This window comes from Lissotriton helveticus, chromosome 9, assembly GCF_964261635.1.
Source record: "Lissotriton helveticus chromosome 9, aLisHel1.1, whole genome shotgun sequence".
Classification (NCBI taxonomy): Eukaryota; Metazoa; Chordata; class Amphibia; order Caudata; family Salamandridae; genus Lissotriton; species Lissotriton helveticus.
In genome coordinates, this window is record NC_136070.1 from 458,094,008 (window position 1) to 458,166,096 (window position 72,089).

A 72,089-nucleotide genomic window follows, 5' to 3' on the forward strand; every position below is an offset into this window, starting at 1 on the left:
TCTCTGTCACGTTGTGAAAATAATGCAACTCGCACATTGGAAATAAATCACCTAGAAGCTGAACCGGTACACCAAATAGCCAATGCCATGAGATGAAGAATGTATACTTCCCGGGGTGGATGCAAGATGCGATTGACAAAGTCATAAAGCATTAGCTGAAGGCGACTGACCCAAATGAGCCAATGTCTGAAGCTGGCTGACCGAAAACAAACTCTTTGCATATTGAAGACAATAGGTCTTGCAGACAGATGCGCTGCCAAGGGTGTGCAGTCATAATATCGAGTTTTTTATTTCGACTGGACAGATTATCGAGTAAAAAATATAGAATGGAAATAATATCGACTAGGCATAATATAGACAACAAAAATATCGACTAGAAAAAATTAATATCGAATAGAATGGACATAATATTGAATCAAAAATATAGAATGGACATAATATCGACTAGACATAATATAGACAACAAAAATATTGAATTTAAGGTAAGTTAATATTATTTTTTATTTTTTGTCTAATATAATTCTGTAGCGGGTTGTGGGTTTGTAGGGGAATAGGGTGGGAAGTAATTTAATTATAATTAATAAAAATGTGTTAATTTATTTATTGATATTTATTTATAATTAATTGTTAATTAATTATTAATTGGTAATTAATTAAAATATAATTGGTAATTAATTGTAATTGATTAATTGATAAATATTTTAATTTTAGTAATTTATTTTCTGTAACGGGTTGTGGGTTTATAGGGGAATAGGGTGGGAAGTAATTTCATTATAAATGATTAAATTTGTTAATTTATTTATTAATATTTATTTAGAATTAATTGTTAATTAATTATTAATTGGTAATTAATTAAAATATAATTGGTAATTAATTATAATTGATTAATTGATAAATATGTTAATTTTATTAAATTATTTTCTGTAGCGGGTTGTGGGTTTATAGGGGAATAGGGTGGGAAGTAATGTAAGTATAATTAATTAAATATGTTAATTTATTTATTGTTAATTATTTTGAATTAATTGTTAATTAAATAATAATTGGTAATTCATTAAAATATAATTGGTAAATAATTTTGATTGATTAATTGATAAATCTGTTAATTTCATTAATTTATTTTCTGTAGCGGGTTGTGGGTTTATAGTGGAATAGGGTGGGAAGTAATTTAATTATAATTAATTAAATATGTCATTTAATTTATTGTTATTTATTTAGAATTAATTGTTAATTAATTTTTAATGGGTAATTAATTAAAATATAATTGGTAATTAAAATTAATTGATTAATTTTTAAATTGTAAATTAATTAATTGTTATTAGGTAATTAATTAGTATTAGTAGGTAATTTTTATGATTAAATAATTTTGATTTGTATTTTTAAATAATTATTTAAGAAATTTTATACAATTGTAAAATATTTTAATTATTTTATAATTGGTATTACTATTTATGTTATTTATATTTATATATGAAGTATTTACTTTCCCTAATATTGCACTCACTGGAGTTGGAATAGTAATTTTTACCCCTACGCTATCCAACAATTTCCCTACTGTTGCACTCTCTGGAGTTTGAATAGTAATTTTAACCCCTTTGCTATCCAACTCTTTCCCTACTGTTGCACTCTCTGGAGTTGGAATAGTAATTTTAACCCCTACGCTATCCAACTCTTTCCCTAATGTTGCACTCTCTTGAGTTGGAATAATAATTTTAACCCCTACGCTATCCAATGCTTTCCCTACTGTTGCACACTCTGGAGTGGGAATAGTAATTTTTACCCCTACGCTATCCAATGCTTTCCCTACTGTTGCACTCTCTGGAGTGGGAATAGTGATTTTTACCCCTACGCTATCTAACGTTTTCCCTACTGTTGCACTCTCTGGAGTGGGAATAGTAATTTTTACCCCTACTCTATCCAACGCTTTCCCTACAGTTGCACTCTCTGGAGTGGGAATAGTAATTTTTACCCCTACGCTATCCAACGCTTTCCCTACTGTTGCACTCGCTGGAGTGGGAATAGTATTTTTTACCCCTACGCTATCCAACTCTTTCCCTACTGTTGCACTCTCTGAAGTGGGAATAGTAATTTTAACCCTTTCGCTATCCAATTCTTTCCCTACTGGTGCACTCTCTGGAGTTTGAATAGTCATTTTAACCCCTACGCTATCCAACTCTTTCCCTACTGTTGCACTCTCTGGAGTTGGAATAGTAATTTTAACCCCTACGCTATCTAACGCTTTCCCTACTGTTGCACTCTCTGGAGTGGGAATAGTAATTTTTACCCCTACGCTATCCAACACTTTCCCTACTGTTGCACTCTCTGGAGTGGGAATAGTAATTTTTACCCCTACGCTATCCACCGCTTTCCCTACTGTTGCACTCGCTGGAGTGGGAATAGAAATTTTTACCCCTATGCTATCCAACTCTTTCCCTACTGTTGCACTCTCTGGAGTGGGAATAGTAACTTTAACCCCTACGCTATCCAACGCTTTCCCTACTGTTGCACTCTCTGGAGTGTGAATAGTAATTTTGACCCCTACGCTATCCAACTCGTTCCCTACTCTTGCACTTTCTGGAGTTGGAATAGTAATTTTAACCCCTACGCTATCCAACTCTTTCCCTACTGTTGCACTCTCTGGAGTTGGAATAGTAATTTTAACCCCTACGCTATCCAACGTTTTCCCTACTGTTGCACTCTCTGGAGTGGGAATAGTAATTTTTACCCCTACGCTATCCAACGCTTTCCATACTGTTGCACTCTCTGGAGTGGGAATAGTTATTTTTAGTCAACAACAGGGAGGGACATAGGGGGGGACAATGTTTATAGGGGTCCAGTGTGCGTGTCCCATCAATCTATAAAACTCGCTGGAGTGGGAATAGTAATTTTTACCCCTACGCTATCCAACGCTTTCCATACTGTTGCACTCTCTGGAGTGGGAATAGTTATTTCTACCCCTACGCTATCCAACGCTTTCCCTACGGTTGCACTCGCTGGAGTGGGAATAGTAATTTTTACCCCTATGCTATCCAACGCTTTCCCTACTGTTGCACTATCTGGAGTGGGAATAGTAATTTTTACCCCTACGCTATCCAACGCTTTAGCTTCTGTTGCACTCACTGGAGTCATTACAGTAAATTTAAACCTCTTGCTATCCTACGGTAAAAATATTGTATATGTTTTGTTTATAATATATATATATATATATATATATATATATATATATATATATATGTATTAAAAATGAATTATTTTTTTTAAGTTATATTAATTACTTTTTAATGTTACGTTTATTTAAGTATTTTAAATAAGTTAAAAATTATTTAATTTATTATTATATTACTTTAAATTACTTTTAAGACATTTTAAAAATTCGATATTTTGACAGTCTATATTTTTTACACTCGATATTTTGGAGTCGATATTTTTGTACTTACCTGTTTGAAGATAGGAAGTCGATATTTTGTAGTCGATATTTCTACCTCGATATTTTGTCATCTCGATATTGTGACTGTCGATATTCTGTCAGTGATCCGCTGCCAAGGCAGCCCTAAAAATAGGCCTGCAGAGAAGAGTGAGACACTGAATCCAGAGTAGGGTGTTGATTTCATTGGGAACCCTCCTTCCTCCGTTCAGGAATGCTGTCGCTGAAATATGAAAGTAGCATGGAACGGGAAAAGGGTCAATTTCATCCACGGAGGTTACATGAATGTTCTGATTAAAATTTCATTTCAAACAAAACACCACTTCAAAAGCTTACACAGAAAGGACAATTCAATGTCAATTAAATCCAAACTAATTTCAGTCCACAACAATAATTCGATTGTTTTTCTTTTCATTGAAACTCGAAATTTGAAAAACATTATATAGCTCCTGTCAAAACATATGTAACAAAAACACAAATTATGGCATACATTCTATTGAATAACAGGTGTCGAAATACCTGCATATACAAAGTTGTTCACTCTTTTACATTCTCTTACCACCTTCAGTGGTCGCGCATTTTCAAGCTCCAATCAATAGTTCTGCTAAGTCCGTCCATTTGTGGCCATGTTGGCACCGAATCACTCTGGGCGCGGATTCAGCGCAGTAATGCTTGCTATGCTACATCACGCAGCTGTCCCCTGACAGACTATGTAGACAATGCAGAACGCAATCAGTGCTTTCCGTTAATTGCCACTACAGAGAAAGTGTGTTTTGTTAAGAGCAGTGGCGCGGGTAAAGGGTCAGTGCAGATGTACAGCATGCATGATGCAGCCAGATCATCTTCGCTCGTGAAGCCATTTCAATGTCATTACGCTGGGTTGCTATAATTATGCAGTAGCCTTTACCAAGTAGTAACATGCCAGTTTTTCTCCGCGACAAAATGAAGCAATGGCGTCTTTTATGAGGAGCCTGTTGCTGATTTACGAGCGGCTACTGACTGCCCAATAAATGCAGGAGAATGTGTGACGAAACAAAGCATGTTTCTTATTTGGGCGCGTGCCCCCCTGGGAAGCAGTAGTACTTTTGCTGCGTCATCCTGTAGCTTCCTCCACTTTTGGTTTTTGGCACTTCAGCTTCTATTTGATACTTGGACACTCGACAAGCTACCAAGTATTCGACGCAACAAACAGTTGAACAAACCTCACTCCACTACAGTAGCTCTGCCTGGAGGTGTCCAATCAGGAAAGCTGAGGCAAGTACTTATGGAATTTTTTACTGTGTTTTTTTTGGTCTTCCAATTTCACAGGCTCTTGGTTGTTGTTGCTCTAAACTTAAATCTAGGTTTTGTGCTTGCTGTGTCCATTCGGGTTGTTCATAATTCAAACACTGTGAAATTGCTGTATTAATTTAAAAAATGGTAATTATAATGTGATAAAACTGCTACTTTGTTTTACAATGTACTTGAGTTTCGGCGTGTTTGCTGGACAGGAAGCAAAAGAGGCATTTCTCAAATAAATTAACTGAATAGCTCTAAAGTTCTGCCCATAACAGCCCCATTAAAATGGTTAGCGGGCACATACACTGACATTGGCAAAGAAACGGAATAAACAATGAAAAAAAGCAAGAGCACAAAAGATGAAAAATCAGTCAGCGAAATAATACACTTCAAGGGCAGCTCAACCCACACAGTAGCTGAAAGTACTTTCTGCTACGTCATTCATACAGATGTGTACATAATAGAATGTATAAATAATAGCATTTTAGAATACAAAATAAAAAAATTGAAACGCATTGACTCGAAGATTAAGGATTCAATGGCAATTTCCAATTCAGCCTTTTCAAGCACTCTTCCCTATTTTGCGCATATCTGTATTTGCATTTGTGAGCTCTTTCTAGAGCGCTGCTGTTATCTTAAAGGTATCATAGTCCCCAAGAATCGTTAACAGAAACGTATCGTCTGGAAATAAAAAAAATTGGGCAAACATTCAGGTCTCTGAGGCTTTTCTGAAAGGTATCAGTTCCACGATTGCCCTAATCTCTCGCGATAGGATATTCGAAATGTTAGTCCCACTGCAGGCAAGGTTCTCCCATATACTTTCACACCGAGGGACAGCCAGTTTTTCTGCCGCAAAAACACTAGATGCAGCCTCAGAGATGCACATTTGCTCAGTGTACTAGACCCTGGTGTAGTAATGTATACCGGAGGGCAAACAAAGTACAATTTTCAAATGATCAATGCACTAGGATGGTGCTTTGAAGCTAAACAAATACCAAATAGTGCTACAGAAACACACATCAATCAAACATTTGTAAAGCACAGGATTGTCACCACTCGGGGTGTCTCGGCGCTGTGTCTCCATCGAAGAGACATATCTTTATTCTCTTTCTGGAGGCTGCCAGAAGGGGGCTGTATTGAGTTGGAGGGGAAGGTAGTTCCAGGTCTTGGCAGCGATGTAGGAGAAGCAGTGGCCACCGCTGTGACATATGCAGGTGTGTGTGCGAGGCCAAATGAAAAAGAGCACAGGTGTCTTGTAAATTGGTGAAAGTTCAGTCGATGGTTGAGCAAGGCAGATCCTAGGTCATGGAAGGCTTTGTAGGCATGTGTGAGCAGCTTGAACTGGCATATTTTCTTGATGGGGAGCCAGTGTAGGTCTCTATGGGGGGGCAATGTGGGTTAGTTTGGGGAGGTCCAGGATGCGTCTGGCTGCAGCACTCTGTATAGTCTGGAGTCTTCTGAGGAGCTGGGTGGAGATGATGGCTTTAAGGGCGTTGCCGTAGTCAAAGTGGTTGGTGACGAGGGCTTGAGTGATGGTCTTTCTGGTGTTGGTTGGGATTCATTTGTATATAAGATACAATAGAATAACATGCATCTGCAAAGCTCACTTATGGCAGTGTATTCAGTGTACACTATTAAAAACATCAAGCAGTATTTATATTTATTTCTTTTGTTTCAGAAAAACCATAAAAGCACACACATTAAATACAAATAAGAACTTCCACGAAAACGTGCCAATTAAAATAGTAATTGCAACTTGTATAGAAGACAAGATAAGAGAGCACCAGACTCACACAGGCAAAACCAAATAAAAAAAAAGTGGCTTCAATAAACGGAACTAGTCTCCGCCGGTATAAACAATTAATGAACAGGTAAAATGGGCAAAACATTATAAAGTGCATTTTCCCATAGATAGTGTGTTAAAAACACGCTGATTAATCACAACCTGATCTAAGCCTGACATATTTTATTAAGTTACGCACATAAAAAACTTTACTGCAAGTAAGCATTAATAAAAAAAGTAAGCGAAAATAAGCGAAAAACCACTTGCCTGAAAGTAGCCTTTTCAAAATCGGGATGATAAAGGACTTCCTGTGTAGGTCATAGAAACTGCAGAAAATCAAAAATGAAGCGTGTCCTGTGGAGACTTACCATTGCAGCTAAGGGTGACAGCCTCTGTCCCTTTACTGGCCTTTTGGGTGGGTGAGAAGAAGATGGAGAAGGTCAAACCGGAGCCTGGTCAATGAAAAGCGATCTTAAGAATTCACAAACCCTAATAGGTTAGGTTTGATCTTCTGCGTTGTTCTTAGGATGATAAAACAACGTACACTAGGCTTAAATAGCTCATTCTCTTCCCTAGCTAGTAACTGCTGTCTAAAAAAGGCATCCTTGATACCAACCAGGTACTTCTTGTTGCTTGATTTTGGATTATAAAAAATATCTGCTATACCCAGAGTCACAACTCACTCCCAGGTGTATTAGAGCCACGGAATATTGGAGACATGATCAAGGGCCATGCAGTCCTTTAGGACACATTTTTTAATGATGTCCGGTGCTGGTCCAAATTTTTAAACATAATGAGAGGGGGGCAAAAAGCCAACAGATCAGTGAGATAGGCCATACCAAGCTCTTCATGTACATTAAATGTGGAGGTACCCTGGGGTTCAGCTAGGAGCTGTCTCAAAAAGCTATTTTCGGCGATTTGAGGATCATCAAGGGCAATATAGCCCCAGATTTCACTACTGTACAGTACTTTTGTGATGCACTTGGCCTTATAGAGCAGCAATATTGCCCCAACCGGTCTTTTGCCTACTCTGTAGGCAAAATTGAAAATAGCCGTATTCGCCCAAGTAAGGTTAGGTTTCTTATGAATTTCTAAGGGCCCCCAGTTCATCTTGGCATCCCGCGGGACCCCCAGATAGGAGAAAACACACATCCTAGGGACAGAGGTGGACCCAACCTTAAAAGTATAGGGCCTGCTCAAACGAGAACCTATTTGTATTACATAGCCTTTTAAATTGCAGACCAACAAGTCCTGCTCTTCCATAAATTGAACAAAGGAGTTAAGCAACGTTTGAAAACCCCTCTCAGTCCTGGCCATCAAGACAGCGTCATCTACGTACAGAAGAACAGGAAGGCCTCGCTGTCCCACCTGAGGCTAATACACCTTAGTCTCCACTACTACCTACTCTAAATTGTTTATAGATACATTAAGCGGAAAAGGAGCCACATGCAACCCTTTCAGACCCCTCTAAGTATAGGAGACAGTTGAGTTACCTTAAAACCTTTATGGTATCTAACCTCCGCCTTTGTATCTCAATGGAGATCTTGTTGGAAAAGAATGATACCCCTGTGCACCCCCATAGATTACTTCGTCTTTCACAACATGCATCTATTTACACTAACGAACACGGAGGACAGGTCCATAAAGGACAGATAAATACTAACAGGACTGGCAACTGTGTACTGGTTAAGATTCATGAACAGGTTTAGGCATTGGTCAACAGTCGATTGACCTTGACGAACACTGTACTGAATGTCTGAGAAGATGTTATTGTCAGCGCCCAACTAAATAACCAGTCCAGTAAAATATGTCCAACCAGTAAATTCAACAGGGAAATTGGCCTATAACAGTGTGTACTGTCTCTATTCCTTTTTTAAAAAACAGGAACAATGGTAGAGATGGCCCAAGTAATCGGAGAACCAACTCTGACAGCACCGTTGATGACTGAGGTGAGGACGGGGGCCCACAGCACCAAATTGGAAATGTAGAGGTCGGGAGGAATCCCATCTGGTCTCGGGGACTTATTACGAGACAACCCAACTATACCCAATCTAACTTCCCCCTCTGAAACAGACAAGGTGGATTTCCTCACTCCTGTCTCCACAGAAGGCACACTGAACAGGTGGGCACCAAAACATATCCTCCAAATGGTTAATCCATTCATTCTCAGTGATATGGGCATCAAGGGCGTTTACTATGTCCAATGCCAGAAAAGGGCTATTAACAATGCCCCAAAACTTGGTTCTACTCTTGAGGGTACTGGCCTTGATAAGCTCACTCCAGGAATCCTCCTTCAGTGCCTCCTAGTGCCTAACCAGAGCTCTGTTATACTGCTTTCTACAAGTTCTTACTAAGCAAATATATCTTGGAATAGTGCATAGTGCTTCTTTTTGCTTCCTAGACACACACAAGCAGGCACAATGAAACCATCTTGGCACCGGTCTGGGTGCCCTTTAGGGGCGGGATCCTCCAATAAATCAGCCATGGAGCGGGAAATAGCTGCAACGGCATTAATGACTTCCCCTGGCTCCGGCTGCACAGCCAGGCATGTCTAGACTCCTTATGACATTTGGCTGATAAGGTCTCATGGAAAGAATCAGGGATGAACTGGGCCCATTTGAGTCTTCTAGTACCATATGTGGCTTTCAATAATTCCCTCTTTCCTTCCCTCTTGTTCTGGTCTAGTAGGCGAAGGCTAGCTTTAAGACACAGATATAGGGGCGGCTCGCAGAGGGAGTGCTGTGGGGCAGTGGGGTAGTCAGGGGAGGGGCAGGGTGGGAGGTAGTGGAGTCAGACATATGACGGCTAGGAGTAAAGTAAGTAAATAAATAAATAAAACTATTTACCTTGCGCTTGCTGCATCGCCGAGTTGGCGATGCAGCAAACACATGGTAAATATTTTATTTATTTATTCACTTACTTTACTCCTTGCCATCGTATGTACGACTCCCCTACCCCCACTCTGCCCCGACCCCGCCCTGGCCCACCACCCCGCAGCACTCCCTTTGGGAGCTGCCACTGCACAGAGGGTTATGGTCACTATGGATGCTTGCTTCATTGGAGAATTCTGATATAAGGTACAAAAGGGAGGTAGAGACAAAAATAAAATCAATAAATTAATCACTACCATTCCCTTTGAAAGTAGGAAGAATATGAATCGGCCTGAGTCCAATTTGCCCAATTGCTGGAGAAAAATCAAATTCAATCACTAGGGCATTCTGTTTATCCCCTGGCAGGTATGTTCTAAATGCATCCCTGATAGATGCGGACAACTGAGAGCCCCCGGGTGCAGCTGTCTTGGATCCCCACATAGATGGATATTAAAGTCTCCAACCAGCACAAGTTGCATCATAAGAAGGATTGAGCCATTAAGATTGCTAAAAAATGCAACCAACCAGGAGATATTAAAAACCTCTGGAAGAGACGATGTCGCATTATAAAAGTTAAAAAGCAACAGTTCACAGAGCATACTTGAAAATAACAGAGACTGCAAGCATGGGTTATCTGTTGCCAACATTGCAATACTACATTTCACCATCAGAGAAACATAAACATCCAGATACCCATTAGATAGACCAGCCCTCGAAGGGGTAGCAGGCATGAAGAAGGACTCATACACTTCCATAACAAATGAATTTCAGATGGCCCAAGTCTCCTGCAAACATATGACATCAAACATTTTTACAAGACAACACCATTCTGGGTCGAAGAACTTTGATGCCAGTCCTGCTAGGTTCCATGAAATAAATTTACAGGGATTGCCATCCATAGAACTGGCGCTTAAAGAAGAACCTTGGTCAAATTGATGAATCGGAGTGGCAAGTGGGATAGGAGTCGTAATTTTCACGGGTGCTATCGCTGGGAGTCAGTCACAATTATCAAGAAACCCCAGGGGGGCAAAGGCATTTGAAAGGGGAACAGATGGAGTCACCAATTGCCACTCCACATTAGCTTGACTGGGAAGCCCCCTTGGGCACCATAATCCAGAAGATGTTGCAGGACTCAAGGGTCTATAAAAAAAGCCCAGGGGAGGGCCAGGATAGACGTGGCAGGACCTAAGGAGGGGCTTGAGTTAGCCGCATTGAGGACCACACAGGAGTTGATTATAACACAGTCATCACCACAATTCTTTTTTGACCTTCCCTACCCAAGCAACTATACACACCATTTAAATATATCTCTCCACTCTTATCCCCAAGATCGTATTGGTGTTCAGCCAATACAATACTTTGTTGTTCAGTTGGTGAAAGTCCTCTGTAACACCTGGCTTCAGCATGGGTACATTCCCCAAGACCACAACATACGGTGTGGCTTCCGGTGGTAGGTGAAGAGTAAATGGGTTCTGACTCTGGGTACCAGGGGCCTCATTTATGAAGCCGTGCGTCACTTTTACGCCGCAGGTGCGTCACTTTTTGTGACGCACCAGCAGCGTAAATAATGTGCCTTGTTGCACCATATTTACAAAGTGACACATCTAGATAGATGCGTCACTTTGTAAACCCCTGCGCCACATTATACCTGCGCCAGGTATAATGTATGCAAGGGGGGCGTCTTGACGCAAGGAAGGGTCATAGAAGTGACGCAGTGAAATCTATGAGATTTCACAGCGTCACTTTTAGGACGCCGTTGCGTCAAAATCTTGCGCCTGCCTCACAGCAGGCGTAAGACTGATGCAGGCCCTTTCACATGGGGCTTGCCCCATGTGAAAGGGCGCATTGCTGGAGTTGCGTCACTTTTGTGATACACTCCAGCAATGTGTCACTTTTGCGCCTACAGATACGTCAGAAATATTGACGTATCTGTAACTCCTTGCGACATGATGCGTCATATCATAAATATGACGCATCAATCATGCCGCAAGGAGTGCGCACTGAGAAGTGACGCATCGCTGCTTTCACGCAGCGATACATCATTTCTCATAAATGAGGCCCCTGGCATTCCATTCACTCGGGCGACTTCCCCTCCTTTTGGTCTTCGTGATGCCAGACTAGGCCTTCATCCTGGGCTTCTCAACGGAGAATCCTTCCCCCTTTGACCTTTCTCTTGAGACTAGAAGTAGAAGGGTCTGTGTGGGTTGGAGAGTTCTCTCCTGCAGTTTATGGGGAGATGATAAATTCTCCTACTTTACAGTACATGGCCCAGGCTTACTAAAACCCTTATTGCCATTAAGACCCAGTATGGCCACAGGACCATGTTTGGCTGCATTGCTACCCATGTGAATATGCTGTGTCAGGTTAAATAGTTCCTGCTTGATTGAGGCCAGTCATTGCTTGATTGGTTCCAATTAAGGGGTCGGTTAGGATCGCGGATGGACTTGAGTCCGTCCGCGACCCCAGAGTAGGAGGGAACGTCCGCATGGGCTTCGGCGCTCCCTCCGTGCAGATTAGGATGTGACCGCCAGGGTGGCGGTCACATCCTCTATCTTTAACATTGCGGCGGGTGCAGCTTGAAGCTGCACCTGCCGCAATATTAAAAATGCATACACCGCATTTGCGTGCACAAAGCGGCAGGCACCGCGCGGTGCCTGCTGCTTTGTTCACGCAAATGCAGGGGGGTACCATAGGTACCCCCCATGTGCACCCCCCCTTCACCCAGGGGGCCCGCAACGGGCCCCCGAAGTGAAGGTCCGTATGCTTTTTCACGGCGGAAAAGCCGCCGCAGAGAAGCATACATTCTACACCATCATAATATGGCTGGCGGTGTCTGGTAGACACCGCCAGCCATGTTATGGCTTTTCCGCCGCGGTCGGAAGGCGACTGAGGCGGAAAAGCTGTGGACAGAAAAAAGATCCCCCAGCCATTCTAATCTGGTGGGGGGTCTTTTTTCAGTCCGCAGCGGTTTTCCCGGAGTATGCGGGAAAACCGATATCATAATCGGCCCCTTAGAGTCCATTCATGCCAATAAGGAACCCACAAAGGCTTCCATCATGGCTGCCATATCCTTCTTAGACAGGGCCTGTGCTCCAAATGTGTTAGACAACAGAGCCTCTGCCCTGGGATGCTTTGCCTTACCCCCGTCAGGGGACACTTTCTTTTAGCCCCTATCTCATGACCATTGCTGATACCCCCGATTTGGCACAAGAGGCGGGAAGCCCTTTGCTTGGTAGTGTTCTTGCTATGACTAGACGTGAATACTGATGCTTTTTTAACCCTGCTAGCCTCATCCGTAATGTCAAGTGAGTCTGGTAACCCAACTGTTTCCTGGCCAGGAGTGGGGGGGTGAGGACCCCCCGACTGACTCAACCAATTCTAGCAACTCCTGGCTGCATGAACCTGGACCTCTTAGGGGACTAGATAAACTGGGGAGCAGATAAGTAGCCGGGAAAAGAAGAGCTGTTGTTCCACAAGCTCTATCTCCTTATCTAAGACCCCCACTGCATCCTGTAAAAAGGAGTCCATTGTGGTTATCGCCGGGGCCACGGGAGCTGCCACAACCGTCTCACGTTTCTCCATCAGAACCCAAATTCAATGCTGAAAACAGGGTTAAATCAGGATTTGGCAACAGAATAAAAACTTCTACCAGGTATTGCAGAGACTTGACCAGATGGGGCGGGAGGTAAAAGAGAAGCAATAATCTGATAAGCGACAAACAGCAAGATGGGTAACTGGACACAAAGTTGTTAGCAGAACGAACTGTCTGGTCTACCTTATGTTGTCGTTCAAGCCCCCCTGCTCCTCAATAGCTGTGTGTCCAACGGAAGCAACAACTGTCTCCAGCCAGAGATACAAGGCTAGAAGACCAAGAGGGAGGGCCAGGCCCGGCCTCTGACAGGCACGGATGGGCTTGCTCTTGGCCAGAGGTTTGCATGGGCACAGCCTGTGCGCGGCCTGCCACGCTGGAGGGGAGCAGCACTTTTCAGCATGCGTGGTGTAGAGAAACAGGGCTCTCCTCCTCTCACTGAGCAATCTGGGACATGCAGTGCCCAGGCACCACAAAGACAACACAGGATTCATCCCGCGCTGCTGGAAGGAAGCAGTGCTTTTCAATGTGCATGGCACCAGGAAACAGGGCTCCTCCTCCTCTCGCTGAGCAATCTGGGACATGCAGCCCCCAGCCACCACAATGTCCACACAAGATTCATATATGATATTCTTATATTGTATGCTCTTCAATTTATGTGTGATAGCATGTGTACGTTTTAGGTGCCATTTTTAAGATTGTGATATCACATTAAGTTAAGATTTTGAAATAATGAATTCCTGAATTTCATATGTTCTGAAGCACGACAATTCCTGAGCCAGTTCCTTCGTTATTGTGTTCTGTGGATTTTGAGTTATTTATCGTATTGCTCAAAGGTTGGGGTGACCATCTATTTTGGGATTGCACAGTGTAATATTAACACGATTGCACATGAGGAAACTTAATAGACACAGGACTGCCCAATAGTCACTATAAAGTCAGTTTACACCATCTGAGACATTTAATGCAGCAGCTGGGATCCCCCCTCTAATCTGTGTGGGGTTAATGCCAGCATCACTGATTGGACTTTCATATTAAGTTGAGCAAATTACGGCTTAGAGGACAGTAGCTCTACCCCTTTGAATGAAAAGTGTTAACCTGTCTGGCATCGTTGCCAATAACTGAAAAGAAACCAGCGATGTCTTTATGTCACAGTACCACCATAGGCTATTGAAGTGAATAGGGGATGCTGCGAAACTGGGACACACTGACCGTGTGCAGGAGGGATCAACATTTTATAATTTGTATAGTTGCAGTCACACTCAGTATTAAATGTATTACATTGCACTGAACACTTTGACATCTCAAACAGGAAGAAGTACTTTGAGACTTCATACTTGCTATCATTATTAAGCACAGCTGCTCTAGCAATAGGCTTATTAGGGGGCCCTCCGGTAATTAAGCTGTCACCCTAATACTAAGATAACCAACCCAAATGCCTGTTACTGCAAGGAATGGAGATCTTCACTTTAGTCACTTTTTCAACATTTCCGGATTGTTCCACAGATTGAGCAGTCACAGTTCTATCCTCTTTTCCACTCCCTGAAGCCAGACATCCAGCATTATCCTGTAAAACCAATGTGTTTGACTTGAATTCAAGTTTGGCCTGAAGCACTTTTTAGGCAATAACTGGGGGTAGTTTTTCTTTTTTTATCACTGACACCATGTCAGCATTAGACATGAAAAAATTAAAGATCTAAAATACTTGCACAACAGGAAAGTATAGGTTACAAAACCCAGATGCTGGGCACCAGAAATAAAAGCAGGGCACAGCTTATCTGCATCCGGCCTCTGGCATGTCGCAGACATGCTCTGTAAAGCACATGCCCCTTAAGTGTTTTGTAGACTAGGCCAGTGGTTCTTAACCTGTGGCCCAGGGTCCCCTGAGGGTCTACAAAGCCTACTCAGGAGGTCCGCAGCTGCTTAGAAAATTAAGTACTATTAACAAATTAATAAAGTGCATATAAAAAGAAGCAACATGTTCATTGAACAATGGGTCATCTTGAGTGCGACAACTTGGGTGTGCCATGGTTGGCGACAATGCTATACAGAGCGATTGTGTCTCTTGAATTACCGTGTTTGTTAAAAACCAATAAAATTGATTATCAAAAAAAAAGAAGCAAAATGTAATACTGTAGACTAAACATTAAAGGCCTGATTAGGAGCCTGGTGGTCTTGCAATTGCCTGACATGCAGTAGCAGTGGTTCATCTTTTGTATTACAACTAGCAAAATCGTTGTGGTGGAGGACCGATGGCTGTGCCAGGGAACATTTGTTGCCTGGAGGTGGCGCACCACGATGTGGTATGCTCAGCGGGACTAGTACAGTCCTGCTTAGCATGTCAGAATTTCTGCCCCTGCTGCCATGAAAAAGCTGGTGCTGGAGGAACAAAGGGGGCCCTAGAGGGACCCCATGCCCTCCCCGCCATGAGGATACATTCAGGGGTACACAACATGTGCCCCCCTGCCTGTATACCTCCAAAGCCACTATTAAGTTGTGTGGAATATAGCAGCCATACATCATTATGCAAAGGGAGGCAGGGAGCACCCGATAGTCCAGAGGGCTCTCATCCTCTAAGTCCTGTGGACAGGGATCCTCTGCATCAAGAAAGCTCTAATCTGCCTGTATCACAGAAAATGCCCCTCCGGCATCTCATGTTGGCTCTGCAGGTCTGCAAATGACAGCCATCCCGTGCCTCACCTAAGATCCCTCACCTTGGAGATACCAATCGAATCCCAGTGCCTATGACCTGACACTTTGAGGAGCTTTGCCAGTGCCCCCAAATCCCACAGCGGTGTCTACACTGTTAAGCAACCTACTCAGCCCAGTATTCCCATTGCATGCCACCAGGTCTGCAACACCAAGGCAGTCAGCTCCGGCAGGGTTGACACTCTCACCGCACCCTACGTTCACTGCATGAAGACATGCTGCTCCAATACCTGCTGGTCGGCGTTCAGGGCAGGGTCCCTCCAGTTTGCAACAAGCGAGCCGCCCAATAATACAACTGCGGACCAGGAAGAGCAGGGCCTCGTCACTGTCTCAAGATCTATGTTCAGGACACCCCCATCCTGGAGAACGACCCAAACCTATGCCTCCACCACATGAATAAAACAGTTGAGAACCTCAGACAGTTAGTTTTGTGCAACATAAAGGAAGTTCGGGAGATAAATAATTTTGTACAGGGCTGTCCTACCCAATAGAGACTGGGGCAGCCGCTATCAGTGCTCCATGACTCTATGAAAGTTACGCAATACCCTCCCTGCATTCCTCTCATCGAACAAATTGCGGTCATCAATCAAATATACCCCCAGGTAGGTAAACTTGAGGTCAGACGACACCAACTGCCGATTCCAGTCACCTGGTAGCATCCAGCAGGACAGCGATATGCCATGAATTTACTCTAGTTAATAGTGATTCCAGAGATAAACAAAAATGTGCAGGATGTCCATAACCCTCGGCAGCGAGCAGTCCGGATCGCCGGGTAGAATATGACATTGTACTCGGACATGGAGATCACATCTTCCCCATTCCTACCACAGTGGAGACCCCATAGCAGTGCATCCCATTGAATCCATGCCCCAAATGGCTCCATTTCTAGCACAATGAGCAGCGCAGAAAGGGGGCCACCACTGCCAGGTGCCGCAACACAGCTCAAATTCCTCTGACTGTACCCCGTTCAGCCGCACTCTCGGCCGCGTTGTATAGTACAAGAGGTGTACCCATACCCGTAATGCAGAACTGAAGAACATAAGCTCAAGAAGGGCCCACAAGTAGGGCCTTGCCCGGAGTCAAATGCCCTCTCACCATCCAATGCCAATAGAAGACTAGTTCCTCGATATTGAGCCACTGAGCCCGGCAGCTGAAAACCCACCATAGACTGTGGCGCATAGAACTACGTGGCATGAACCCTGATTGACCCGCAGCAACCACTCCATTTATCACTAGCAATAGGTGATTCGTCAAAACTTTAGCAAGGAGCTTAGTTTCCACATTCACTAGGGAAATTGATTGATGCAAGATTAAGAATGCAGAGGGCTTCCCGAGTTTATGGATCACTACAAACTGCACCTGCCGCAGATCCCGGGAAAGCTCACCCTTCAACTGAGCCCCACAGAACAGAGAATGCAAAGGGTTGAGCACCTTCCTTTTCACACCCTGAAAAAACTCTGTAGGAAGGCCATTAGAACCTGTGGTCTTCCCACTCTTGAATGGACCAGGGCTTCAACAACTTCTTTCTCCACGATCTCAACCTCAAGAGATTCCCAGACCTCCCTGCCCAAACTAGGCATTTGGAGATCATACAGAAACACCTGCATACCCTCCACCACCTCCGGTGAGAGGCGGAAGGTGTAAAGAGGCGAAGATAGCAAACAGAGTTTTGGGCTGTTGCCACAGGTGAATCTGCCCTCTCTTCACTTGGTGTACAGACTGGCAGGATCCAGCATTGTCCCTCCTCTTTCTTAGCCAACCAGACAAGCAGCTTCCCCACTTTCATCCCTGCCTCACAGAGCCTGCTCTGACTTGCCCAGTAAATGGTCCTCTCCTCCGGGTGGACCAGCCAGCTATATTCCTCCCTCAACTAAGCCACACATCGAGCATACTCTGAGTCTGGTCGCCCCACATATTCAGCCACCCCATATGACAACCCTCCCACCAGCCCCGGCACCTTTTGATGTCTCTCTCTATTCTTCCCCGCCAAATGTGCATTTAGCTGGGCCAGACCATTGTCTTGTACGCCTCCGAGAGTACCATCCCCAAAGACACCGACCCCTCATTTTCACAGAAGTACTGGCACCTCCGAAAAGTGGTGGCAAGTATTCCAGTCTGTCAGGTCCCATGGGTCCAAATGCCAGCCAGAACTGGGATTGGGTCCAGGAGCCCACAGCTCCATAGCGATTGGGGAATGAGCCTAAGTGCCCCATGTCAAGTAGGTGGTGTTCCCGTACCTAGAACGTTGTGACGCATGTACCAGAAAATAATCGAGGTGGGCGAGTTAGTTAGAGATGTTGGTTGTGTGCGAGAACTGCCAGTCCTCGACTGCGTCACCCGCCACCGGTCCTCTAACTCCATGGCCCTCAGAAAGGAAGGAAATTATCCATGGGTGCCCCCCTATCTGCACCAGGCGTTTCACAGCCCCGTGCAGGGTCAGGCAGAGGACCCCCCACTAACAACACAGTCTTTGGGCAGTCAATGGTCCATTTGCCCATGCTCTCCGGACCAGGCCCTTCAAAACCAGGAGGAAAGTATCAGTAAGCCACTATCAGGCACTTCCCATTCCATAAGCCACAGACCGCCACCCATCAACCAGACGAATCACCCCATGTTTGCGTTATCTGGCATGGCGTGGAATATGGATCAAAATGCCAAACCCCTGGGCTCCAGATGAATAGCCCGCCTGAACCATATACTTAAACCTGCCCCTTCCCAGGATATTACAATGGGAAGCTCCGCCACCTCTGGGTGCCTGCACACATCAGCAGCAGGCAGGAGCCGGATAAAGCCCTGGCATGGCCCTGCTCCTCACTCCAGCCACCTCCATGTTGGACCCGGCGCATGACCAGCCCAGTAATTATGGCCCCAAAGGGCACCAGGAGACCCACGGTTCCTTAGCAACATCCTCAGCTCCCCCTGACCGGTAGCCAGTGACGGGGAGAACAAGGCTGGGGTGATAGACGCAGGATCCTGGCACTTGCGGACCAGCAGCATCAGAGCTCCAGACTAAGCATCCAACTTCATTGCTGCCGTGGCCACGCCCCTTCACAAAGCCATCTTAGAAGAAAGTGGCTTTATATACCTTAAGGTATTAAGCTCCATTATTGGAGTAACTACAGAGTGTATTTGTATTTTTTCAGGATATTGAATGTCTATGTGAGTTAAAAAATGCATCTCCATCTTTCTTGGATAATCGTCTTCCTTGTTAAGAGACATGTTAAACTCCAATTTTGGCTAGTCTCTATCAAGTTCCCCAAAAGTACATAACTAATACGATTTTAAAAGCTGGATTTGACATATCGTGTTATATTTGTGATGGGCCGAATAAAACAGGTTGTGATCCTATAGGTACCTGAAAATGTTTTTTTAATATACATTTATTGCTTGTGGGAATGTCCCCTTCACATTGTGCAGGTGTTAAATCTTCACTGTGCCAGTGAATGTTACAGGAAGGAACTCACAAACATCTGCAGCTCCTTCTACAGCGCCCGCTTGCCTGGGTGCACAAAAATGGGTGACACTTCTTTTGTACTTCCATGGCAATTTGTATTATGCAGCTGCTAAAATAATTTTGGATGATCAAAGTCTGGCTAGCCAACATAGAGTGGTGCATGCTGAATTAAGAGTTGATTTATGAGTCGGGAGGGTGACCTACAAAATTTGGCAAAGGTTGTGGAAATGGAGAAAGCATCCAGATTAGGTATGACATACTGATGGGAAATGGTCAAAGCCAATATTCCAGTCAGGCACTGGGACAGGTGGGCATTATCCACGGGATACAGTGAAAGGTTCTGTTGTTGATCTAACCACAGCCTGGCGATTCCTTCTGATAATTGGTGATACAATAGATGTTGTTATAAGTAAAGTTCTGGGCTAATATTTTCTCATAAAAATTGCATGGCTCCCCATAAAAAACGTATTAAATTTAAAATATGCAGGCTAGTCCACAAATCTATCAATGGCCAAGGACCTAAATACTTGGAAAGAAAACTCTCTGATTACTGCCCAACTAGAACCCTCCGCTCTTCAGATAAGCACCTCTTAATGGTCCCAAAAGTCCGCACGGTCAGAAACTGGGATAGATGTTTTTTTTAAATAGCCCCAGAAACGTGGAACACTCTACCCCTACTGATCAGAACAGACCCTAATCACAACACATTCCGCAAAAACCTGAAAACCTGGCTATTTTAGATCCTTTGGTCAACCCTTCCCTCTGTCCTCTCACTGAATTTCTGCAAACGCTATGAGACCTATGGGTGATTTACGCGCTATACAAATTCAACTTCAACTTCAACTTCATTCAAATACTTTAAAATATGTGGGATTAAAGAGTACATAGAGTTTTGGGAAATATATGCAAGTATAATCTATCGGGTGTGAATATGCAATTCTATTTCTGATGTGGTGCAAAGTTGGCAACTTTATATCTTTATGATATGATCTACTCTGCCTTTCTAAATCATATGGCTCATTGACATAGAAAGTGTTACTGAGTTTACACGAGTTAAGCGTACCACTTTAAATGTGCATTCCACTGCCCTGTGGACACCAAGCGGTGTGCAAAGCTCTTTTTATTTCCACAGTATTTTTTTAAAAAAAAGACCATTTTGACTGCTTGCTTGTGTTTAGGGAGCGATAAGAGACCAGATCAATTTTTATGGACTTATTTCCATTTTTATTCTCTCTAACAAAAAAACACTCAACTGCACAATAAAGTCTAGATTAAAATGTGTTTTTGCCAAACGAGTCGCACAGTTAAATGCTCTTAAGTTAATGGATGCGAGGTTACAGCAAATGTTTTGCTCTGTGATCTGACACTGGTATATGAAACATGGATTCTTGCTTGATGCAAGCACTATTTCTGGGAAGCAGTTTCGTGCTCTTGAATTGTTAACTTACATCACCTGCTCTCGGAGTCATAAATGAAAGCAAACAACTGCCTTGCTTGTGGTCTGGCTTTGATCCTACAGGATCTTTCATTCTATTTTTGCATCTTTTTCTTGATGCCCAGGCTCCTCACTCAGGAAGCCGTGTCCTCACATGACCTCCCATGAGCTAGTCTGGGAGGGTGGAGACCAGATCAAAATAGATGTGTGATTCAAGCTAAAATTACATCTGGTGTTTCCCGCTGTAAACTGAGCTGCTAAGGAATACCCTTCCGACCCGGCTAATGCTTGCGACTTCCACAGCTCGTTTAACATCAGGAGAGGGACAGAGTGGTCATGTCGACTGTCTATTAGGGCCCTCATTAGGAGAAGCCCTTTAATTCTGATGTATCCAGTAACAGGAGTAACAGTCTCATCAGAATTTTGAGCTTAGCAGAAACTTCTTTGATTAGTGGTGTTCCACACACAGTTTCACCTGCTGCTAGCAGACGAAATGGAAGATTAACAAAAAATTCACGCAGTGCAGCCCCCGCGAGACTGTGCTGTGTAGCGCAACAGGGAGGGAGCAGGAGAGCGCCATAACTTCAGAGATATGGCTCTCTCTTCCACTTTCCCTTGTACCGGCGCTGATTACAGCTGCCATGCGCCAAGCACACGCCTTAGCGCCATCGTGCCTGGGTGTATGCATTAGTCTATCATAGATTTTGAACAGTAATGCACACATGCAAACTTGGAAAAGGAAGGAGAAATTAAAGCATTTATATTTCTGTGAGCCTACGTGAAAAGAGCACAGTTTTCTCACGCTAAATCTAATCTACTTTATTTAGTCAATTGGGTTTAGCGTGAGAAGCTTTGGGTGGTTGCATGGGAACGGCCATGCTGCACCCTTATTACGACCCCTTGGTGCAAAGTAATGCAATACATCACTATGCGCTGCTTTCACTTACCTTTCCGTTATTTCCAGTGGTAAGCAGGTTTAGAGCTGCAAAGTAAATAGGGAAAATTAAATTTGCACAGATTTATGTCACTTTTGTGATTGCACACCCAGGGCAAAATCTTAGTAAATCTCCCCCGAAGTATCTGTGTGGGAAATAACATGGAAAATACCATGGAAAGCCCAATTTTCACACATTAATCACCTAAAACGTATAATTGCTGTTATTTTATCCCCACTCAAAAATTAACAGGGACCTTAGAATTGACCACTCTGTTAGAAGTTAGATCTAGGATCCAGTTTTGTTGATCCGGGTGGCTCAAAAAAATAAGATGCATCCTTGCTATGTGTCTGCCAGATATATATACACTCTTCTGATTAAATTACTACTCTATGGTATGGTCTGCTCATGCATCTGTTGGTTCAGAGCAGGCACTGCAACTTATTGGTGCAGAGAGAAATATTAAAAATGATGAGTGCAATGTTGAAATAATCTCAGTGAGTGTTCCTCATCCAGTTTCTTGTTTTTTAGCCAATATGCTACCCCAGACAGAACCCAACTATATTCAAATCCGCCATAGCCCTACTCCAATAAGAGCAGTACAGCCCAAACTTCCAGGGCAGGTCCATTCAGAGCCAGAAAGCAAGCAACCCCAGACAGGCTTGTCAGTTCGGGATGAACTGTTCCCATGAGGAGCAGTTTGAATACTGATTTGCAGAATGTGATGCTCTGTCTAGAGTATCCCCAAAATACCTGTTATCCACAGTAGATTGCTTTTAGATCCGGAGAATGCGAAATTTCAAATTCTGAGGTGCATTTTTCCTAGCTCTATGTTACCTAGCAGTGCACTGTAGGTTACTACTGAGTTTCCTAGTGATAAGAAGAAGTGTGTAATGAGTGTTATCCAAGTACTCGGGGAGCTGGCTTTAGTGCTAACATTCTTGTGGAAGCTTTTATATAACCATATTTGGATTTATTCCTTGAACAAACACCAGGCGACTTTCGTAGTATGGACAAAATATACACAATCATTCCATTTTTTAACTGAATATTAACAAAAAGAATTCCTTTAAAATCCAGAAAAAACACTACAAAACGATCCATTTGATAAACACAAATCCAGAATTCGTTTAAAATGTGTGGATAGAGGGGCGTGGCCAAGATGGCGGAGTGAACGGACGCTTCTCTCCGGAGCTCCTCCGATCCGACTGGGCCCGATCCTGACTTCTAGCGCTCTCCCCCTGCCTTGCAACGGCAGAGGCGGCGGGAGCATTCTCGGCGGCCCCGATGACCCCGCAGCACACCCGGGCTCCGGCGCAGCTGAGACGGAGGGCGAGTACAGACGGCGGAGCGGCCCGCTGCGGTGATCGGAGCCTGAGGCGACAGTTGGGGCGCCGGCCCCGGGGTCGACGACATCGGGCCTGGCCGCGATTCCACACCGTGGAGCTGAGACACACCTACGGAACACCGCCTGCCCCGCGGAGCGGCACGGCCCGGTAGCTCTGGGGACCCCGGAGCTTGGCGACTGAGGGAGGCATAGACAGCCACCCAGACATTTACTCGAGGCCGCGGCTGCGGCCTACACAGGTATTACCCCTCCCGCTGGCTGCCGGGACGCCTGGTGGGTCCATCGAAACTGCCCCGGGTGCCCGGCCCACTCCTCGAGCCCCGGTCCAGATTTCCCGCGGCAGCGGCAACAGAGGAGCACCCACTTTGCTGGGAGGGGCCCCGGGGAGCAGACGCCGCGGAGGCCTTCCGCCGCCATTTTGCCTCGACGCGCCTGGGCCTGGAGGCGGCTGGTGCGCCGTAGCCGACCCAGCCCACCCCTCGAGCCCCGGTCCAGATTTCACGCGGCAGCGGCAACAAGGGAGCACCCACTTTGCCGGGAAGGGCCCCGGGGGGCAGACACCGCGGAGGTCTTCCGCCGCCATTTTGCCTCGACGCGCCCGGGCCCCGCGTAAACTGGGTGCCTTAACGTTGAGGGGGCCCGCCCCGCGGCGGGGGACAGACAAGACGCAACCAGATAGGCCCTGGCAGGGCTGGCACCCTCGGCCATAGAACGGGCCCCCCACTGGTGCGCTCGCGTACGGGGCCCACCGCCCACCATCACCGCCACGTGTGTACCACTGCGTGTCGAGCGGCGCAGACCGCCTGGGGGACCACCTGACTTCTGAGGGCAGGAGGCCCGAGCATCTACCACTCACATCGGGCACAGGTGCGCAGCAGGGGCAGTCGCCTTCGAGATGGCCGCCCAGAGAGGAGGGAAGAAGGGCGAACGGATGCTGCCCGAGATGCTGTCTAAATCCCAAGCAAAGACGGACAGGGGACATTCTTCACCGAGCCAGTCGAAAGCCCAGCAGGACACAGATGAGAGCGAACCACCTATAACTCGCTCCTTTCTGGAATCCCTCTTCAATTCCCTCAGGGAGGACTTCCTTACACTGAAGCAGGAGGTAGCGGGTGAGGTCCGGGAGGTACGGAGAGAAGTGGACAGCCTCAGGGAGAGAGTGGCCGCCATGGAGGGCGCAGACACCGCCAGAGATGAAGAGATCGTGCAGCTGCAGCAGGAGGTGATCCGTCTGAAGGACCAGTAACTGGATCTCCAGGCCCACGCCGAGGACCTTGAAAACAGGTCCCGCCGGAACAACATCCGAGTCCGGGGCGTTCCATCCAAAGAAGAAGGTGCCGATGTGACGGGTTACCTCCAGGACTTGTTCCGAGACATCCTGGGCAAGGCAACTGACTTCCCCATTAGGATAGACAGGGCCCACCGAGTGGGGCTAGCAAGACGGACCTCAGCTCCACCGCTGGACATCCTGGCCTTTCTCCTGGACTACCCACTCAAGGAGCGTATCCTTGGGGAGGCCAGAAAGAAGTTGCCCCTGCAGTTCCGAGGCCACCCGGTGGCCCTCTATCAGGATCTCTCTGCGATCACGCTCCAAAAGCGTAAGTCCTTCAAGATTGCTACAGCCTTTCTCAGAGAACACGAGACGCCATATGCCTGGGGTCACCCCTTCCGCATCATCTTCAGGTGGAATGGCACCCTGCATCAACTCCGCTCCCTCCAGGACACCTGCGGGGTGCTAGGCATCACAGCGACCGAAGAGGACACGTCCACCCCGCGTCGGCGGCGCTTCACGAGAGATGGCTGGCAGAGGGTTTCGAGCCGTCGTTCATCGGGATCCAGTGTGCGCCCCGATCCGCAGTCTATCATGGCGGAGATGGCTAACGCAGTGCGAGAGGTGGCCCGCGACACTGCACCGACTGCCTGAGGCTTCTTCAGGGGGAGAACACTTCAGCATTGATCATCTTGCAGGTTTTGGGCTCCGGGGAGGGGGGGCGAGGGAGAGGAGCCTGGTGGCTGGACGTCCACACAGGTAACTTCCATTGACTTGTCCCCTAAGGGGGCCGGACTTGGACAATACTGTGCTTGAGGGCTGTTATGGGGATGTTCTTTCGTGGTTTCTTGTTGGGGTTAGAGGGGGATCCGGGTGGAGGCCGGGGTGTTGATGTGGGGGGGGACAGGGGGGTGGGGAGGGGGGAGGGAAGGTCCTCCTTGTCCGCGGGTTCCACACAGGGCGGCTTCTCTGGGTATGCCTCGGGACCCAACGCACGCAGCACAGCTTCTCCACTTGTAGATCCACCATGACTCACCCACTGACTATCCTCACTCTCAACGTGCGAGGACTCAATAACCCTGTTAAGCGCAGAGCGATCCTCTCACTCCTGGAGCACTCCGGAGCAGACATCTGCCTCCTGCAGGAAACACACTTGCTCCCCAAAGACCATCATAGGCTCAAATCACGCTCCTTCCCATTGCAATTCTTTTCCTCTGCAAATAAGAAAGTGGTCGGGGTGGCTATACTGGTGGCCAAAACATTTGAGGGACGGGTTCTACATAAGGAAGTTGAAATCAAGGGCAGGTTGCTAGCACATCGCTTCTTCATCGCTGGGCAGACATTACTCATAGGCTCCATCTATGCACCCAACGATGGTCAGGAGGCTTTCTTACACAGGGCACTGGAGGCGGTCACGGCCAAAACGCACACACATTTACTACTGGGGGGGACCTCAATTTGGTGTTTCACAACACTGGCGACCGGTCCGGTCAACGCTCTGGTCAGGTGGGGGCGCTCTCGGCCATGGGCCGGACCCGCCTCGCCTATCTGGGCCTGCTTGACTTGTGGAGACAGGTACACCCGCGGACCACGGCGTACACGTACTACTCGGCGGCCCACAAGACGTATGCGCGTCTCGACTATTTCTTGTGCTCTTCCCCGTTGGCGTCCTGCACACGGGACGTTGAAATCCACGCGGCCTCCCTGTCGGACCATTCCCCGGTAGTGGAGTCCTTCCTGATGCCGTCTACCCCGAGAACCCAGCGGCACTGGCGGTTGCGCGATAACTTATTGCACAGCCCGGTAGTGCTGGACCGTATCAAGACAGCTATGAGCCAATTCCTAGCTCACAACGCAAATGGCGACACCACCAAAGCCACCCAATGGGCAGCGCTCAAGGCGGTCCTACGGGGGGAGTTCATCTCCCTCGCCGCGGCGAACAATAGGGAGCGTGCGCGGAAGAGGGCCGAGATCACCCAACGCGTGGCGGAGTTGGAACAAATGCACCAACGTACCGGGGCTGCGCGTGCTTGGCGCCAATTGTGCACGGAAAGGAAGATGCTTGCAGCCTTAGATCAGGATGTGGCTGAGTATGCCGCCCTTCGGCTGCGCCATGCTTACTATACAGGGGGGGACCGATGTGGGAGACTCCTGGCAAGCAGACTGAGGGAACAGCAGCAGAGGCGCCTCATTCGAACCATCCAGGTCGGGGCTGACGACCCGTTAGTGGAGGATGGAGAGATCGCCGCTGCCTTCGGGACCTTTTACGCCGACCTCTATGAGGCGGATCGCTTAGACCTGCAATCCAGCCGGGACTATCTCCAGGGAGCAACCCTTCCGTCTTTGAATGAAGCGCAGGCGGAATTCCTCGATCGTCCCATAGGACTGGAGGAGGTGATCTCGGCGATATCCCGCCTGAAAATGGGTAAATCGCCAGGACCGGATGGCTTCTCGGCGGCCTTTTATAAGACGTTTTGCCCCCAAATAGCCCTTTTATTACGTGACCTCTTTAACACTTTTGACCAGCCTGGTGCTTTGCCTCCGGATCTCCTAGAGGCTGCGATATTGGTGGTACCTATACCTGGCCGTGACCCCACCCGATGCGGCTCATACCGGCCGATATCCCTGTTGAACATAGATCTCAAACTATACACGGGGATCATAGCGAGCAGGCTAGCCCCTTATATGCAGCAGCTAGTGGACCCCGACCAAGCGGGGTTCATCCCGCAGTGACAAACCAGCGACAACACCAGGCGAGTCCTCCACCTGATAGAGGCCAGGTCTAGAACGCGACCGGGATGCATGCTCCTTACCATCGACGCCGAGAAGGCGTTCGACCGAGTGCACTGGCCATACCTGGACCTGGTGCTCCAGAAGTGTGGCATAGGGGAGACTCTCCGCAACCGTATTTTTAATTGTTATTGTCGGCTGGCCACGACAGTCAGAGTCAACGGCCACACGTCTCCACGCTTTCCGATCGGCCGTGGGACCAGGCAGGGCTGTCCGTTGTCCCCCCTGCTATTCGCTCTCTATACGGAGCCATTAGCACAACGTATATGACAAAACGGCCTCATTGAAGGTATCCCGTTCGGCGGGGACACACATAAGGTCAGTTTATACGCCGATGATATTTTGCTTTCCCTGATGTCTCCGATGCAGTCTCTCCGGGCGCTTTTCGTGGAACTCCACACCTTTGCCTTGGCCTCGGGCTTCAAGGTCAATGTGGAGAAATCGGACGCCCTAAACATCTCGTTGCCACCTGACGTGCTGGCAGAGGTTAAGGCTGAGTACGACCTACAGTGGCCCACCTCCCCTATTTCCTATCTCGGAGTGCTGTTGGCACCAACGGTGAGAGGTACGGCTGAGGCCAATTACTCGAGGCTCAGCACACGCCTTCGCGGAGAGCTCCACCGGTGGAAACACCTCACACTTACTGGCTGGGTCGCATTGCGGCCGTTAAAATGACTTTGCTGCCTCAGATTCTGTACATTTTTTAAACCCTCCCCCTGTACCCGCCGGTGGGGTGGCTTCACAAGACGCAATCCGACCTAGCGCGGTACATTTGGAATGGTCGGCGGCCGCGATTTAAGCATTTGATTGCTACACTTCCCCCGGCTCATGGTGGCGTGGGGATACCGGACCTTACCTTGTACTTCCAGGCCGCCCAGCTGCGCACTCTGGTGGAATGGCATCAACTAGAATCCAGTAAACACTGGCTCTTCCAGGATCAGGCGGTGGCGGGCCAGCCCCTACAGGGGATACCCTTTTTGCCGCGCCACCATAGACCCCCTAACCTCTACGCGTCACATATCACGAGCACGGTCCTGCTCGTCTGGGACACGGTGGCGGTGCGGCGGGGCTTCACCTCCTTCCCCTCCCCGATGACGCCGATTTTTAGCAACCCGGACTTCTCTCCGGGCCTTGACCCACAGGCGTTTACGACCTGGAGGATGACGCCCTGCAGAGCTGTGGGTCACATGTTCGATCTTAATGGTATCCTTCCCTTCCCGAAGGTGAAGGAGGACTATGGTATACCGGAATCCGACCGCCTGCCATATCTGCAGGTCCGTCTCTGGGTCCTTCATTCGTCCATTCAGCCCGGCGCGCAGCGACGCCTCACGACATACGAAAAATGGCTGTTGACACGTTCCTCCGATAAGAAGCTGCTCTCAGACTTGTACCAACACCTGCTACTCACTAACACTCACTCCTATAATGCAGGGAGGGCCAGGTGGGAGAGGGACCTGGGGAGGACGCTTACTCACAAGGAATGGGAGGACATATATCATAGAGCCCGCCACTCGGCCTATCACATGGGCCTCACTGAGACGCTGACTAAAGTGGCCACGTATTGGTATCACACACCAGAACGCCTACACCGCTGGGACTCCCGAGTCACTGATCGCTGCTGGAGGAGCTGTGGGGGGCTGGGCACACTGGAACATCTGCTTTGGCGCTGCGACCGCCTGCAGCCTTACTGGACTGCAATCCTCGACTTAATAGATATGCACCTAGACACCCAGCTCCCCAGGTTCCCCATATATGTGTTGCTCGGCCTCCCTAATGCCTTGATGTACTCTTTGAAATCCTTGCGGGGGAGACTCATAGCGATCGCATTGGGAGCAGCAATACAGAACATTGTGGCGCACTGGAGAGACGTTCAGCCTCCTCAGCAGCTTGGGTGGTTACATGGGCTTTGGGCGATATTAGGGATGGAGAAGCTGTCGCTGGCAAAGGCTGGCAAGGGGGATGACTTTGCAGAACTTTGGTGACCGTTCCTGACCCTGCTTACTGGGGAGTTCAGGGAGCTGAGCTGCCCCCGGTACCTGCGACTGCTGAGCTTGGCCGATACCCCGCTCACAGACCCTACTTTACACTCTCGCAGGCCGAGAGCCCGAAAGCACGCGCCCCCCCCAGGAACCGCTTTAACATGGCACCACTTTCCTGCAGCTTAACTCGTTGGACAAGGAGGGGGGTGGGAAGGGTGGGTTTGGGGAGGGACTAGTTGGGATTGTTCTACCTCACAGCTTACTGTACTTGAAGACGGCTCCCGCTCTCTGACTACGCGGCCGGCCCAGTTGGGTTGTAGGCGGCTTGCTGTGTATTACATTACATGAACTGGGCGCATCTTGGGCCTTTCTCCTACTTGTATTTTCATGGGAGATCCGTGTCACTTTCGATATGTGCCTTTGTTCCTGTTGTGATATTTTCTTGCAATAAAAAGATTTAATACTAAAATGTGTGGATAATTATTGTCTGATATTATGTTAATTTAATAGCTATAATTTGTAATCATGTAGAGCATTCGAACAGAAGATCTTAGAGCAATAAATTAGCGAGGACATTGTGCAAGTAGTTCTGATCCAGACCAAGGGATCAACATATTGAGCGATTGTAAAAGGTAGAATGAACCAGTCAGGAACGGAAAGTTGTATCCCGTCCGCTGAATGGTATCTCATACTGCCTTTTGCTTATATACTGTTGCTGACATTGCAGAGTGCTTTTCATTCAGGTTTATTTCTTCATCTGAAACCAGTGGAGGCTCCTCGAGGGAGTGCTGCGGGGTTCGGGAGGGTCAGGGTGGGGGTAGTAAACACTGGCATACGGCCGAACGGAGTTAAGTAAATAAATTAATAAAACAATTTACATTGCGTGTGCTGCATCACCGAGTATTTATTTATTTATTTACTTAACTCTGTTCGGCCGTATGCTGGAGTTTACTACCTCCAACTTACCCCTCCCCCGCCCCGCAGCACTCCCTCGAGGAGCCGCCACTGCAATAATGTAATGTGCAATGTGACATTTGCTCATGTGCACATTACTTAATGTTCAAACATGGAAAAACAGGGCTTTGTAACTATGTATGCCCTTTTAATTTTGGGTAATTCCCAATTATTGAACTACGCATATCGTTTTCAATTACTGTGGTTCATATACTTATATTGATCAGACAATTTTGTCTTACAGGAGACTTGGTTCAGGCAGAAAATGGTATCTCCTATATGTTCCATATGCAATTGCAAGCCTGGTACCGTTTTTGCAAGATGGCTGCCCATGTGCTTTACATGTAAAATTAATTATGTATTAAGCATTGAAAAAAAATTGCAATTTTACCCACACTTAGAAAACACTAACACAGCATGCATACAGTGTGAAAAGTCACCCCCATGCAGCAGTCAGTTCAGTATTACTTCCCCTATTTTATATATGCATCTCCAGTCGCACACTGGAGAACTATAGAATTCGAGTATCTTCATTATATACCTAACTGATTGACATAGTGTATGTTGAGATTTTGGCAAAAGATCTCAGATTCAAATGGGAAAAAAACCTGTAACATATATTCTCTGATAAACATTTGATAAAGGGGTTAGAATGAAGAGATCAGAGAAGCCAGGCAGCATTTCTTGTGTGTTATAATTATTTGTGAATGCATTTAATACCCGAGAGGTTATATAGAATGGGATCAAATGTAATAATGAAAGTAGATAGTGACAAAAGCCACATGGAAACCTCTACACAACATCTGGAAAACACAAACATTGAGGGAATTGGAAAGCTATTGTTTAAAAAAAGCTTAATCAGGTGCTAAGGATGGTTGATCTAAACTGGCCAAACGAAACTGAACAGAAATGAATTGACTGCATATAGAATTTACACACAGCATCTAAGGTGGGCGCTTGGTGTGCATCTTATCAGACCCCTGGTAGCCTAGAAAAAGAGTATTTTCACAGACCTTTAGAAAACATGTTGGGACTGGGTGCCAAGAACTTTGATTTTAAGTGACGTACAGAGATTAGGACACTGAAAGTTAAAAGCTCTGCTAATTGTGGAGGAGATATTAAAGTAAGGGATAGCAGGAAATGAAGATTACCTGCCAAAACACTTCTTGCCCAGATCGCACAAAGAATTATATTTGTCATGCAGTGAAGTGAAAAATTGCTTGCTCATAATTGACAAATACACCTTAGTTGAAAGAGCATACTATTTCAAAATGAGAGTGAGCGACGTGCCATTCTGGCTGCAGTAATATATGCCCTTCAAGTGACACCCTTGATGTTTCCAACCACAGTATTCTAGACCGTGGACAGCCTATGGATTTGTAATGGTGGGAGAGCAGGATATAATCCGTTGTTAAATTCAAGTCAGGAGTTTATGGTAGCACTAACCACCAAATCTCCATGTCCCAGATATTATTGAGGAAGAATGTGCCTTAGTTTTAAAGTGTGTTGAACGCAGGTGCTCATGACTGTTCCTGTGTGGGTGTTGAGTGATTAGTCAAATCTGAAGACAAAGTTATTTTCTTAACTGTTTTTGAGGCAATGATCTTATGCCTAGGGATTTCTGAGGTGGGGACTGAACCAAACCAATTCTCATATTACAGCTGAACATCACGAATTCAGTTTTTGAACTATGGAGCTGAATGTTGCTATTGACCATCCACTTCTCAATTATTATGAATACCATTTGTAAGACTTCCACAGTGGTGTTGTCTTCAGAAAATGTTGTGTACACTTGGGTATCAGAAGCATTGGATAGGATGAGGACATTATCATTGGGAAAAAAGGTAAAGAATAGGGAAAGATAGATGTTGAAAGGATTAAGAGATAGGAAGGTTTTTTGTGGGACTATAGTGGTAATAGCTACTTCTTTAAAAGTACAGGGGCCCAATATGTCCTTTTATAACTGTTATGATAAGAAAGAGTTACAATATTTTAACTACCACAGTGAAAAGCCTATATAAAAATGGCAGATTCCACATAAAAAGCTACCATGGGGTCAAGCGTATCCAACAAGCAAACTGCACTATTGTCAAACATCCATCAAGTATTATCTCATAACACTTCTGATGCAGATTTAGGGGGTCATTAGGATCGCGGTTTTTCCGCATCCTCGGGGCCGGCGGAAGGCACCGCCGGCCCAGAGGATGCGGAAAAACCGCAGCGGACTGACCAAAGACCCACCGCCACATTAGGATGACTGGTGGGTCCTGGTTTCCGTCCGCAGCTTTTCCGCCGCGGCTGGCTTACAACCGCGGCGGAAAAGCTCTAATATGGTGATGGTGTCTGTCAGACACCGTCCACCATATTAGGATGGCCTGTAAAGTATGCTTTTCCGCGGCGGGTTTTCCGCCGTGGAAAAGCATACGGAACTTCACTGCGGGGCCCGTTGCGGGCCCCCTAGGTGAAGGGGGGGTGGGGGGTGCACATGGGGGGTACCTATGGTACCCCCCTGCATTTGCATGCAGAAAGCGGCAGGCACCGCGCGATGCCTGCCTCTTACTGCATGCAAATGCAATGCGTGCATTTTTACCATTGCGGCGGGTGCAGCTTGAAGCTCCACCCGCTGCAATGTTAAAAATAGAGGATGTGACCGCAACCCTGGCGGTCACATCCTAATCAGCACGGAGGGAACGCCGCAGCCCCTGCGGACGTTCCCTCCTCCTCAAGGGTGGCGGACGGACGCAAGTCCGTCCGCCATCCTAATCGGCCCCTTAGTCTTTTTTAGTCTTTTAATGAAGTCTGAAACCAGACTTGATGGTAAAAGGTATGTATTAGTCTCCTAAAAGGATTGAAGATGGGAAGCCTCAATATTTACCAGTATGTCAGCTAGACTGAGAATCTAGTAATGGGTATTTAAAAGAATATAATAGAGAAATCCAGGATGCGCCCCCATTTACTAAATATTTGAACCTATATATAGGACAGGAAGCATAACCCTCTACTAAAACCCTAGATGATGTTCTTTGCGTAGGAGAATAAATAAATGTGGATTATTAAGAATAAGATATTTATTTTAGGTTGATAACACCTAGAGATTACTAAACATATATTTGTATTCATACATTGCTGACATTCCAAAAACTCAACATGACTCAATTTTCACCCTGCTAATTCATCAACATTTCCTTGGAATTACAGAAATCTGTGTTTGGATGAATGCCTCAACAGTATTGAAAGATACTAACCTCATACTCAGATTTAAAATGAAGAGAAGTTTGTCATTCATCATGAACCCCTGGCCCTGCCAGTTAAAGTTTTTCCCAATTGGAGAGGCTCACTGATGCCTGAGAAGACAGTGGGAATTCCTCACATTTTCCAACATTATGTTTAATTCAACTGACTCATGAGCAGAGTATGGTCCGATCATGCTGAAAGAGAAACTGAGTATAATCTTTTTTTAAAACTTTATTTATCGTTTCATACGACAAATACATCCAATGGAGCCAATACAGACAACAGAAATGTAAAACATTAAAATACTTGTGTGGTACAGTAAATTACCAGGGAGAAAAAAAATTATGAAAAGAAATGAAAGTCCAAGAAGGAGGGAATATAGAGTCAATTTTAAAGGCATAAACAAGAGCGCCCATATACAACATTAGATGAGTAGCAATTGCTCAATCTGCAGTTTCATAGTTCATCGAACAATCCATGGATAATAAATAGTCTTGCATTGGTTGCCAGATATGCCTGGGCGTGGAAGTAATGGGTTGCAAAGAGGCATACAGTTCAGAATTAGTGACACAAAAGGGTAAATCTTTCAGCCAGGCTGACATGTAGGGCTGGGTTGGTGGGTGAAATGAAGAGACATTTGTCATCTGGCTAGAAGTAAGGTAATAGAAGTAAAATGGTGTAATCCTATTGATAATGGCATGTTGTACCGCAAAAAAGTCATCAGAGTATCATGTGCAAGGGGTCGCTGAACTACAAGAGGCAAAGTAGCGTAGATATTTCCCCAAAAAGACCCACAGGTCCATGACAAGTGAAGAAAATCTGCATGGTCCGCCTGGCATTTAGGGCAGCAGTGGTATCTAGAAGGGTAACATTTTGCCTGTGTCCCCAGGGTAGTATAAGCCCTGTGGAGATACTTATAATGCAACAGTTTATGACAGTGGTTACCAGAAACAAGCTTATTCTGTGTACAGCAGTAGTACCACGTCTTATCTGGAATAGAGATACCTAAGTCGAGTTCCCATGCAACTTTAGCTTTCACCTCACCAGTGGACTTCAGTTCAAGGGAAGTATGATATATTTTGGAAACAAGATGACTATTGATGGGAGAAATGATCACCAGTGTATGTTGTGGGAAATCTTTCGGTTCAATTGGATAAGGGGGTAATACCCTACACAGTGTACTATATAAACAATGGAATGTAAATCTCTCCATAATCATTAATTGGCCACTTTTAGTCATAGTGGATCTGGGTTTGATTACGGCGATCGTGAACAAGTCGCCTGTAATTCATGTGTGTGAAGAGATCATTGCAGCAACTGTTCTAAAGAAGGTGGGTTCCAAGGATTCTTTATAATTGGAAGGTGTGGGGAATAGAGAGTATCCCAACTGAGGCAGTGCAGTAGCCTGATTCATGTCCAGCTGTTAGTGGTGAGTGTCTGGGTGGTGTTAGGGTCACACAGGAGCTCTTGCAGCAATATGGTTGACATTGGGAGATGTAGGAGTTGTGCACCTTCAGGTTTGAGAAATGGCAAAATGGAATCCCGATGATTAGTAAGCATAATAAACTTGAGTTACGTAATAAAAAAACTGGAAGTCAGGGACAGCTAGACCACCATGCTCATAAAGGAGTGTGAGGACTTTCCAGCGAATACAGGGATGGAAACCAGATGTGGCATCGGCTTGCACCTGTGACATCTCAATTGAAGTCATGGTTACTCGAGAATGTTTGTCATAATGCTCTTGTTGCTGCTTGCTTGCTATGAGTTGGAATGTTGCCTTTTGAAAATGTAACTGGAGAACTGATTGACCTGTTGTCCTACCTGGATGGGATCTTCTTCCTTTACAATAAACCTTCAACTTATTTCTTCATATCTGCCTTGCGTGATCCTTTTCTCTGGATGTCAGGATCCTACACCAGCCCATATAAGTCAGATGGGCAATCTACGTAGGGAGGCAAAAAAACTGCCAGTGAGGGTAATGGGAATGTTTGAAAAATACTTAAATAGAAAGTGGTAGCACAACCATTATAAGGATTGCTATGTGTCAAGCTGTGCCGACTGGGAGCTTGATGCAACATTCCACCTTGTCTCGAGTTTATCCAAAAAGGGACCATAATTGTGGCAAATTACTTCCAATCGATCCCTATGTATATAAATACCTAAATACTTAGTGGAGTTCTTGCACCACTGTAGGGGAAACTCGAGATCACAGGGTATAGTGGCACCGGTTAGCTGAAATAATTCAGATTTAATCCAGTTTATATGCGATTTAGAAAAGATGCCAAAGCATTGTATCTTCCGAACAAGCTGAAGCAAATTTGTATGAGGGTCTTGTGCGAAAAGCATTATTTTGTCCGTGTAAAGTGAGGCTAATATCGTCCCACGCATAAATCTAAGGATCCTGTGGAGATGTCGTTCCTGCAAGTGGTGGAACAGCCGGGCCATGGTTATAATAAATAAAAGGGGGGGCTGGCAGCCTTTTTCGGGTACTCCGTGTTAAGGGGAAAGGTTCTGTAAGTGTACCATTGAGCCATAAACAGGTAAGGGGACCTTGTTAATATAGACTAATTAGATTACAAAAACCATTAGGCATGACTCATTTTGCCAAAGCGGCAGGGAGAAAGGACCATTTAAGGAAGTTGAACAACTTTTCGGCATCTAATAGGGCAACTGCCATCGGAATGGAAGGGGACATTTGATTAACCACTGCGAAAAGGGTACAAAGGTTAACTGAAGTGGAATGATTTAGTACAAAAACCAGAGTGCAAAGGAGAAATTATGCAATACATAAATAGGGAAAGGCAAGTGGATACCACTTTGGTCAACATTTTTGTATCATGGTGTATAAGGGACAGGGGCCAATAAGAAGTAGAGAGATAAGGAGGTTTGTTGGTTTAAGTAACAGTGTAATGACAGCCTTTCACAGTGTGGGTGGGATAAAGCCCTACTCTTCAGCATGAATCTCTAACAGAGGAGGGACCCAAGAGTGATTTGTAAGCTTTATTGAAATCTCCTGGGAACCCATCCAGTCCTGGAGCCTTGGAGTCTCTCAAATCATCTATGGCTTGTGAAGTTCCTCACACATAATGGGGGAGGCGACACATTGCTGTTGGCCAAGTTCAACTCAAACCATTACAATCTCGGACAACTTCCCACTTGTCAAGATCATGAAATTTGTGCAACAATTGTGATCTGTCATGAAGGTGGTGTTGGGAAGGTGTGGTTTCGTATACAGATTCCAGTGTAAACAGACTTTAATCTTACACCCACACACACTTACTCGCTAAATGAGACAACTAAAAGTGTCCCCAAGATAACTGTTGCTCACTATAAGTAGTGTTTGAGCTCAGTTTTCTCTGTTGTCAATTTTGTGGATGCAAGAAATAACATACCACAACTTAATATCTAGAAAATAGATGTAATGTCCAGGCAAAGAAATGTAAATACAGATAATTGAATATTTATTAAGGCTTATTGTAAAATATGTCAATTACTCGCCAATTGATAAAAAAATATAGAGAACTGGCAAACTGGTTTATTACTGCATTAGGTAAAAGTTATTCTTACACATAACATGAATGGAAAATTACTAAGGGGCAGATTTATGAGGCCCTTGCGCCACGTTTACGCCGCTGTTGCATCACGCATGGCGGCGTAAACGTGGCGCATCCCTACGACCGATTTACAACGTGACGCATCTAGGCAGATGCGTCACGTTGTAAAGCCCTGCGCCGCTTGTGGGCGTTCCGGCGCAGGGTGGGCGTTCCGGGGCAGGTGCGCCTTGCAAAAGTGGCTGAGTGAAATCTATAAGATTTCACTCAGTCACTTTCAGCCAATGCTGCGTCAAAACCCTGCGCCTGCTTGAAGCAGGCGTAGGTCTTGACGCAGCATTGCAAAGATGGGGCACCCCTGAGCCTTGCTGGAGCTGCGTCGCGCTTGCGACGCAACTCCAGCAATGCGCCACGTTAACGGCACAGATGCGTCATGCATCTGTGCCGTTTTTGCCCCATGGTGTGCCGCATTGTAAATGCGGCGCACCATGGGTGGCGGAGCAGCGGCGCAAGATAACTGGCACATCCCTGTGGATGCGCCAGTTATCATAAATCTGCCCCAAAGTTTCTTTAAGTACTTTTAATGGTCATAGAAATGAGAAGGCATGGTGTGTAGGCCTGGAAAATCTTGGAAGGAATGTTGTGTAGTCACTATATCATTACCAGAATATCAAGGGCCAATATATCGAAAGGTAAGTATACATTGATTTTTTTAGACCCAACTCCACTGCTGTGTTCCTTGATAATATTATATCTGGTGATCTCTTTGTAAATTTTCGATTTATAGCAGGGGTACCAGCATTTTCTATGAACTAAACATATTTTTAAGTTCAAACAATGAGGTAATTCGTCTTTACAGTAATCTGGGTTTGCATACTTAAAACAGCGGAGTATGCCAGGGCTATTTAATTTTGAATACCATTTGTTCATACCTGGTAATAAACTATGTTTTAATTATATAATTAAAACTTATAATATGCTTTAAAATAAGCCTGTATCCTTCCCTCCTTATTATTGTGCTTACATATGGCTGAGACCCTGTTTTATTTAAGGGGTAAATATGGACATAGTGAAATGAGGTATGGGTAGACAACTTAGTTTAGCTCACTGTCACACTTAAGAGAGTAAACATTATACTAGACAAACACTACATTTTTAATGAGATTGCTCATTTAATTATTAATATAAACAAAACTAAATATATGTCAAATTTGACAACATTGTGCCACATGTAAAAGGCACCTGTTGGGATTTTAGTCTGGACCCCATATTAACTTGGAACCTACATCTCTTTAGACCTCTCCAATGTGCACACATGCAGTCAGTGGCACTGTAAAGGATGTGCTAATAGCTTTTAAATACAAGATGGTTTTATAGTATTTCATGGCACCAATGACTTTTTAGTAGAATTAAATAGGAAATTGGAAGTAACAGTCATTCATTCTATTCAGAGTATTTTTCATTTATGTCATTTAGCACAGCAATCTCAAATGTGACTAGAGCAGGGGATAATTTCATCCTCAGCTGTTGCAGATCAACATTTTGTGCAGTACATGTTATAATGCAAAACAAACTAAAAAGTAATTAAAAGCAGACAAAAGAAAATTATTTATTAGGGATACCTGAAAATTTAAACAGATACTGGCCAGGAGAATATTGGACAATAATTTGTTCATGATATAACCAAGATCCATAGCTAGAAAAGGTAGAATTACTCTACACGCAATTTCAACATCTTCTTTTTAAAAATTTTACATCATTTTATTGATAGGAATTATTGACGTAGTACATAAGTCTATTTCATATTTTCCTCACCGTTCAGTGCATTTGGAGATGGAGAAGCCCTGTTCTTCTGTGACTCGTAGTTTACAATCCTCCTCTGCCATCATTCTTCCACCACCCACGGCTGGGAAACATTCCACTAAGACACTAAAAAAGGACCCTCCATCCCCTACTAAGCCACCTTCTTAGTCACAATGGACTTTTTATTGGAGGAAATTAGAGCATTGTATCCGTACATCGAAGAAACCAAATACAAAACTCACAACCCTTGATGACAGGTGGTCCACGATGGAGGAGAGACTCTTGACAGCTGAGCAACACATTTCCACCTTTAACACTACTACTCTTGCAGTTAATCATTATAAAACCCAATTCTCTTTGCTTCAAAAACAGATTGAAGATTTTGAGAATAGAAATTGAAGGAATAACCTATGTATTTATGGACTGCCATAAGGTTCTGAAGGACCTGATTCTAATTAATTTTTCAAAACAATTCTTACTAAACTACTTTATTTACCAGTGTCATTTCTCTCAGTATACAGCAAGCCCACAGATTAGGTCACCTACCTACTGCAGCTTCTTCCTCCAAAAAGCCTACATGCATCATCCTTTACTTTCTTAAACATCCTGACCTGCTTAAGTTTCTCTCAGCAGTCAAGGCAATCCTGCAGACAGACACAAATAATTTTTAAACATGAGAACAACTCTCCAATACCTCAAAGCTCATTTTTTACTTTTCGATTCATGTTTGTTTTAAGTGACTTAAAAAAAAGACGCCTACGTACGAGGATCACTCTCGAGTGAAGGCATTTCTTCAAGACTGTAGAGTTGAAACAATGGACAGTTCCTAACCTAATAAACCTTGATATTATTATTTCAAGCCAGTGATAATCATTTTAAAGGCTTCCTGTTTTCTGTTTTACAGATTTTTACAGATAAATACAGATCGAAAACAATTTTTTTTCTGTCTGCAGTTATTTTTAAAAGTGGATAACTACAGAAAATGTTACTTCTTTTAAGTGAATCTCGTGCTGTCTTTCATGGATTATAGGCAGATGGACAGCATGGAAAGTTAAAAAATAGGATGACATTTCGTTATATAACGGCATATGTCAACATACATTTATGGTATAATGCTAGTATTTACCTATGGGTGTTTTGTCATGTAATATTTGAAAACATAAAGTACGAGTGTGCGTCTACCTGTTAAATAAATATGGAAATGTACAGTTTTACAACTTCATTTATATGCAAAACACAAAATAAATATGGATAAATACAGTTAAAATGGCCCAAAATAAATATGGATAAATACAGACGGAAATGTCAAAAAAATAAATACCATAAAACCGGGACCCCTAATCATTTTACACTGGTCTTTCCTTATTGCACTGTTTGATACAGCTTGCATGCATTGTTTAACATGTTTTTTATACTTTTGTGGCTGTAAACATTTTTACAAGCAGTTCTTCCAATCTCCTTCTTTTGCCAAAATATTTCTCCATACTTAGTCTATGTTACTTGTTTCTTAATGTCATTGAAAATATCTCTCACTATTCCCTCCCCTAATCTATAAGAGTCGTATCTTAAAATGTCAAGGGACTGGGTTCACAAATTAAACATCAACATGTTTTACCCATCGTCCACAACTTAATGCTGACATTTCTCTCATGCAAGAATCTCACCTTACAGAATCAGAATCTTGGAAAGGGGGTAGGTTGGCAATATTTTCTTTTTGCCAGGTAATTGTAAAAAGAATGGTGTCCTAACCCTATGTCATTAGTATCTCACTGTTCATTTGATTTCTCAGGAAACTGAAACTGATACTGAAAGACGTTGGTTGCTTACTAACTTTTTGATAGAGAATGTTTTGGTTTCTGTCTGTAACTGTTCCAACTAATAATAATTGTTATTTTGGTCAGAATTGTTCCCAAAAAATGTACAATTTTTAGAGGCTCATTTCATTCTTGCAGGAGATTGTAACACGATTGTTAACCCCTTTACTGGCAGAAATTCTGCTTCAACTTACGTGCCTACCAAGTCTAAAAATATATTTGTTCATACCCTGACACAAGGCGCACTGGTTGAAGCATGGCAAATCTCTAACCCCACTTTACATGAATTCACTTATTTTTCCTGAGTCCATCATTCACCGTCGTTAATTGATTATATTTTTACCTTTCATACCTTACCTCAAACCTTACACTCTGCTGACATAAGTCCAAGTCCCAGACCAAGTCCATGTCTTAGTTCAATCAGACATTTTGCCTAACACTTTTAAACCAGGTGGAGATTAAATAACTCACTTTTACTAGATACTTCCTTTACCTCTTTGTTTCCATCTTAATTACACTGATGTACTTGCTTTTCACACTATATGGGAAGATTCATGGCATCAGCTTGCGATTTTGTTATAAGGTTTGTCTCCAACAAAAAAAAAACTTCTACTATTAAAACCAATGACATTGGTGCACACATTAAATAATTGGAACACACATATAAGACTTCACAACCTGAGAACTGTTTACAAGAAATTGTCAATGCCAAATTTCAATGTAATACATTTTCAACTGATAGTGCATATTATTTCTTCTAAAATCCAGTGGCAAATACTATGTTTGAAATTTTATCGAAGTCCACACATTTGCCTGAATCACTTGCAGCAATTACGTTAGACCCTGAGAGGGCCTTCGAATGTATAGATTGGTTCTTTTTTCCATGCTCTTAATTGGTTCGCTTTTGTGCCCTAATCGTTCAAAGAATTTAGCTTTTTTATACTGCTCCTCAAGCAGCTATTTTCGCTAACAGGCTTACTTCCTCCTATTTCACTTTGGGCAGGAATGTATGTCAAGGTTCTCCTCTTTACCCCTTTCTCTTTGACCTAGCTTTGGAACCCTACATTTGGAGGATCAGAAATCATTTGAACATACAAGGCTTTTCATGGCATACTCAGCAGGTTAAAATGGAAGTTTATGCAGAGGACATACATTTATTTATTTTGCATCCCCAAGGATCTATACCAGGTTTTTTACACAAAGTTACCTCTTACTCTTTAGTCTCTGGCAAGAGATGTAATCACGATAAGTGTGAAATCTTACCCCTCAACGAATTTACTTTTAAATTGGATTTTTCAGCCACCAAATTCTCATGGAAAACAACAAAAATCAAATATCTAGGATTTAGGTGATATTCTTCACTTCATAACTTCTTTCTCATTAATCCTACATGAATGCATACATAAACTAACATACATAGTTAATCGTGTGTACCCTTCATATCTATCCTGGTGGGGTCACCTTGAAACTATAAAGATGATGACTAACCCATTGTTTTATACACTATTTCAACATCCGATTATCCATTCCCTCTAATTTTTTTAAACACATCAATTCCATTATTTATTCATTTTTATGGAATGGGAAAAAACCTTTATATCTCTACTGCCTCTACTTGGCGAAGTTTCTGGATAACAATACACAAAATGTCTTGTGCTGCTGATACTACACAAACATTATTTTACATCTACAACAGACATTTCATTTCTCCTGCTATACTTCACTGGATTTACCTGACAGCTGTTGGTCATGTCAATCACATCCTGCAGACATCAATAATTCAATTTTTGCTTGTCCCTTAGCTCAAACATCCTGGATGCATTTATGGAAGCAAATTAGCTCAATTTGTATTTCCACAATACCCTTTTCTACTAACTTTGTTCTCTTGGAAAGTCTGGCTGACTGTTGGAATGTGGTTTATACACACACACACACACATTATAGATTTCATTTCAGCTGTTGCATTTCAAGAAATAACAAACAATTGGCAAGACTTCTGCCAATTTTCCTTTCAAAGCTTTGTGGTGTGCAATTTTTCAGAACAATAAACTTAACACTTTGGGCCACATTACAATGTTGGGCGGAAAGCCTGCGACCTGGTGTTGGAGGTTTTTTGCCCGACATCGTAGGTTTCAGTCTGCCCGCAGTTCCGAAAGGCTCAAGGTGCCGTCGGAGCGTCGGATGCAACCATAATCCACAAATAATGGCAGAGCCAGGCTCAGCTCCACCATCGGGATTCTGTACACACACCATCACCCTCTGGGCATGCACTAATTCTTAATGCACCTCACTACGCCCAAGAATTATTAATGTCATTTGTAAGGCTTGCCATTTCTCATGAAATACTTTTCTCACCTCTACAGATTTATTTATACTGCGATTTTCGAAATGTATACTCACCTATGCATGTTTATCCAATTATGAAATAGTTTTGTGTAATCACACTTTTATTTATACAATATCTTCTCATACTTTACAAATTGACTTATGTATTGAATTTTGTTTTAAAACTGGATCGCACCTTAGCATAATATTATATCCGGGTTGACCATCCTTCCTCTCATTCATTGGATCATGTTTCCAATACACATTTCCTATTCCCCGACAAAATCCCATATGGGTCTTTCCTCTCTTTCTTTATCACATCTGACGTACCTACCCTACGTCATAGCACGCACACCCCCATCACTTTCAATCAACCTTAAATCCTGCATCCCTGGCATTGTCATTAACCACTGGACTCAAGCTGGAGCCACGCTGTATCTCCCTGTCCCCAGCAGACTGTACAGCAACTGTGAGTTATTTGGCAAGCTGCTTTCTGTGTGGTACTCGCTCTCTCCCCTTGCACTTCCATTAGCCCAACTTTTATTCTTATTTTAGATGGACACATTTTCCCACTAAATCCCTGCGCATTCTTCTCTGAGGTTGATATCACCGACTGGATTCATGCCGATCTCACCATCCCACCAAATTGGCCAGGAAACTGACCACGAGACTAAATTGTGGTTCTGCCCTACTCATAAGTGTCCTTGCCACATTTCTCTGCTTCCTTTTTAATTATACTCCCATCTCCACCCCTAATGCATCCTTCTTTACCTTCCCGTTCCCCCAGATAAATTTGCGAACGGAGCCTGGCAGCCTTTACCCGATATTCACCGTTATGTGCCAGTAGATTAAACCAGATATCCACTGTGACTTGCCAGTAGATTCAGTCTAGTAAGTCACCCTCTGAATTTCCCATTTCCCCTCTCCTTACCTTTTTCCCTCCCTTAACCCTTCATCCTCTTCCCAAGCGACCAGCATCCACCAGCCTCATCCAGTGAAGCTCTCCTTTTCCATGCCTCAAGCGCCCTCTCACCATTCGCCTTTAATTGTCCTGCCTTCTCAGGTCAGTGCCTGATTTTTCCTTTCACATCTAGTTTTTACACTCTTGTTGCCCCTTCAAATTCTCTGAGCCTAGGCACAATAATAATTTCCAATCACAAAATAGCTGAGCTTCTCATTACTACATGACCTGACGGGCCCTTCAGTGGCTCAGTGTGACCACTGTCTACCTACCTTTGGCTCCTTTGGCTCATCACCTTGCCCCGGGGCATTTATTCTGTCATCTTCAGCCCTTTAACGTGATTTTCCCTTTAAAGGTCCATCATTTAATGTTAATAATATTTCTCCATACAGCACTGTATCCCAATTTGTAACCTGGTACTGATGATAGCCTATCATTGTATAAAGGCCGGTATGCCGTCAACCCCCACATCCTAATTCACAGAGCCTCCCCTGTGATTGCCCAGAAGAATTAATTTGTCCATAGCGTTCTGAATGTAAGGCATCACGAATTACCACACTGTATATATAACCTTGTTTGTGCCTCTTTCCCACTGTATATATTCCTTCAAGTGTCACCAGCACCATTCACATTTCACGAGCACTTGTGCACAGTATCACAGGCTACATGATATTTAATGTAACACAGTGCATTTAAGATTGATTGTTTATTTATTTCTTATGTTTTGACCATATAATTAAATATATGTGGAAAGCGATTCCTTAATCTTTTTAGTTCACAGTCTTTTGTTTCCCTGCTCCCCTTCTCCCGTTCTTGGTAATTCATTGCGCTCCTGGATAATTTTTCCTACCAAACAACACCCCTGGAGACACTGTTTTATGCTATACAGTATTTACCCTGGTCTCTATCGGGTTTATGGGTAACCTCCTGTAGCTTATTACTATTTGGATTATGATGGCACTTTCCAACAGCCTTTTCATGACGGCCTTTGTTAAATTGTATAGGCTGTCGGAAAGTGTCTTTGGGGGACCCTAGCTGGGCCCCATTTCCCCCTGGCCCTCCACTATGAGACCTGGTGGTCAGCTATGGTGACCCCTAAAACATCCCTGCACCATGTGGCAGGCACCGTGAGGTGCCTGCTATACGGTGCTGAGAAGTTTCCAAACATCCACTTTACTATGGCAGGTAGTGCTGCTGGCCTTTTCCACCCACCACACAAGCTGCCATAGTGCAATGGATGTTTCCAACCACCCAATGGGCATTCGCATCCTAATACTAAGGTCGGGTGGTTCCAGTCCGCTACGGTGTCAGGTGTACATGAGTCCACCAGACATCGTAATGCGCCCCTTCATATTGTCATCCTTTCTCACTAGTTCTTGAGCGCTCTGTTTTGTGATCTCCGATAATACATGTTTTTGGATTAACATGTACAATCCGCTTTTCAACATCAGCCTAACACAGAGGAAGTTCTGAAACCTCCTTGATGGTCCTTTTTTCAATTTTATAGCAATTATTTATTTAAGTCTCCTTAAAGTATATGTCAGTGCATAACAATTCTTACGTTATCCTCAGATTGTTATTAAAATTGATCATGTATGAATTTCTTCTTATATTATCCCCCTTTTTCCCTTTTTACCCTCCATTTTCCCCTCAAATACATCTTTCCCATTAGTGTATGTGCATTATTATGCTGTACTTTGTTTAATTCTAATAAACCAACTTTTACACTAAGAATTGGTAATTACATCATATATATTGAAAAGGCATCGCAAACAGGGGTATTCATGATTAACTGCCTTGTTTTGCTTTCCAAAAATTACATGACTGGTTAATCTGCTGAACGGTTTCTTCTGATGATTTGTTTGTTGCTGTGTATAAATTGTTCGGTTTTGTCTTTGGATAAATCATATTGGATTTTATGGTATTTTAAGTGTACTTATTTTCTTTTCATTTATTGCATTTGACAAATAAAGTTGTAACCTACCTACATGCATACTAAATAACCGTGAGGCTAGGACGGCATTGCCTATTAAGATGTCTCCATTTAATCCCAGCTGAAACTTTAATGTTCTGCTGAGGTAGTTTGATGCTCATCTCTGGATAGTGTTCCCAGTGCCAATGCATACCTGCTGTGATGACCTAGTTTGATTGCAGCATCTTTGACATCTCTTAAAAAATTGACAGACAGAGAAGAAGCATCTAATGCTACACCTTCCTGGCCCACTATTCCAGAATTTCGGATACATTGGCTGCTTTCTGTATGCTGAGGAAATGGTATGACTTTATTTGACATTTTGCTCTTGTCATAGCTAACAATTTTATCAATAGTGTGGCAATATTATTTTTATTAAGCATTTATCTGGGCACGGAGTTGAAAGAAAGGGAATACCTTTGAGCTACAATGTGTTTACTGTTACAGAAGGATTGATAGCGTAAAAAAAATGCATTCTTGTTGCTACTGTTTTAGGAAATCACCCTTCTTTGCCTCTGCTCTAGAATTCAAGCCACGCACATGACGAAAAACATGAAATGCTGCTTAAGTATGAGGGAGGTTTCACCTTTTTGATCATTCACATAATCTTTCTTACTCAAGGTGATGTTGGTTATGAGTATAATATTTTGTGCAACTGCATATTAGCTTTAGTGCTGATGTCTTACTGTCCCCGTTCATATATATGCTTTTATTTTGCTGTGGATATAAAATGTTGTTTTCAAATATACACTAGAATAAGTGTAAAAGTATCAAATGTGCATTTTTCAAAACATGTTGATGTATTTAATCATGTATCACATTCAGTGTGGATATTTTGATTACATGTTCTGCATGTCATTAACTCCAAACATATGCATCTGTTTCCCGCAATTAATTACTACTCTGTCTAGGCAAGCATAGTTACTCAATTTGCGATGCAGCTCATTCTAACCTAGTACACTTGTATTTCCAGCAATAAAGAGACTGGCCCACTGTAATGAGAGATCCTGGCTGTGACAGTGATCCACTCGATCAAAGTACCACGTATGTGTGAAAAGGTCGAAGCCCACTCCAATAGAAAGTAGACAGAGCAAAAATTGTGGTTTAGAGAAACTGTGCTCTGTGGACCAGTTCAATATTAAAAATTGTTCATTTCCTAATGCAATATTTCAAGAATGCAAACGCTTCTTGAATGTTGTATTCATGCCTCCACGTTCAACCTCTTTGAATTAAGGTATTTGATAATAACTGTTAATGTAACTTTCAACAATCTATGATACTATTAGTGAAAAGAGCATCACTTTGTTCGATGCAGCAAAAATATATTGTACATGAAAATAAAAAACAAAGAGCTGCTAACAAAAAAAAATCAATTCAGCAAATGAAGAAATACATGGAATTACATTGGAATCAAGTCCAGTATTGAAATAAGCGTTCCACATGTTCTAAGATAGTAAAAAGTCAATACACTTGTATTTTAACATCAAACCTAAATAGAGATAAAAGACTGTTTAAAAGGTCCATAACTATCAGAAATGTGGAGAATATACCCGAGCCTCTCTTCCACTGTAAACTCAGGGAGTGAGAAGCAATAACTCAACCCATAGGTACATCTACCTACCTCCTCGAGGTACATTACTTTACCAAATCCTCCTCAAGTGAGATGGTGATGCTTTTCTCCTCTCAGGAGAAAATGTTCAGTCTAGAGACACTTCTGCAAACTCCCCCTGGAGAAAAACCCATATGTATATTTTGGTGAAATCCTGATTATGACTGACTCAACCAAAATTAATTTCTTGTTTTCTTCACCCAATCGGCAGAGGTCTGGAAATCAATACCCTCCCTTTCCTTTCCTCGCTCCTCCAAAGGGACAAGAGGAATATTGGGGCTCAATGAAGAGGCAGAGGAGCATTTCACTCTTAGCTGAGGGTAGCTGTTTTCTAACTATTGTTTGTTCATACCATGCACACCTGCCATTTTCTTTATTACAGCTGCACGGTCTCTGGCCAGGAGCCTCTTGAACTGCCCCTATTCATTAGAATGTTTTGTGAAATCTCCCAATTACAAGTTAATGAAAGACATCGGTCATATCTTTCCAGCCCCTGGTGAGTAGAGAGAACAATTGTCCTTGCCTTCCCAACGTCAGACCATATAAAGGTCAAATCAGTGCACTGTCCCCCATTGTGGCTTAGCATTGGAAAGTCTATCACCAGCACTGTCATCTCTCTCTCTCTCACTCACTCCCTCTCTGTTTCCTGCACCTCCACTCTCCCCTCCCCTCTGCAGAGTCCAGTATCTTGCTGCATTGCAGCCTCTCAGACGCAAGCCAAGATAAAAACTCACAGGTCCGAGAACTTCACCTATGCTGCTTACATGTGTATCTTCCACTGCTGGAGGTGGAAGAGCCCTGTCATTGGAGCTGCCTATCAATGCGATCCCTGCCCGTATCATTGACACAACATTGGAATCAACAATATTGTGTAACATAAATATTGTGTCAAAACTATTGGTTACAAACCTGCTGTATCCCCACCATAATAGGTTCAAACATATACCCAAAAGTATTTTTTCACACTAATAACATTAAAAAACGTACACAAATATTGTTTCTTTATATATAGTTTAAATTGGTAAATCTTACATATTTTAATATATACTATTAATATAATGTTAAATAAATCTCACTAATGTTTAATACTATATATAAATATATACTTATATAAACACACATACATACATATGTCTATATATATATCGATTCTGTCAATCCTCCACGACATGCTTCCTCCTGCCATATTGATACAGACACTTTAAATGATGTTCCAAAGAAAATCTATTGCTGTTGTTCCATGACCACAATTACGCAGTTCGGTCGCTGCTCATGACCTCAATCACACAAATGCAGCGCCTCTATTTTGCCTGTTTATATATTGCGTGTCATCATGAAAATCAACATGATTCTAAGTGATACATTAACAGTGAGAATTTTGCTACATAATATGCCTTTCTATTTATTTAATGTTCCTAAAAATTATAATCTATTTTTCTACATGAAATATGATATAATTTCTTTAAAATTGGCATTGATTAATTCATAATATCCAAATACATTTTTCAGTCTTAGATTGCATTGTACTCAGCAGACACAGCATAAAAAATTCAAACTATGCTTTAAAGTACAGATTCCAAACTGTTTATAAATTGTCATCAGACATGTACTTACTCTTGTAATAATTAAGCCCATGGTCGGCTAACTCCTAATCCATGAAACAGTTATTCAAATTATTTTTTCGCCGGTGTAGGGGGGAGCTTTTTTTTACCACATTATGCATTGCAATATAAGAAATAATCAAATGAATGATATAGTGTTAACTCTCGTATTCATATTTATAAAAAATTATGTAAATTCCCTTCACTAATCCATTGGGGAACTTGGATTCCAGGTTTAATATGTACATAGTTTCCAACTATCTTCATACTTTGACTTGATCACCCCTTCTCTTGTTATATGGGACCATATCAATCACAAAATATGTCATTTGTGACATATTGCTGATGTGCATCTTGGCACAGTGTCTCACAACTGGGTAGGTTTTGTCTGCTTTAGCAAAGTGCTGCAATATACATGTGTGAACCTGTAGTACCATTCATCCCATGCACATTAAATTTCAGCAACAAGTAATCTCATATACTGCATGACCACTTTTGCTGGTGAACATTCCTCTGATCTTCATCGGTGTCTCGCTAAAAGGTGTGTGATACTCCCTGGCATTGAGACCAATAGTATACACCCTGCATTTAGAGCTTTTGAAAGCACCACCGCCACACAAATGTGTAGAAACAGTTTATTTGGGTCAAGACATACAACCCTTGAGGTACTCCTCCACCAGCAGGCGCTTGCCTCCTCTCCTGTAGTTACACAATCCATTTCACAGTATATATAGCAACCAAGAGCTGACCTGTTACTAGTAGACACACATGGTTGCCAGGATAAACAAAACACAACGCTTCTCCCCTCTCCAATAATACTTCACAAACAATATAATAAAACAAATACAACAAAAGAAACAAAATTGCGTACACCAATTTTGGAAACGTCCCAAAACCACAACACCAACCATAAAAACTTAAGTGCAAACATAATCTTTCTGCAAATGGATTTACATCTGATGCGATTCCCCAGGCTTAGATCTTCCTTAACTGATGGATCAAAAACAGGGACAGCAGAAGATTTTAACCACATTTTGCGCTCTAACCTATTGCATAAAGTTACTTTCTGTATGTTTCACCTTTTACCATCATCCGTCCACACACTGCTACCTTCATCCATCACAACCTCTTTGGGTTTGGACCACCTCGACAAACATGTCCACTGACTCCCCATAAGAGAAGTCCTCACCCTGTCACCCATCTCAAACCTGTGTGCATTCCCCTTCAATCTATCATTGTGCCTATGTACATATTTTTCTTGAAACTATTGCACCCTGTTAGCCAACACATCCCTTCCAGCACATTTTGAATTAGACCAGTCCATCCAGGCAGGCATCACTACAGTGCATGCCTCCTGTCCTTTATAAAGCCCAAATGGATTCTCCCTGGTAACCAAGTGAGGTGTGTTGTGGTAACTCCACAACATTTCCTTAACTGCAATTTACAATGTTCACCCCCATCCTCAGCTGTACACACTCCTCCAACACTTGGTTAAACCTCTCCCCAAAGACATTCTCCCTAGGAATATAAACAGTGGTGGTTTTGTGAGACATCCCCGACTTCGCCATGTATCTCCGAAACTCCTCTGCAACATATTGCGGTCAATTATCCATCACTATACATTCTGGATACCCATCTCTGTGTAATATCCCCTCACAGAAATCTATTATCACGGATGACTTGATCTCTCTCACAAATGCAACTTCCGGCCATTTGGAAAAGTAATCCACTAAAACCACTGAATATCTGTTTTCAATCCCCCTGACCCTGAATGGCCCACATATGTCCATTGCCAACCTCTGCCACGGTTTATAATGGTGGACTTTATGGGAGATTTCTCCCACTTATGAGTCATGTCACTGCACATGCATGCCACACAATTCCTTATGCATCTTTCTATTCTGTATCCATGCCATGCCACCAAAAATCACACCAGGCACACCTCTTCATACTGGACATTCCACAATGTGTCTTGTGCAATAGTTCCACCACCTAACAAGCAGTCCCAAAAGTACTACCAACTTGTCTGGTCTCCTTCTGATACCATACACCACTGACAATGTATTCCAAATCATTTGGTAATTAGCATACTGCCTTCTCACTGCCAAACTCCGTCCGAAGTTGATGACCAGAAGTGTCATCATCTGTTTCAATACGTTGTCATTTAGAACAGCTTGCCTCCATTCATCCGCACTCACAGCACCCCCACAAGCTTTGTCCACACTTGCCACCAAATATTCATCCCCATCATCCTTCCACATTCTTTTTTCAGATCCCGCAACTGTAACAGAGACAGACAATAAGTGTTTATATTCTTACAACCAGGAACATACCTGAGTTGGAAATCATATTCTTGCAGTTGGTAAAGCCACTTTGCTATTCTGGATGTGACTCTGCCAGCATTTTTGGTTGTGAAAATATCCATAAGGGTACTGTGGCCAGATCTCAATTCGAGCCTGGCTCCATCCACACATCCGCTTTAAAATAGTTGGTGTCCCACCAGCACCCCACTGCTTCCTTCCCAATAACAGAATAAGTGATTTACAAACCCTTGAGCGTACATGGGTCAAAAGCCACAACATGTTTGCACCCATCCTTCCTCTGCATCAATAACACAACTAGCCCATATGCATCAAACACCACCATGGATTTGTCACATGGATCAAAAGGTTTAAGAACCACAGCTTATATAATGTCATCCTTTATCTCTTCAAAGGCTTACTGACACTCACCGGACCACAAAACTGAACATTTTTCTTCATTAGGACTTTTAACTATGCATCTTATGAGCAAAATGGGGAACAAACTTGGAATAATATTTCGCTAATCCTAAAAAGGAACATAATTTTTCCTTATCTATCTGTGACAGCGGATTCTCAATTACATCCATCAGTTTTTGTGGAGAAGTGTGGCTCAATGGTTAGAGCAGGCAGACCTTGATGCAGAGCTCTGGCCAGGGACCAGGGTTCGATTCCCGCCTTGGCGGGTCTCCGGCCCATTAATTCCCCTGACTGGATGTTCTCGCCTCAGTGCCTGTTCTGATCATGGGTCCCACGCTGCAACTCTGGGCAATAGCTTGCTTAGTCTCCACAACGGCCCCAAAAGCGCTGGGATGCCTGGCTCCACCTGGGGGGTGCCCAGGAGTGGACATTTCCCAGGAAAGCCAGGAAGGGTTCCTAAGTGGTATACGGACAGCGCCGGGACACCTCCGGTGGAGGTAGCTGTGCGCTTTACAAATTCCGACATTTTTTCTTTGGCATAGCTCCTTCTCCCAACAACATGTGTCCTAAATAATCAACCTGTAAAACACCAAATTTGCACTCACAGTCAAACCTGCATCTTCTAACGTTTTAAAAACTTCATCCATATCCACTCCCCACACCAAGATATCATCCTGAAACACCCTCACATTTGTGTTGTTTTTCAAAATGTTGGTCATGAGCCTTTGGAACATGCCAGAAGTGGACGCCAACGTGAATGACATGCTTATGAATTGGAACGCCCCTCAGGTTTTACAAATTACATTAAATGTTTAGAATCAACATGCAATGGGACCTGGTGATATGCATTAGCTAAATCAATAGACAAAAAGTACTTGGCCCCCTTTACGCTAGCGATCATCTCAATTATGCGTGACAATGGCTGAGGGTCAACCCAGATATTCTGGTTCAGGTCAATCAAGTCCGCACACATGAGTAGATTTTCATTGGACTTGTATGCCACAACGATGGGCCTACGCTACTCGGATGCTTCGATTAGCTCTATCACATTAGCTTTGCACAACCTGTTTAGTTCCTCCCTTAGTTTTGCACTTAAGGTGAATGGTACACTCCTCGCTTTATGCACCACAGGCTTGCACCCAGCCTTCAATACTATACAATGTTCAAACGTTTTAAGGCAGCTCAGCATTTTGCTGCACAAATCAGGATACTTCGCTCTCCACATCATACACTTTGGGGTCGATTCCGATCCTGGAAAAAAAACGTCCGTACGATTTGTATCCGGAGCCCTCTCAGGACGAATCGTAAACATGCCGTACGACCCGGCGAGTACGATCCGGACCGGGGTATGAGGACGCGATTCGTACCGTCCACGTCAGGTAAGGGTGATTCGTACAGAAAAGCACACAATCACATACACACCGTACGATCCGTACACCCCATGATCGCAGGGGTACGGTGCATACCCCTGCGATCATGGGGTATACACACTGCACCCCGCGATCGCAGGGTGTACGCACCGTACACCCAGCGAACATGGGGTATGGTGCATACACCCCATGATCGCGGGGTACGGTGCGTACACCCCATGATCGCAGGGGTACGGTGCTTACCCCTGCGATCATGGGGTGTACACACTGTACCCGGGGGGCGTTCCGTACCTGTTTCGAGGCGAACTCTGCTTCTCCGGATGTTTTCGGCTCTCGTAGAAAAAGCATTGTACGGTGCGTACCTGACACGAATCGTACTTGCTGGGTCGGAAAAACCAGCTGCTAACCGTACGAATGTCACGTACAGCGGGTTCCAAGGGAGGTTTGTACGGGGATTTGATTTGTACGGTCTCTGTACGATTTGTACGGAGACCAGCTCCTGGTACGAATCGTACTTCGTCGTACGTAAGGGGGACGTTGCAGGGTACGATTCGTACGGGAAAAACGCTCCGTACAGCTATTCGGAGCGTTTTTTTCTGAATTGGAATCGACCCCTTTGTGTCATCAGTGAGCAATACTTGTTCAGGGTGATTGGGATCAAGCAAAATGCCTAAAGCCTTTTGTTCCCTCCAGCACAGGAGAGCTCTTCCCTTTTCCATCACATACACTTCACACTCCTGTTCCTGTATGACAAGTCACACTTGAAAAAACCCAACAAAGGCAATTTCTCCCCACAATCCACGTTGAGCTCCAGATCAGGAGGACATTATTTACCCATGCCTACATTTTTCTACTCATGCCTGTCAATTATTATAGTGAATGGGGAACATGAATCTGCCCCCACTGATACTTTGCTCCCATTGATATTTAGCATGCACCTGGGAGGATGATAAACCTCTGATATTTCATTGAAAGATTCCCCACAAATTACCAATACTTCCACATTATCACCTTCACGTTCTTCTGAATAATCTTCGCAATCATTTACAGCATTTACTGACATTTTCCAGGCATTCTTGTAATCCCTCTTGCACATCCTCGAGAAATGACCCATGTTTTTACATTTATAGCACTTGACTTTGGCAGCAGGACATATTTCTGCCTCCGCAGCATGTCTAAAGCTCCCACATCTGTAACATACTCATCTATTTTTAATATTAGACGTCCTCACCACAAAGGTCTTAGACTGCACTTCATCTGGGTCTTCTAATTCTTTGTCTTATGAACCACGTTAACCATGTCCAAATCCTGCTTATCCCTTCCTTGATCACCACTGAGCTCCTTAACATACCTAGAGGTATTCTCCATCTGCCTGACTATATTGATGGTCTTTTGCAGAGATGTATCCCTCAATTCTAACAGCCTGTCCTGAATCTTGCTATTGTTTGTCCTATTGATATACCTTGAATTTGCATGTGGCAGCTAAAGTCCTTAAGACAGATATGTAGTGTTCAATAGTCTCATCCTGTAACTGAGTTCCTGAAAAAAATCTGTGCCTTTTTCAACGACAATACTAGCCCTTCATGACTTCAACATATTCATCTACAACCACTTCAGAATCTTATCCTTTCTCACCCTCACCTTCTTGATTAGTGGATGAGGCACACAAAGGATTTGGCAGCATTTTCAACACCTTTCTGCCTTCAACACCTAAATTATGCTTCAGTAAGGCTACTTTACTTGATGCTACAAAACTTTCAGCTCCTATCGCTTCTAGGTAGATCTCAAAGGAGTCGGGCAATCCTCGAACACTATTGCTGGCACACCTGGACATTGCAGGAATTTGGGTGGGGCCGAGACTGAAGTGGTATCCATAACAACTGGAATTCCCTGACTATCCAACACTATGTGCAATTGCAGAATAAATTATCAACAGAGCTACCTAACTTGAATACCCGGCTAAATATTGTAAAAAATGCACTCCCAAGTTATCCTACACGCATTCAATACTTTTATCAGTCATGAAGTTATCAAAAAAGACTATAACAAATAATTTAGCCACTGTTGTCATCCCATGTAGATCCGTTATGAATTGGTGATGAATAAGAGTGGGGAAAAAAAGTCTAATGAAAATAAGTCACTCCTGGGATTGCCTCCACAATCCAGTTAAGTCTTACCCCAAACACTGTATGTCCACTGCTGTATGGCTGTGCCTGACAACAGAACAAAATCCGCGTGACAGGCGGTGCTCACTTCTTTTCTGCTGTGCCTGTCAGCGCTGCACCGCTTTCATAGAGCTGGTGCAAGAGCGAAACAAAGAGCTAATGCTGACCCGTTGCCCGCACCACACCTGTTGCGGCACACCATAGCTCCAAGGGAATTTCCCACAATGCACAGGGCGTTCGATGGAACGGGAACCAATACCGAATACCTGCTTCCACAATACCCCAAGTGACGTACAAGCCCTGGTCGCTCTCATGCGTAACACAATGCAGCCTACCATCAATCCTTCGGCTGTGACGAAAATCCTTATGCCACACTCACCATGAAGCCAAAAGCGCAGGCAACTGATGCCATCCGGTAAGTGACGCAACGCATGCCTGCTAATTCAAAAGTATACACCACATGGACATAACTCCATTGCTGTGCCCACATTTACACTCCTCACTGCTATTCTGTTAAAGGTCACCGTCTCAAGAAGTGGCTGTCAATAAATAGCACTCCACTGCTGTCCTCAATAGATTTTGCAGAAAAATCACAAAATCTGGGCACTACACCGGGGACTACCAAGGGGTGTTCAAATCCTGCTTCAACTTCAGGCTAATGGCGCTTGTGAATGCATCCTATCCTCATCTCCACTTTTGAAAGCACTACTGCCAAGCGAATCTGTAGGAACAGTATATTTAGTCCGAGACAAACAACCCCTGAGATCCTCCTCCACCAGGAACCGCTTTCCTTCTCTCCTAGAGTTCCACAATCCAGAACCCATAATAGATAATAACCACGAGCTGAGCTGTAACTAGGAAACACAGATGGTTGCCAGGATAAACAAAGCACAACAAGAGCACTTTTGGAATCCCATTTTACCTGAATGCCAGTTTTAAGATTTAGCAACTTCAGGGCTGGGTTTCACCAAGTTTTTCCTCATTGACACCGCTTTGTGATATGTGATTTGTGGATTTCTGGGCACCAATGCCACAATCACTGAGTCAGAGTGTGCAATGTGCCCGTTTTTTCCTGACTAATGCTCTCAATTCACTACCCTGGTTACTGTAGGTAGTCTCACACTCCCTTTATCTTGCTGTTTCTTCTTGGGGTTGAAAGAATGTCTCCCTAGTTAATGTAGTGACTTTGTTTTATGTTCCCTTACGTCTTTTACCATTGTACCCTCTATGTTCCAACCTGCTAATCATTTCTTTTTGACAAGCTATTAATCAGTATTCAAACTACAGTTTTGCTTGACCAGTAGCATTTCCTCATATGGAATGCTAACAGTAAGGTGTCTTGGGTGAAAGCTTGCTGTATGTAGTTACATGTTTCATGAGGTTTGCTTTATGTGCTTTTTTGTTTCTATTGTACCACTTTTGACGACCACTTCCAGATCAATACCATTCACTTTCTCCATACTGATCACATATGTACAGTTTAAGTTCACAGCAACAAATTGTCTGGCACTCTCCTCAGTGCCCCTCCAAATCACAAATAAATCATCTATACAGTGTAGCCAGACTACTAGGCATTGTTCCCATGTTTCTCAGTGGTCACCCCTGAGCACCTGCTCCTCCCACCAACCCATGTGCAGATATGCGGAGCTGGGGGAAAAGCAGGCACTCTTCACGGTACAACATAACTGGTGATATAGATGATTTTCCAATAGAAAATAATGATTAAGCATTCCTTTATCATTTTCAATAACATCTGAGTGTGTCTATATAGTGAGAGTGCCCGGCTCTTTAACAGCGCTCCAGCGGCCTCAACTCATTAGTGTGACAAATTCTTGTATAGAGTGACATAACATTGAGAGACATAAGTAGAAAGTTATCTTCCCTAGGAATATCATAGATGATTTTTTTTAAATCCCCTGTATCTTTTATAAAAGTTTGCACATTTTGCACGTGTTTATATATATTTTTAGATACGGCTGACAAGGGTCCTCCTGCCCCCCGAATCCAGCCAGAAATGGTGCATGTCCAGGTGAGTCAGCCTGCCAATATTCAACAAGCACTCCTCCTGTCACACTCAAGAGAAGATGCACACTCCAACAGTGTGCTGACATGAGTGTAATCCATATAGATCATAGGATTAGCCGCCAGTACACCATCAGTACAGAAGCAACAAACTGCCAACGCGTTTTGCATACCTGCTGCCTTGCTCAGGGGTGAAACGCCTTTCTCTCTGTGGGTTTTTGAAACATAACATGTGATGCAAAAGAAAACCAATCAAAATGAGTGAAAGGCTAACAGGGTACATGTATCCCAGCAAAAACAACATTGTATATTGTGGGATACAAACTCCGCCCAGTGGGGCTTGATTGCTGTACTGAATGATTTCACAATTGCTGCAATACTTGGTATCCTGTCCTGTCTGCACACACACTTTACATTCACATACTGACTAATATGCACTTGAGTATTGAGGGGCATATTATCAAGGGGCTTTATCTCCGCTTTTTTGGCTTTAAAAGCCAAGAAAGCGGAGATAAAATTATCTCCCTATTACCAAGCTGTCGCTAACACCAGTTAGCGACAGCTAATAGGAGATAGTGACCATCTTGGGCCCCGCTTTGCATGTCAGTGATATTTATCACTAATGACATGCAAAGTGGGCGTGCCAAGATGTTAGCGACTGAAAACAGTCGCTAACATCGCTATCTCCTATTACCAACTTTTGGAGATATTCGCGCTAAGCGCGAATATCTCCAAAAGCTAACACTTGCCCAGGAGCAGTTCTTAGCCATGTTATCCAATGGGAGGTGGATAACATGGCTAAGAGCATTTGCTCGATATTGCATGAATATCGCTGACTTTTCAGCGATATTCATGCATTGCGGCCGTTTTTTATCGCATTTGCGATAAACCTTGCTAATAGCAAGGTTTATCTGCGATAAAAATCGCCGATGTGCGGCGATAATTTTTGTCTCAGTTTTATGGGGAATTTAATACCATTGCTGTAAACAGTCTATTTCTATCATACGAGTACATTTAAAAAGTGATTGGATTATGTTTCAAACAGTCTTTTCGCCACTAATAACTGACTGCCATGTAAGTGGATGGTTAAATGCTCCCTGAGAGGATTTACTCATTTCGATTAGTTTTCTTCTTCATCACGTGTTATGTTTGAAAACCCACAGAGAGAAATGCTTTTCATCCGTAAGCAAGGCGGCAGGTACACCAAAACGCATTGGGTGTTTGTCTTTTATGTATTACTGGTGAGCTGATGTCTAATGCTATGATCTGTATGGATTTAACTCATCTAAGCACACTGTCGAAGTGCGCATCTTCTCTTGGCAGGAGTGCGACAGGACATATTATGTATTTATATCAACCAAATTCCACAACATTAAGTAAATTACGAAACAAACAAAATGAAAAAAGATATTTACAATTTTTTATAGAACGGTTAAAATAAGTAGAAATATAAATAAATAATTTAAAATTTAAATTATAACCAAACATTCATAATAAGTATATTTAACCAGTATTAGGATATGTATTGGAGTCCGAGAATAGTAGATATACTATTCCCACTATAGTCTGTGCAACATTAGGGAAAGGACCAAGCCAAAGACCAACTTCTTGACCAAGCCCTGTGGGTTCTACATCTGCCATGATTGTAATGCGAGCAAGCTGGGAGCAAATAAACATATGGCATACAGACATGACTCACACACCACCATCCGAATCATGGATTGGATTACTTGCACATCAACATGTACAATCTACATTATATTTTGCACCTGTAACAAAATCTATATAGGGAGCACAATCAGGGCGCTCAAAACAAGAATCATGGGACACTATCGCAATATCAACAAAGAAGAGGTGGGACCACCGCTAACAGAACACTTCCAAGAATTTCCTCCACTCGGAAAGATCTTCAAATTCTTTGGACTGGAAATTGTTATACCAGCGTCTAGGGGAGGAAATTGGGAACTGATCATTAAATGTAAAGAGAGCTAATACATAATGCTTCTGAATGCCACATCCCTTGGACTCAACAAAGATGCAGAAATGCACTACTGGTTGTACTGATGAGGCCTTTCCCTATATACTGATGCCTTCTAAAGAGATCAATGCCTCACTGATATACTCAACAAGGGCTCAAGACAATACCTCTGGACCCACACTCATTCATTCTGTATTTTCTGCAATAACCTTTCTACTGGTAATTTCATTTGTACCTTTCCACATAATACGTACACTCGTGTGATGACCAATATTGGGGGCACTGTGAGACATACTGCTTTTCACTACCTACTTTCTCAGATTCCAGGATACATAATATGACCCTTCCAGTGGACCCAATGCTGTAACAGTTAAGGTATTCTTACATTAATAATAATTTTTGTCTCTTCCCTTAGACTAGCAGGGTGTTAAATCAGTGGACCGACAGCCATTTTATACTTTCCCTTGGGTCACTGCAGTAACCACTATCATATGCTGTTTTTAATTTAACTCCTGTGGTTGTCTTTCTGCACTTGCCCCTTATCTTTACTGTATCTAACATGACTGCGGTAATTAATTTAGCCCGAACTTTATGCTTTTGAGCTACGTTCATGTAGTTTGTTTCTTTTACTTTCCCAGAATATATGCGGTTTTTAATTTAATTCCAGTGGTTGTTTTTCTGCATTTGCCCCTTATCTTTACCTTATCTAGCATACGATTATAAGGTTTGTTTCTTTCACTTTCCCCGACTATAGTAACTTTTCAGTGGCCTCTGCACTAACAGCGCGTCATGGTGAATGACTTGAACTCTGACGTCAGGGCAAGAGTCAGGGCATATCTGCCGGCGGTGAACTGGAACTCGTCTTGTTCCTGGATCGCAGAGACTTAACACCCATCTAATTAGAGGTAAGATGGGACTTCTGACACCTGTAACCAACAGGGATGTGCTTAGCTCATTTTGGAAGATTTTCGTATATCAGCGCGTTTTTTCCAGCGCGTCCTATGACTCCCTAATGCAGTCACGGCCGGTAGTGGGAGTACCGGCCGGGCAGTGATGTGGGGAGGGGGAGGGGCAGGGCGGGGGGTAGTAATGTATGGATTACAGATTTTTAAAGGTAAGTAAACATAAAAATAAATAAAACAAAGTTCGTTGCACACACTGCATCACCAAATGCGATGCAGTATGTGCCCCTCCCCCTCCCCATGTCACCACCCGGCCGGTACTCCCACTACCGGCCGCGGCTGCCCTAATGTAAGCACTCACTTTTGAGTGCGTTCTCATGCATTAATGTCCTGAAGTGCGCTGCGGCCTTTACTGGATCACACCTTCTTCCCTGAAGTCTTGAAGTAATCTGCTCCCGGCGGCACCATGTTAAACTACACATCATTATCTTTCACTATCTCACGGCCTCCCAGCTTTCATGTTTTAAAGCGTGTCAGTTTCACACGCGCATCATGATCTATCATTAGTGACTCCGCATGTGTCTTTTTAATTTTAACTTTAGAATCACGAACATTACTTCTTACATAACGAAGCTCTGGTAAGTGGTCACTTTATTTTATGGATTTACACTGTTCATTCTGTATTTATTTGCAATTAGCCAAATGAACTCCCTGAACTAAATAGGTATGCCGCTGATTTGTGTTCTTCTGTCCTTTACTTTGCTTCTCATTTGCAATTATATGCTGTTTTCCTTATATGTACTTTTGGACCCTGTTTGACCATAAATCATATCATGGATTAGGAATACAAGCAGAATGTACACCTATACACACGCCTATTCTTTAACTTGATAAATATAATTACCGAGCATGTCTCATTGCACAGATTACTCATCTCTTTGCGCATGTTATAGACATATGTGACACTACATGTGGGATTACCTGATGCGTATAGATGAATTGCAGTGATTTCATTTGAATTCATTGAATACCAAGTTCGTATTCATATGTCAGGTTTCTTTTTTCTTGAATTGCAAACATTTACTAATTATGTGATATTGCAAATTGGATCACCCAACAGGCATTGATTATTAATGTTGATGTTTCTGATGTTTTGCTTGCTTTTTTTTTTGCACTTTCTTGTTTTCCGATTGAAGTCAATCTAGAATCAGTGTGTGTGTGTATATATATATATGTATCACACCAGTTTAACTATGTGACTCTCTTCCTTCCCCCTTTTCTCTCTTTTTACTCTTTTCGTCTTTCTCTTTTTCTTTTTCTTTTTCTCTTGGTTTTCCTTTGTTTTCCATCTCCTGCTTCTCTCCCTTTGTGCCCCACCTACTCTTCTTCCCCTACCTACACTTTGATTTCCATCACTTTAATTTCAAACTTTGTCACCATTTAACTTGCACTGTTGTTACTCTTCTCAGGCTGTGACCTCACTTTCTTTTCCTCTTCCTATGAATTCCACTCATTCCCAATCCTCCTTGGCTTACCTTTGGGTCTTTCCCTCAATTTTAATAACAACATACTCATACTACTCTTTCACTTCTTTGCTAGACTTCTCTTCTATTTTCCTACATCGACATCACTTTCAGCCCTGAAAAAGCCCATGGCCAATGGGCCACTAGGGTGAAACACGTGTCGGCTGCATTTTCATTATTCCTGTTCTTGCTTCATGTATTGAAATACAAATAATGACCACACACGTGAAAAACTTCAAAGAACGATTGACAATTATTCTGCACTAACGTTGACAGATCGAGAGGGCAAAATCCTCAATCTCTCTCTATACTTAACCCCATGATAGCTCTTGGGTGAAGCCATTTGTGAGGAATGTGCCACAACAAAATTGGGCACTGACAATTGTAGCACCAAAGCCCGGAAATTTCCACCCACTACAGTTAACTATTCCTACTGCCGTCTACACCACCATAGGGTAACTACTTCACTTCAAACATAGTACATATTTTAATAACCTTATTAAATTTAAAAAAATAGAAAAGTCTTAATTTAAAGTTAATTAACATAAAATATAGATATTAACACAAATATAAAAATATTTGCCAAATAACAAACTTTATAAACAATTGACCAATTTATTTAGTGATGAAAAAATGACCCAATTAACTTGCAACCTAGCAACCCTCATCTAAAATATCACTAAAATAAATAAAGATAACACAATTTACATAATTTATGATCAGTTGCATATCTAGTTAACAGTTAATTATTAATTGTTAGTTATTATTACTGAGTTAACTTCATACCCAACAACCCTACAGAACCAGCAGCCTACACCTAAAAATAGCTAGAATATATAATCATTGCACTATTTACATAATTATTAATGCATTCAATATTTACCTATACATTAATATTCATTTTTTAAATTATTATATAAATAACGTCCAACCCTATAGCCCTACACACCTAGCAACCCGTAACTAAAATGTAACTACAATAAATCAGTTTTACATAATGTACATACTTATTAATCAATTCAATAATTATAATAAATTAATAATTTATTGCGAATTAATTTCTGCTCAATTAACTTCACAATCTATAGCCCTACAAACCCAGAAGATTGTACCTAAAATGTAATTAAAACTTATGATTATTACACAATATACATCATTAATATCATACTATTAACATACCTACTTAAAAATGAATAAATAATGAATAATTAATTATTACTTAATTAACTTTCCACCATATTCCCCTACAAACCCACCAACAAACTGTTAAAACACCATAAATTACTATTAGCAATTAAATGAAAAATTCTAAATCACTTTAAATTACAATCTATATTTAAGAAACTTACAAATAAACATACAAACAAAAATAACACATTCAATTAATATTTGAACTAAAACACATTAAAATAATAAAAAAAATTATATTCTTTCATATATATTTTTGAAAATTATATTAACAACAATGTCATTATTGATAAACTTACCTGAAAAAATAATATTCTTGACAATTATATTTGTGCATCACAATATTTCTGTCGGACGATATTTACAACTCGATATTTTGTACAATACCCCTTGCCCTCTGGCAATTCCACTTTCTGACACCATTTTGTCAGAAACACTAAGAATATACTATAAACCATGCACTGAAAGGCTCTAACTACCCACAATCCCTCTATCGACTTGAGGTACAAATCTTTACTAAATCAATTTCAAGTGATATCATGGTCCTTTTCTCTTCTCAGTAAAAAAAAACCACTGTTAGGGGTTTGGATCCGTAAACTCTCTTTTTCTGATTCAAATGGTTCCTAATAACCAGCATACAAAGTTATGAGAGATGCATGCATGAGAGACTGAAACAAAGAGAGAGATAAAAGATTTTAATAGCAATCAGCATAACAACATACAGTGTGTATAGGCTGTGATCAGACATACAAGGCTAAAAAGTATTACTTTTATACACCAGATTAATAAAAAAACATCATCAGAGCACATGTGCATACACATTATTTTTCCATCATTAACCTTTAGCTAGAGGTAAGAAGAAAATCATTTTGCCTACGTATATGCCTGAGCCATCTGCATGTAGGAGAGTTACAACCTGGTTGGAGAAAAAGGAGTGTAAATTACACAGGCTAAGGCCCCCAGGAGGGGGTGGATCAAGGAATAAAGATGGTGCTGTGTGACTCTTTATTCGGAAAAGGCGCCCTTCAGTACAGAACGTTTAAGGATGGTCTGCGAAAGGACTGCTGGGAGAGGGAGGAGTGAAATGTTCCTTTTTCTGCAATGAAACAGAGACTAAGGTTAGAGACTATTTTAATTTCAATGTGCACATTATAGAGATCTAAAAACATGATTTATGACTGTACATTTCAATGTGCACATTATAGAAATCTAAAAACATGATTCATGATTATATGCTTGTGCAGTGAAATATAAAATATTCTATGAAATCTGTATAAAAGAATGAACAATACTATAATGGCATGCTCAATAACAAATGAGAAAAGCTGCGCATCATTAAAATGCTGCTCCACCTGACATACACACATGCAAGGTATCTAGAAAAGAATGAGACTACACAGAAGAATGGGATTCTAATAAAGAAGCATTTTCTGTGACTTCATTGACTATAAATAGTTATAGATAGATCAGGTAACCAAGGACATCTTTGATAACCTGCTATAAATGAAGGCATTCTATAGCAGATTGTAAATAAAATTAGCCATTAACTCTACCCATGTTTCCTCAAGACAGCTGCTACCTTCAAGAAACCTGCCACCCTCCACTTTAGATAAAATAACGGCAGAGGGCACATAGGGCTCAACAAGTAGTTAGTATGTAAATCCACATGCATTTTAGCATTGATATATCCATATATATCTATATACATATATATTCACTGAAAAAAACATAGGTTTCAGGGACGTTATAGTTGCACATTTCACTCGTACAAAACCATAGAAATTCAGTCATTTTAGTTAGTTGAGCTAACTATAACTCACGCCCCCGCAATGCATCCTGATGACGTCACATTTTACATCATTCATGACATGGTCAGTGGTACAAAAGGGGGTGGTGATGGACGGAGCATCTGAATCAATCAAACACTCACACCCAGTCAAAAGATCTGCGTTTGATCCATCACCGTTCTTTAGCCCACTCTGCCACCCCAGTTCAGACATGGCTATATGCAAATCAGTCTGACCCTGTGCCTCATGGGAACAGTCCAGCCCGAACTGCCAAGCCATGCCTTCCCTGGACCGGAAACAAGCTTCTGAGGACCGGTTTCTGGCATTACAGCCGTCTTCAGCCCGGCTTGCTTGAATCCAGTGGCAAAGTGAGCAAGGGACTCACGTCTGAGCATACCCTGCCACACTTATGGCGGCCAAAGCGGTACAAAAGGGGATGTGATGGACGGAGCATCTGAATCAATCAAACACTCACACCCAGTCAAAAGATCTGGGTTTGATCCATCACCGTTCTTTAGCCCACTCTGCCACCCCAGTTCAGACATGGCTATAGGCAAATCAGTCTGACCCTGTGCCTCATGGGAACAGTCCAGCCCGAACTGCCAAGCCATGCCTTCCCTGGACCGGAAACAAGCTTCCGAGGACCGGTTTCTGGCATTACAGCCGTCTTCAGCCTGGCTTGCTTGAATCCAGTGGCAAAGTGAGCAAGGGACTCACGTCTGAGCATACCCTGCCACACTTATGGCAGCCAAAGCGGTACAAAAGGGGGTGGTGATGGACGGAGCATCTGAATCAATCAAACACTCACACCCAGTCAAAATATCTGGGTTCGATCCATCACCGTTCTTTAGCCCACTCTGCCACCCCAGTTCAGACATGGCTATATGCAAATCGGTCTGACCCTGTGCCTCCTGGGAGCAGTCCAGCCCGAACTGCCAAGCCATGCCTTCCCTGGACCGGAAACAAGCTTCCGAGGACCGGTTTCTGGCATTACAGCCGTCTTCAGCCCGGCTTGCTTGAATCCAGTGGCAAAGTGAGCAAGGGACTCACGTCTGAGCATACCCTGCCACACTTATGGCGGCCAAAGTGGTACAAAAGGGGGTGGTGATTGACGGAGCATCTGAATCAATCAAACACTCACACCCAGTCAAAAGATCTGGGTTTGATCCATCACCGTTCTAGTTAGTTGCACATTTCACTCGTACAAAACCATAGGAATTTGGCTGTTATAGTTAGTTGAGCTAACTATGACTCATGCCCCCACAATGCACTGCTGATGAAGTCACATATTATATCATTCATGACATGGTCAGTGACATCACTGATGACATTACTGATGACATCTCAAATGAAATCACTGATGACTTCACTGATGACATCATCCAGGGACTGTGTGTTTCTGTAAAGTTTAAATGTGTTTTATAAATATATTGGCCAAGGTGTATTGAAGAATGAGTGGGTGGTGTATAAGTGTATGGATGGAGGATTTAGTAGGTGTATGCTGACTGTATAAGTGAGTAATTAAATGTGTCTTACTGAATTCATGGGTTGGTGACTAATCTGTGTGAATGTATGTACCAGTCTGTCTATTGCTGTGTAAGCTGCTGCATTGGTGGATGACTATCTACATGAGTGTCTATATGGGTTATTGATTGGTTGCTTGAGTATTTTTATGGGTGCCTGAGTGTGTTTGTAGGTGGGTGGGAGGTGTGTTACTTTGTGCATAGATGTGTGAGTTCTTTATTCACTGGGTGTATGGGTTCAAGACTGCATGTGAAAACAGATGTATTGGTGGGTGAGTGTGTGTATGGCTGTGTTGGTGAGTGAATGCATATCTCAGTGCTACATGTCTAAGGAACTTCATATGTAAAACGCAGTGCATGAGAGAGTTGGACTATATAAATGACTAAACATGAGAGTCAGTGATTGTAAGACTGGCTGTATGGATGAGTGTGTACTTGTATCAGTGATTGTATAAGAGAGTAACTATATGTTAGTATCAGTATAAATAAGTGAGGTTGTGTGTGTATAACTCTATAGCTGAGTAAATAGAAGTGTGATTGATTCTTTGCATGACTGACTAGATGTGTGAGTAACTCTGGATGAGTGGAGGTGTGTGAGTGTTTGTATAGGTGTATGAGTGCCTATAATAGTGTTATATTGATGAGTCACTGCATGAATGAGTGACTGTATGGGTGAATGAGTGGATGTGTGTGTAGACCTAGGAATCAGTGTGTGTGTGTGTAATAACTGGTATTGGTGTCTCTATCATTTCAAAGATGGTAGTCCGTATTTTAGAGTGGGTGTATCAAAGGTTTTATTAAGGTATGAGGAGGTGCATCAGATTGTCACGTGGATGATGTCATCAGTGATGTCATTTCAGATGTTATCAGTGATGTCATCAGTGATGTCACTGACCATGTCATGAATGATATAATATGTGACTTCATCAGCAGTGCATTGTGGGGGCATGAGTTATAGTTACCTCAACTAACTATAACAGCCAAATTCCTATGGTTTTGTACGAGTGAAATGTGCAACTAACTATAACGTCCCTGAAACCTATGTTTTTTCAGTGAATTTCAAAGGTTTTTTAAATGTTAATTTGTAACTATAACGTCCCTGAAACCTATGGTTTTGGTTTTTTCAGTGAATTTCAAAGGTTTTTTAAAGGATAATTTGTAACTATAACTAAAAGCATTCCTCAATGTCTGTGTTGACGACTGCCTTCAATCTACACTGTGGATAGCAGGGCTCACAATTCACATCGAGTCGCAATTGCAGATGACGCAGTCCAATAGGCAAGACACATTGCTCCCAGTGCGGCTGCGCACTCGTTGAATGCTTCTAGTGCCCTATCTCAGTGCAGCACAACTCATGGACCCTTTATTTATTTATTTATTTTTTTAAATATATTTTTATTGCAGCTTTCAAATTTGTACAAACATTCTGATGTTCAATTCAGTTACTCATCTCTTTATAACATAGGCTCCAAAAAGAAGTTGTACACGGCCAGTCAGCTCACACCCCGGAGGTTGAGCGGCATCATACAATGGAGCACTAATATTTGACAGGTGTAGAAATGTTCTAATACGGCTGAACCGTTACCAGTACCCAAGACTGCTTTTCTTTCTTCTCAGTTCTCTTGTTCCTCACCCATTGAGCTGCTAACAAAACTATATACACATTCCCCCCCCAAGAAAAATCCCCCATCTCCAGCCCCTATATCTCCTACCCCCCCTCTACCCTCTATCCCCGCCCCCCCCACCCCCCCAGGTGTGTCAGAGTGCCACAGGAGGAAGCCAGAATCCCACACGAGTAGTGCAAATCCGAGACCGGCTATCAGGATTGATCAACAGAGGATTGCTGTCATCACGTGGGTGTGGGGCAATCCAAGGGAAAGGACTCGGCCGCTCTCAAACCGAGGCTAACGCAATGAAGGTGCAGAGCTATGCGCAGGGGAGCCCTCGCTGTCCGAGTCCGAGAGCGTGATGTCCAGAACCAATCGCTCCCACGCTCGGGCTCGCTCCAGAGCAGTATCAGTACCCGCTCTAAGCGCCATCTGTAGTCGAACCTCCCCCTCACAGCGGGCCCATTTACTGAGCTCCGTTCTTCATCTCTCCACCGTAGGACCCCTATTCGCCTTCCATTGGGATGTTATGGATCGTTTCGCTAAGAGCAGTCCCAGGTCTAGGAACTTACTAGTGATTTTGTTCTTAGATGTATGTGGGAACCAGTGGAGTATGCAGTGCGCCATTGTGAGTTGTAAATCCCTCCCAGTGATTTCTCGCAGGCTCTCCACTACCCCCTGCCAGAAGGACCCCAGTGCCGGGCAGGACCAGTACATGTGTTTGAAATCGGCCACCTCTGCCGGGCATCGTAGACAGGCCGCCGGGTGTGATGGGAAGTACTTATGCAATTTGTCAGGGGTAAGGTATGCCCTGTGCAGGATATAAAAATGCACCAACTGAAACCTTGCGTTGCGCGTCCCTTTCCAGGCCCGTTCCACGATACCAGGCCACGCCGTCTCAGGGATCTCCGTCATTAAATCTGCCTCCCATTTCGCCTTCAGAGCCAATAACGGGGCGAAAACTTCCATAGTCATGCGCCTATAGAGGCACGTAATGGCCTTGACCGTCCCCGCGGCCGTCATCACGTACTGACAACCCATGGACAGAGGCGGGTCCGTCGCGCCCGACCTCCAATGTCTACGGATCGCCGCTGACAGCGCCGCATGAAGGAGGAAATCTCCCCCCGGAATCGCAAAGCGATCCCTCAAGAGATCGAAAGGCATCAGCACACCGTCCTCAAACAGATCTCCGACGGTCGCTAGACCCTGCTGTTCCCAATCTTCCAACCGGTGCCACATGCGCTCTGCATAGTCTGAGAGGGATCTCAGGGGTGTATGGAACCGCAATGCGTCCCCTCCGCAGATATCTGTTCCAACAGTTTCGGGCCGTCGCAAACTCTTGGGTGAGATGGAGGTCCCCCATCGGGAGGCCCATAACGATCCGGGACACCACCTGAACCGGGCCTGCCGGTTCACCTGTCGCATCCTCTTCTCTCGTGGCTCTCGCCACCCATTGTGTCAGCCATTGCAACTGGGCCGCCAGGTAATATAGTTCGTAATCCGGCACCACAAGCCCCCCCTCACCCGAGGCCGTAGAAGCGTGGTGTGTGCCACTCTGCATCTGCCCGACCCCCAGAGGAAGTCAATCAAAATGGTCCGAAGACGCCGGAAGTAACTCGCCGGCATCCAGATCGGTAAGGTTCGAAAAAAATAGAGCAACCTTGGTAGCGTCACCATCTTGAGGAGCGCCACCCTCCCCATCAGAGATAGCGGGAGCGTGCCCCAGAAGGCGAGGTTCGATTTAGTGAGCCTGATCGCCGAGCCAATGTTTCCCTCTAGAATGTCGATGTTGTTGTGGTAAATCGAAGTTCCCAGGTAGCGAAGAGTCCTCCCCTCCCGGTCACTCCTTCTGTGGTGAGCGGGCATGCAGTACGCGCCCAGGTCAGGAACAGGTAAGATTTCGCCCAGTTCACTCTGAGGCCCGACACCATGCTCAGTGATTTGAGGAGGGATTTAGCTCCCCGCAGGGAGGCAGCGGAGTCCGCCAGAAACAGCAGGAGGTCATCAGCGTATAAAGCGATATAGTGCATCTGTCCGTATACGTCCAACCCCTGATATGCCTGCCCCAACCGGGCTCGCGCCGCCAAAGGCTCGATCGCTATGGCAAATAATAGGGAGGAGAGGGGGCACCCCTGTCGGGTGCCCCGTCCGACGAGGCAAGCCTCCGATATTACCCCTCCTGTTCTGACCCTAGCCGTAGCGTCCCGGTACAAAAGTGCCGTCCAATTAACGAAACCCTCGCCTAGCCCCATTGCGCGCATAACATGGAAAAGGTAGGGCCACTCCAGACTATCGAAGGCCTTCTCCATGTCGAATGCAAATACCGCTGCCTCGTCCACATCGTAGGTGTCAGCATCCAGAACGTGGACGAGCCATCGTATATTAAGCGTGGTGTTGCGGGACGGGATGAAGCCAGATTGGTCCACGTGGATCAATGTGGTCATATGGGGGAGTAGACGCGTCGCCAAGATTTTGCTCAATATTTTGTAGTCCAGGTTAAGCATGGACAGTGGACGATACGCCGACCTGTCCCAAGGTTGTTTGCCGGGCTTCACTAGTGGAACAATTATTGCCTCACCAGTGGTCTTCGGCAAGCCGCCCAGCCGCTTAGCCTCATTGTAGAGCCACGCCAGTCGGGGCGCCAGTAGGTCTACATAGGTGAGATAGAACTCTGTCGGCAGACCGTTGGAGCCCGGCGTTTTATTCCGTGCCATACTCTTAATGGCGACTCTCACCTCCCTCACCTCAATTTTATCTCCCAGGGGTTTTGCTTCCTCTTCAGTCAGCTCCAGCAAATCCAAGCCTTCCATGAATTTCTGGAACTCGTCTTCCGATGGGAGGACCCGACTACGGTATAGTTCCGTGTAATAGTCATAGAATAGCTCATTAATTCCCTGCTGGTCGAAACGCGCCCGCCCCGCGTGATCTCTGAGTTCGAGGATGACCGAACCGCGGCGAGCCGGATTGGCCAGCCAGGCCAACAGAGCCCCCGTCTTATCCCGTTCCGAGTGGGCGCGCCTGAGGTAGGATTTGTAGTCAAAGCACCGGAGGCGTTCTACCGTCGCTGCTGCTGATTCCTTCGCCTCGAGTAAGGCCTCATACGTATCCGGTCGCTCAGGCGGTTCTCGCTCCAATGAGCGCAGCTTCTCGTCCTCGCGGTGAATTTCGTTAAGTAAGGTCTTCCGCACCCCCGATACCATCGCAATGCAACGCCCCCGCACCACTGATTTGAAGGCGTCCCATTCAACGGTGGCCGATCCCGCAGTCCCCGCATTGATCTGAAAATATGATTCTATGCTCGAGGCTATCTCGGACCGGAAGACTTGATCCTCGTGCGACTCCGGACGCAGTTTCCAGGTGGGAATTCGTGGGCGACGCTGCAACCAACGCATCTGCACCAGCAGCGGGTTATGGTCGGAGATCGTGCGTGTAAGGTATTCACTGTGGTACACCTCGCCATGCACTTCCGGGGAACATACGAAGGCGTGTATGCGAACATGGAGGTCGTGTAGGGAGGAGAAGAAGGAATTATCCCTGTCCAGTGGGTGGGCGGCTCTCCATGAGTCAATTAGCCCCCATTGACGTTGCCAGTCAGATCGCGCAAGCACTAGTTTTCTCGCCGGTGCATTTGGTAAGGGGGATGTGAGCGGTCCAGTGTGGTGTCAGTTACACAATTAAAGTCCCCCCCAAGGAGCACTGGTCCCACTAAAAATGGGGCCAGTGTGCGGGACAAGGATTAGAAGAAGGTAGGCTGTTCTACGTTCGGGGCATACAGACATCCCAATGTTAGGTCCCTCCCGTCTAGTTTCCCCCTCACCATTGCGTACCTCCCCTCCGGGTCAATAAGCTGTTGTATGCATAGAAAGGGAACTCCCTCCCTTATCCATATGACCACCCCCCTAGCGTAGGCCGAGTAATCAGTATGGTAGACCTGTCCCCTCCACCTCCGCTGTAGAGCTTTCCCCTCCTCTGCTAAAAGATGTGTTTCCTGTAAAAAGGCTATATGAATGCCCCGCCGAATTAAATATGAGTGAATTTTGTGACGCCTATGCATGGTGTGCAACCCCCTCACATTCCACGTGATACATTTGTAGCCTAAGTCGGGTCCCATGACAGTTCAAGTCGCAGCTCACAATTCCCCCCACAGAACCCTCCGACACACCCAGAACCCACCCCCACTCCCCACATCCACAACCAAACAACCCTACCCAACTCCCACTCCCCAGGAGAGACAACCAACGTGGTAACCCCATCCAAACCTTGCAACGCATCATAAATCTACCAGAGGAGGCTAGGCTGTTTGAGACGTCAATCGTGGCCAGACCCGAAGCTACCCCCCCCCCCTCCCCTCTCCCAAGTAAGTAGCCACAATCCATAGCACACCCCCCATTACAGTGAATAACAACAGGAGCGAGCTGCCCCCCCACCTCCCAGCGCCATCCGGCCGGGCCCACCCCCGTGACCCAGTACCGTGCATCAGCGTGTCCAATGTCCTCACAGCCACATCAGCCAAAGACGCCATCCGCCGTTTGTGGAGTCACCACCGGTAGGTCCACCTCTGAGAGACCATGGGCGCTGCTGGAGCCAGGACTTGAATCAGTATTCTTCGAGCGCTCCGA